At 44.8% G+C, this 57500-nt stretch overlaps 3 protein-coding genes across 4 annotated transcripts; 2 read left to right on the forward strand and 1 right to left on the reverse strand.

Moving 5' to 3' along the window:
- The first annotated feature begins 8516 nt into the window (after positions 1–8516).
- Positions 8517–24869, forward strand: dpysl2b (dihydropyrimidinase like 2b). Its single transcript, XM_030768145.1, has 14 exons — positions 8517–8626; positions 16242–16330; positions 16659–16843; positions 17748–17912; positions 18298–18359; positions 19046–19126; positions 19567–19635; positions 19933–20053; positions 20385–20541; positions 21001–21142; positions 21677–21847; positions 23146–23325; positions 23752–23917; positions 24778–24869. Exons 1-14 carry the CDS (start codon positions 8585–8587, stop codon positions 24867–24869), a joined length of 1722 nt encoding a protein of 573 aa, XP_030624005.1. The 5' UTR covers positions 8517–8584.
- Positions 24870–30651: 5782 nt separating this feature from the next.
- adra1ab (adrenoceptor alpha 1Ab) lies at positions 30652–33145 on the reverse strand. The gene is made up of 2 exons (XM_030768102.1): positions 32200–33145; positions 30652–31166 (listed from the first exon to the last, which is right to left on the reverse strand). Exons 1-2 carry the CDS (start codon positions 33140–33142, stop codon positions 30652–30654), a joined length of 1458 nt encoding a protein of 485 aa, XP_030623962.1. The 5' UTR covers positions 33143–33145.
- Positions 33146–40884: 7739 nt separating this feature from the next.
- Positions 40885–44281, forward strand: tmem230a (transmembrane protein 230a). Of its 2 annotated transcripts, none has more exons than XM_030769465.1 (4): positions 40885–41001; positions 41826–41935; positions 42064–42186; positions 44055–44281. In XM_030769465.1, the coding sequence occupies exons 2-4, from the start codon at positions 41834–41836 to the stop codon at positions 44193–44195; spliced, it is 366 nt and encodes a 121-aa protein (XP_030625325.1). In that variant the 5' UTR covers positions 40885–41001; positions 41826–41833; the 3' UTR covers positions 44196–44281. The 2 variants fall into 2 exon arrangements, with proteins under 2 accessions (XP_030625325.1, XP_030625326.1); XM_030769466.1 differs by lacking the exon at positions 40885–41001 and adding an exon at positions 41588–41635.
- The last annotated feature ends 13219 nt before the right edge of the window (positions 44282–57500 follow it).

Consider the following 57500-nt stretch of genomic DNA (forward strand, 5'->3'; position numbering starts at 1 on the left):
GTCTGAGCCGTCAACGCCATCTGTTGCCTCGGCTAGCCGCCACTGGTAACACGACTCTCAGAGCATGGGAACTCTTCAGTGTTCCATGCCAGCTCACTGTTTACTCAGAAACACAGATACAGAAATATTACTTTCTTATAACGAGAGCAGACCTTTCTGTGTAGGTATATGTCTATGTAGCACTCCGTCATCGTTATGAAGTTTTTCTGCACTGCATAACGTTTGGATACAAACCCCTAAATGTCGGGATGGATTTTTCAGTACAGTTCGAGAACAGCTCGAAATTTCAAATGCACCGCTAATAATCGGCGCACGTTCTTCCAGCCAATACGCCTGAACAAGTCTTGTAAGAAGGCTGGGAAATTCATATGGTCTGAAATTATTATCAACATGACATTTCAGACAAATATAGCATGTACAGCATAGGTGATAAATCGAATTCAATAAACTGAAGTCGAAGTAAACTGACTCGACTCGACTCCGACTTAAGACTGGATACGGATTCGTGAACGGATTAAGAATGTCCAGCCGAAAAACTAGGGATAAGTCTTGAACTGACAAAAAGTTACTTTTGAATATCTGATGTGGATAGACGCACCTCTGAGAGGTTTATTCTGAAAAGACATATATATACCCTTTCTCGAATTTGATCTGTGCTTCTCCATGTTAAGTTTGCTTTGTGTTGAGTCAAGACCTAAAACATCTTTTTTTTCCTCTCAAACTGCCAAAAGTAAGTGAAACTGGCTAACATTGTAATAAAACATATATTTCATGTTGTGCCTCCATCTTTAAACCTCATAGGGTTTTTTTTTCTTTTCTCTTTCATTGTGTTTCTTTTTTTTTTTTTTTTTTTTTTTTTTTTAATTTTTTGTATGGTCTCAGTGTCTCTGACTGGTTTATGAATATATGTGTGTGTGTGTTTTTTTTTGTGCCGCTTGGCTTTCTGTTTTTCTCTACGCCATGTTTTCCATCCCATAAATGGAAACAGTATTTCTGACGTTTGCTTTTAAGTCGCCTGTTTTAGTTTCTTTTCATTTTTTGATTTGATTTTTAACGACAGAGGCAGGCCGGTTTAACAGACGCACGGAGCAGAAGGCATGTGATAGTTTAAGGCCAGATTCAGTTACAGCTGTTTCTCTATCGCTGTAGTCATAGGTGCAAAGAGCAGAAAGGAAATTGTTATTATGGAGCACAGAGCCCAAAGCGTGACGGAAAGACACTGATTTGAGACTGAAAGAAATGAATTGTGATAAACTTCTATTGATATAATTTTGACCTTTTATTTCCTTGATTGGATAAAAAAATGTCATTAAAATTTGATGAACAAACTGCACCTAAGCGAATGTTTTCCAGGTCTGTTTGTTTGTTTGTTTGTTGGTTTGTTTGACTTGTAAATGCATTGCTTTGTGTTCAGAGCCAGATGAAAGTTAAGTGGTGATATGGGGTGAGTGAGGATCTCTTGATCAACATATTAGATGGCTGGGGCAGTGGGTATGTTCGTATCAGTAATCAATCCATAAATGTGTTTCATGACATAATACAGACACCTGAGATGTCTGTTTCATTAGGTTAGTGTGTGTGAGTCTGGTGGAATGTATATGTGTGCATAAGTGTGTGTGTGTGTGTGTGAGAGAGAGAGAGAGAATGTTATATCCTCTCTCTAGATGTGTTTATTTCACTCATAAGTGTGTGAATTTGGATGGGTGAATCTGGAAGGGTGTATGGGAACGCCTTCCTCCAGTCTAAGGCTTGTCCTCACTTTAGTTCAACACATCTGAGAGGATTTTATTTATCTTTATGAACTCTCTGACCTTAGACATTACATCATGAATTAAGTCACCACACAGTGGGTTAATGTCTTCGACTTTCTCCCAGTTCTTCCCTCTCTGTCAATCCCAGACCTTCTGGATCTTTCTATCTACTCTGCTGATCTGCCTTCGGGCCTTTTCATACACATTATGTAATCTGTTCATTATGAAGAAGAGGAGGTTAGTAATGACAGTGAATCAGTCTGAGTATTGATTTTGGGTACAATTTAAACCCAGTCAATGTTCATATTGGCTTTAGTATCTGATACTCAAACCCCACCCTCATTTATAAGTCACGTGCCAGGTGGTTCTGTGAGATTTCTGTCAGCTGAATCCACTATAACTGTCCAAAATAATCTGATCAGAAGACAGCTTTGTTTGGGCAGAGCTGAAGAGACAATTTAAGGTGAGGAATGCCTCATAGGCTCACATGGTATTGTACTGCCCTCTGGTGGCTGAGAGGTAAATTGCACAAGATGTCTCAGTAATTCTTGGTTTTACAGAAGCTGTGGAGAATGTGTGTGTGTGTGTGTGTGTGTATGTGTTTGTGTGAGATAAAGAGGGATCAAACTGGGTCCTAATGATCGTAAATTTCCTCCTGCTCAATTCAGTCTCCATAACCAGTCCTCTATCTCTCTCTCTGGTGCTATGGTTGGACACTTTGCCAATCCTCTAGCACACTAGCTCTGCCGTTGTGAGAAAATCATTTACATTTAAGGCTGGTTGCTCTAATGCTCTTCCCTGTGTGCTAAATTGGATGAGACAGGCTTTTACATTTGTCTAATGGGCTCAATTATTCTACACAATTACCAGCAAGCTGGTCACATGGTCTGTATCTCTGGGGAGCCAAATCAGAACCATCCTGTTGTCCTTTTGTTCCAGAGAGAGAGAAAGAGAGAAAGAGAGAGAGAGAGAGAGAGAGAGAGAAAGAGAGAGAGAGAGAGAGAGAGAGAGAGAGAGAGAGAGATGGTGCAGAGAAAGCATTTCTATATGTGTATGCCCTCGCTTGAATCACTGGATGATCCAGTCAGGGTGTGTCTTGTTGAATGGGCATGTGCTTGGATGCATACGTGTGCAAACACACAGCTGACCAGCTGGCCTCCACCCCATGCTGCCCATGGCATATGCAGCAGAGGGAGGAGCTATGGGGCATGCTGTCACAGGATAGGCTGGACACAGAAATTCTGAGGTTCTAAACACGGAATGTGGGAGACGGTGTGACAAGTGAACTACTCATACCAAAAAAAAAAAAAAAAAAGCAACTTCAAATTGTAAGATATGTTATTTCACGGCATTTTCAGGTAAAAACTCATCTTTTTGTGACCTTTAGATGTTAATACATCCATGAGTTAAGTTTTGCCGGGAAGGCGTGAAGTAAGTCTCAAACTCTCCGTCGCTCTCCCTGAATAGAACCGGGCAGCACAAATGAGCGCACCGGACTCCATTCAGCCACTGCATTGAGACGGTGACTGGGCAAACTTGTTGGCAGAGCTTATGTTAGTGATGTTACAGGAGGGAGTTACCCTCTAATTCAGTGGAATGTCTACTCAAGCTCTAAAGCGTTATTGGGAGCGTCCTGGAATGTGCGCGAGCACGCAGGATAGCTGGTGGTATGCTGTCAAAATCTCCTCTCATTTGTCTTGTCTCGATGCGAACTTTTGTTCTTAAACACTGTGCCCTGCTCGCCCACGTACAGCCCAGCCCACCCGTGTGCACAGACAGTACTCCAAACTAAATTTTCACATTAGGAGGACCGCGGGGAGGCCGCTTGCCACAGCGTTGTTATGGCAACAGGACCTCGGTTTAGTCCGTTACGCTGAGGCCGTTTTAGTGCAAAAACAAAACAGTCCTGTGTCTGAGCCGGTCAGCCACGGGCTACGCGTTTTTAAAATCGGTGCTCGCACATGCTTAACCAAACGACCAACGATTTCAACTTTCTGAATAAACACATACTTCGCATATAAAAAGAACTCATAACAGGGCAAAAATAAACAACTGAGAAAAACAGTATTTCGTTGTTGTGTTGTGTTTTGTTGTGTTTTATGTTGTTTTTAGATAGTGATGATTCATGTCCATCTCACAAATTTCTAGCTGCTTGCTTCACATATCTCGATTCTGAGCATGCGGCAAGTTTTTTCGGGGCAATGAAAGAAATATGCACCGAGAAATTCTCCGCCTTTTTTTACAAGCCGGTTATCCTTCTGACTGAGTAAAAATCCCCCGGAAGTGTCGCATAAAATTAAGAGTAACTGCATTTCAAAGCTAGCAGAAAACTCTTAGCATACTCTCGTGAGCGATTTGTGCTCGGTCACACACGGCTATGGTGCTGAAGGGACAGCGCCTACTCTAAAGACCGAGGCGTGACACTGCAATTATCAAAGACGACTTATTGCTGCTCGAGCTTTTTCAAATCGCCACCAAATTTTTCTTTTCTATCTGAGATATCCATCAAGTGCATTGCAGAAATTGGTCTCATCGAAAAGGGCCATCGGATAGATTTTTTGAAACAAGACTTAACAGGGCGAAAGATTCTGTTACAGGAGCGGTTTTCTCTTTATGACATCGTCACGTCATACCGTGGGATCTGGAGTTTGAGACAATACATGACCACAAGCATCTCTTCCCTTTTTTTTAACCCTTTAACCGCGTGACTTCCGGGAAATAAACTCGCCGCTCCCCTGATCAGAAACAGACCTCCGGCGAAGTTTCCTCTCGTCTTTCTGCACCATCCTTCAACGGTAACGCTAATCCTAATGCTCTCTCACAGATCAGGCGATGTAAAAGTTCTCTGTTACAATTCCTGTCGTCAGATGCATTGAAAAACAAGACGTGCAGCATTAACATCAGCTGCAGCTATTCAAGGCACCTTAGTTGGTATGCAGTTGTCCGTGACAATCTTTGAGTCCATTTTTGAAATAATAATTTACGTCCTATAGCCCTTAACGTAGTTCTTATTAGATGCGTTCAACAGATTGTTGCTTCACGCCTTCAACTAAAAACACCGTGAAGCAACAGAATTGCATTTTACATGTTGAGATTTTGAAATCAGAATTGAATGACAGCGCACATTTGCAGTGAGAAAAGTGATGCTCTGCGGTAAGGTTGTCTAGTTTCACTGATTATTGACGTTCCGTTTTTCATGTAGCTTTTCAGCTGTGAGTAACGAGCGGAGCATATTGATGCAGCTCGTGCAGTGAACCCCACCTGCACTTTTACGGACCGCGCGCTGTTGGATCTCTTTGGGAGCATTACGTTCTCATCAAAAACGCTTTTTTTTTTCAGAAGAGTCAGAGGGTTCGCTCTGAGATTATGTCTACTGCCGAGGATGTCCCCGCTTTCTTCAAAACAATGGGGTCGGGCAGCCCTCACCCACCGCGCCAGAAATTTTGTGGCATGTTCTGTCCGGTGGAGGGTTCGGCGGATAACAAGACGCTGGATTTTGACGCTCTGTCCTCAGGAAAAGGAGGAGGAAAGACAGACGGTCGGGTCATAGACCAGCAGAGAGACATCTCTCAGCCGAGAAAGGTTGAGATACGGAAAAGCACCGGCAAAGAGGCGCTGCAAAACATAAACGACAAGGTAAGAGACCCGGGGATTGTGCCTCGTCATTCGGGCGTTTCTGAATCCTATTCAGAGGAGTCTTAACGATATACGTTCCTCTCGTCTCATCTATCTATCTATCTATCTATCTATCTATCTATCTATCTATCTATCTATCTGTCTATCTGTCTATCTATCTATCTATCCTGGAGAAAGGAAGGAGTGAGCTGACTGAATTTCTTTGCCTTGTGCAAAGTAAGGGTCACACCCATCCTCCAGCTGTGGGCAGATGTTGAGACGATAAACGTTTAACATTAGCAGTAAACACAGAATCTTTATCCTCATCCTTAGAACCACATGCAGGTCCTGCATTATTGCCAAACACTGTTTTACCCATGTTTTTTACCTGACAAAGTATACCAAGTGTTTCCCCTGAAAACTGGAGTTAGGGTGATCAGTGCCCACTAACACCCCCCCCCCCCACACACACACACACACACACACACACACAGACTCTGTGTAATAATGTTTTAGGTTCAAGTTGGGTATCTTAGCAATGTCATATTGGAGGATCAGAAAAAAACGGACATGCAAAAATCAGTATGGTTCGGAAAACAAGGGCTGAGAACTCAGACCAGGATGACCTTTCTATTACCCCTACATACATACATAAATAAATAATATAAATAAATAAATATTTGACAGCTCCTATGGAGCAGGCACTCATTTTAAATTTTAATAACACACTAAGTAACATGCTGATGTGCTTGGTAACTTTTGGTCGACAGAGGAAAATACCTGCAGTGTTTCAGTGTACGTGGTTAGGGATGTGTCTTTACATGTGTCATCTGTGGATTTGAAGTCACAGTGTATTCATGCTGTTGGCATGAAACTCCACAAGTCACAATCCTGTTTTATAATGGAACACTGCTGATGTCTCATCTATAACACACAACTAGATTCTCACTGCCTCCTGCATGCATAAAAAGCCAGAGTAAATGCACACACAACTGCTCTGAAATTTCAACAAACACATTCTATTTTCTGTTGCATAGATGTGCTTGTTTAGAATGTAGCTTTAACTCCCCAGTCTGCAGCAGTGACAGTTAACAGACTTATTTAGACATGAGCAGTACATTCACCAGGTTAATAATGAGACTGAAGCTTACATACTAAACAAGAATGTTTTCACCCATTGTCTGAAAAATGAGAGGAACAATGACTGACAGCAGTAAATAAAGAAAAACATCTTGAATGAATGATATGTATGTGTTTTGCCCTGAAGGATTCATTTCATGGCCTATACAGTGAAATCTTAGTTGGGGGGGTGGGGTGGGGGGGGCCTGTGTTGTGGGAAGTAGACATTCTCCTTGTGCATTGCTCTCTGTGTGAGTCAGCCCAGTGGCTCATGCCAAAAAATTCAAAGGTAAGATTCCACACTCTCCAGCTGGTGTATCTTGGCGCGCAGTAACCATAGTTACAGAGAGGGTTTTTTGAAGGGACTGAGTGATGATGATTGGGCTGGGCGAGGACACAGCGAACTGTGGAGGAGGAAACTCAGGAACGCTGCTCTGTCCTCCGCTTCCTGGGTGGATGCTGCGTTTCTCCTTCTCCTGCCAGAATAAGCGTCTCAGTCTGGGAGACGACAGAGGGAGGAGTGAAGCTGCGTCTCCTCAGGCAGTGTCATTTCAAGGCCCATTAGCCCCCGCGCCTGTGTGTGTGTGTGTGTGTGTGTGTGTGTTCTGGGTGGTGGGTGGTGGGATTTTGCCAGTCATGTTTAGACAATAGAGATATATCTGTAACCTTGCCTTGTAGTGGAAAGATTCATGATGACTCAATGTTGAGGTCAAGAAAAGTGCTGTGTGAAAGACTCATGCACACACACACACACACACACATCCATAGACAGGCTCACAGTTCCGTAGACTGTGACACACATATCCATAGACAGAAACACACACACATCCATAGACAGAGACAGAAACACACACATCCATAGACAGAGACAGAAACACACACATCCATAGACGGAAAGAGACACACACACATACACATACAGACATTCATATGCAGACAGATGACCCCCACCCACCCACACACACACACACACACAGAGAGAGAGAAAGAGAAGTCTATTCTAGTGCTGGTGTTCAGCTGAGCTGAGTGGGAACTGCTGCATGGTATTTTCCCCACTGATGGCTTTTAACGACAGGACTAATCAATAACAGGCACTGCAGCAGGGCAACCACAGAGTCCAGATGACTGCAGGACTCTGGCCCAGTCCTCCCATAATGACCATAATGCACAGGCAGACACAGCTCCCATTATGCATCATATAACAAGTATGTTTGTAATGATACAGTTAACATTTGTGTCTCATGGTGACCGTGGAAGAAACAGCTAAATGGATGAACTGTAACAGTTACAGTGTCAAAAGACAGAGCAGGATGTGTCAACACCAAGCCCACAGTCTGACTGTGGAAACATTAGGAGTGAAAGGAAACTCTTGCTCCTCTACCTCAGACCCCAGCTCTTTTCACTAACACAACTAATGCACAAAAACAATGAATTGTTATTAATATTATTATTGTTGTTGTTGTTGTTGTTGTTGTTGTTATATGTAGTAGTAGTAGTTGTATGTTGTTATCTTATTATTCTTGCTTTTATTTTGCAATTATTTTAATACTCCTGACGTGGACTGAGATGAGTTAGGGTAGCCTTATGTAGTGAGCAGCGCAACATGTGGCATTTGAACATGAAAAAGAGGGGATACGCCTCAGTGTGCCTCGAATCAATTACGACACGACTGTACAAATACGGATCCTTTTTGTATGCGGAACATACGCCGAATCATTTGGCACGCTCGAAAGACTCCCTCCCCTGTCCCGTGCTCCAGAAGTGGACACGGGGGAGGGCTGGTTATCCATGGGAGTAGGGCGGGGCTCTGCGCATGCACGCTGACCTCCGCTCTAAAATTCTCTCCGTTTGAGAGAGAGAGTCTGGGTGGACTTGGTGCATCGGTGGAGAAAGGAAGAGGAGACGGGACTCTGGGTTCTGATTTTCATCTGCTTTCTTTGCGCTTTTCGGGCCTCCTCCACGCTATTATTATTTCTTTTCTCGCAAAAAAAACAAACAAAAAAAATCGCTGTTGGCCATTCCCACTTCAAAGCAACCTGAATTCATTCCATAACGGTGATAACGGTTCATCAAGGCATAGACAAGACACAACGGAGAAGATGTCCGGCTATCAGGGCAAGAAGAATATTCCCCGCATAACTGTGAGTTCAATGGGAAAAAAGCGTTTCTGTATTCTTTTAGACAAGCTCTGATGACTATGGCGTCGCTTGCTGAAAAAAGCTGGAAGCTAGCGGTCCTTTGTAGCACATATTAAAAATAGCTTGTCTCTCCTGCACACACTTACAAAAGGTAAAAGACCTGTTCGCGTCTGCTAGAAATCCGTATGCTGCTTTGAGTTTTGCCAGATGTGTGTTGTAACTTGGACGTTTCTACTTTTGTTTTTTTTTTGGAGCAGACCAGTGACTCTGAGGCGATGGAAATCAGCTGTCATTCAGAATTCATGAGGTCGCTGGGATTGCCGTAGCGATAGCCTACCGCTGGATAGAGTTGCTCTGTAGAGTTCACATTGTTTGTGTCCTGAACGGCTCTTGAGTAAAACTAGGCTACGAATGTATGGGTGTTTACTCTAATGTATTTTTACTTGAAGTGGGTGATGTTGAAAACAGACCACACGCACTGGAAAGGCATTTCTGCAATGTCGGGGCGATGTTCTTTGTTATGAGACCGACCGGGTATCACGGCACGCCAACTGGTGGAACAAATGCGATAGATTTCTCGCATCCGCCCATCCGCAGCAGTGGTTCAAGTTTTTTTTTATATAACGATCAGTTGGAATAATGCGGTTCACATATATATTTATGGATGTGGTTGGGGTGCCCGTTGAAGACCGTTGGCGACTGTTGGCTCTCTTTCTTTTTTTTTATTTTTGTTCTCGCTGTGAGCAGGGGCGGTGTGGTTTTATTCACTGTGCAGTCGCACTGAATGCGCCGATCATGGCGTTTCGAGAGAGCGGCGTAAGATAATGGAAAGCCGCGAACATGCGGGAGGGGACGAGTATCCAGTTTCCTTCGGCGACGCTTAGCCTGTTCTCTCATCAGACGTTCGGAGTAAATAGTACAATTTCGCGTAGTTGAAGGTGTTTGGAAGTCGCATGCATTCGGAGCGGTCGCATTCTTTTCCCCCGGCTTGAACAATTTCTCCTTACTCACAATAGAGAGCGAGAGAGAGAGAGCCCTTCAAGCGTCTCCACCCCTCCCCAAAAGACCGGGTACTCAGTGTGCCGTTTTATGCGCACCTGCTATAAACAGGTGTTCGCGATGCATTAAGTCTTTTTCCCCTTCTTTTAACCGTTTTCACAAGATTCTGATTTTGTGACCTGAAAGGTCAAACACGCTGAATTCTCTCCGTCTGGCTGCGGATGGGTTAGCTTTTGTGTCTTAACAAAGAGAGCAGCAGTTTGGAGCAGGCTTTGGCAGGGAGCTGTAGAAGGAGCATTGTAGCACGTTGTCAGCTTGTCTGCACAGATGAATAAGGTTTGGCTTTCGCACCATTTTTATCCAGCCTGAAACTGAAACAGCACAACGTCTTAGCCACTGAGCTTACAGGTCATTAGGCAGTGTCTGGTGTGCACACACACACACACATCCTTAGAACCCCTCAGGTTCTTAAATTTTGCATATGAATGTGAATCGTGCACAGTGCTAGAGATGTGGACTGGACTGGAAACAGTGGGAAAATGGAAACTGGAATCAATGGAGAAATAACAGGATGAACTGGGGAGACAGACTGGTGAGCATATCTCTGCCACACCCCTGTTGCAACGAGCATGAGGCTCTGCTGTCTCCATGGCCTGCAACCAATAAAATACAGTCACACAGCGATGACTGAGACACACTGAAACACTCTCTCATACAATCGTGTGTGTGTGTGTGTATGAGTGTGTGTGTGTGTGCGTGTGTGCATGCCTGTTTGTGTGTGCGTGTGTGTGTGTGTGTGAGTGCGTGTGTGTGTGTGTGTGTGTGTGTGTGTGAGTGTGTGTGTGTGTGTGCACGTGTGCATGCCTGTTTGTGTGTGTGTGTGTGTGTGAAAGCACACTGGGTAAAAGAGACAGACTGTACATTACACACAGAGCTGCAGCACTGACCCAGACCCTGCCCCCCCTGTTGCCCCTCAGTGGCCAGAATGCCCCCCCCCAGTCAAACTCCGCTCCAGGCCCAGTCCATCAGCAGCCCCCGTGCTGCAGCGTGTGTGCGGACTGAAAGCATGCAGGGCACTTATGTGCCTCGCCCCATAGCTGTCAATTCACTCTGCTTTACAGGAGTCTACAGGAAATGCTTCATCTTCTTCCTCCAGTGTCTCTGACATATCAGCTTCTATTTACAGAATACGCATAATATGATCTACTTATATTTTTTCTATATATAGCTTTCTCTCTCTCTCACACACACACACACACACACACACACACACACAGACACACACACACACACACACACACACACACACACACACACACACACACACACACAGATGGTAAACTGCTCAAATTAATCCAATTTCGGGGATCATATTTGACAGGGAGGAGTGCAGTTGGTGAATTTCCTCTTTTCGTCCTCTGTACGCACACAGGGTTTGTGAGGTCATGGTTTGTGAGGTCATGAGGGGGAAGGTAATGGTTAATAGGTTAATGGAGATGGGGGGTGGGGGTGATGCGAGGGGGGGGGGGGGCTACCCTGACCAGCTGCACAGACAGACAGACAGACAGACAGACAGACAGACAGACTATGGGGAGCAGCACTTGGGAGCCCTTCATTAAAAATGAATGTCATCTCTTTATATCAGCAGCCGTTTTTCCTCTGTCATTAACAGCCTCTCACTGCATGATCACAGGCCTGAGAGGAAAAAAGACGCCCTGAAGACCAGCCTCACATCTGCTCATTTAGACAGGACAAGAGAGCACACGCAGGACATCCGGTGTGGATTGGCTAGATTAGTAATGTATGGTTTCTTAGCGATTTGTCTAAGTTTCCCTTTTTACATAAACGAGAAGATCTGGGGGTATTCTTTGTGTTGTTTTTCTTTTCTTTTCTTTTCTTTTCTTTTCTTTTCTTTCAAACTTTCCATTTTCCTATGGAACCATTTCTGAGTTCAGCCAGCCGGTCACCACTGAAACAAGATCAGCCCCCCAACCCCCCCACCCCCCACCCCACGCCCACCCACATTGCCCACCTCCACCCTTGCGACCTGTCCCAGAATGCACTGTGCCCTCAGACACTTTGTGCTCTCAGACTACACCAACCCCAGTCTCTGTCCAAACTGGCACCGGTTCACCAGTAATGTGGGGTCCCCTTCTCCGCATCACATACAGGATTTCCCTACTCGTAATGCTTTCCGTGTGAGGAGGGAGGTCTCCCCACCCCTCCTCAGAAACTGAGAGGACGGAAAACAGGTAGTCACGCATGTAAACTTCTGTAGGCCCTCACCGCTTGTCTGTAAGCTGCCCCTATGTGCCGGGACACAAACACTGAATACACTCTAAACCACTTTTAAAAGGAACCAATGACAGATGACTCCCTAGTCAGATTGTTGGCTTAACCAAAACTTTAAAATGTTCAAGTATGACCGTATATGTGTTTGCATAAGTGACTATGTGTATGTGTGTGCGTGTGTTTTTGTGTGTGTGTGCGTGCATGTGTGTTTGTGCGCGTGTGTGTGTGTGTGCGTGTGTGTTTGTGTGTCAGTGCAAGTGCATGTGTGTTGAGGGTCTGGCTGTTTGTAAGGTCTGTGAATTTTAAAGGGCTTTGCTTGGCATGTTTGTCTGCCTTTTTTCCGGTGAGATAAGCAGTGGTCTCAGGAGACAGTCGTCAAGAGGATGAATCTGTCTGCAGGCCTATGGTGGTTACATTCACCGCAAACTTTTGACCCAACCAAGTCAGCAGTGACTCTGAGTTTACATGTGCACTCTATACACACAGCACTGCTGTTCCTGACCTGAGAGTCTGCTTTGACTCACTCTCACATTGGTTACATTCATATATATAATGTGAATAATCTGAAATAACCGTCTCCGATTATCTCTGGATGGACTGATATTCTTTCGTTTGGCTTTGAGCACGCTCTGTCTGGCTGATCTCCTAAATACTGCCACTCGAGGGAAAGACATCACAGGTGCCAGTGATTTGGTTTTCCTTTAAAGCTGATCTCGGATCAGATCAGCATCCCTAATTGGAGGTTTTAGCTGTCTGTTCCTTACAAATTTCCTTTTCCTTTTCTTTTTTCTTTTTCCATCTTTAATTTGTTTTTCCATCTTTTTGAAGCATCTCGTCAGACACTGAAAGAGGACTATCTCAAGTGGAACGTTCTGGAAGTGGTGTTTTTCACTCGGGGCAGCGTTCCTGTTTTGCTTCCTTCTCGTTCTGGAGGAAGCGCACTTGGCACAGGGAATTCCTCCGCTGTCCTGTGGGGTTTGCAGGTTCACATCTGCGCTTGCACTTTCGGGGGGCTTCTTAACGACCGCACGCTCTTGAGCTGTAGTACGAGCGCCTCTGAAAGACGCGTTACGCAACGAGCCGCGCGATTGTCCGTTTTTTTTTTGTTTTTTTTTCGCGGTCAGCGCGTGGAACGGTCGGAGTGCGGAGTGGTTCACATCCTGTTTGCGTGTGGCCCCTGTGTGTTCTCATACGCTTGGTATTCATCTGTGTGATACTTTGGACCAGTGCCAGGACAAGCACAGGGGGAAGGAAACCTTCTTTTAGGCAGATTCATCCCACGCTGTAGTGGCCTGAGCACTGTCTCTGTGCTACCGTATGCAACACGGTTCTGAATTATAATAGAACATCATTGGCTGCACTAGCAGTTGAAATGTACGTCTCACTCACTCACTCATTTCCAAAGCCACGGGGGGGGGGGGGGGGGGGGGTGCTGGAGCCTATCCCAGCGTTCATTGGGCAAAAGGCTGGGGAAACACCCTGGACAGGTCGCCAGTCCATCGCAGTGAAATGTATGTTAATGTGTCAATGTCGGCAAGATTGGGAAAATTGCACGAAGTAGTGAATTAGTAAGATATTCAGTGGGTTTTTTTGTACTTAAATGTTCTGTACTTAAATTAGGAGTTGATTAGGAGATGAGTTTGGGTAAACAGGAAAAATTTTATCTGTAATGTATCCTTTGTTATTGTGTTCTCTAGAGGGATGGATGGATGGATGGATTCATTTCAGTGTCATACACCTTTGGCTGCCCAGTCCATGTGAACTCACAGCCACTGTTCGCTTTACAGTTTAGACTGGTTCAATTAAAGTCTGTCCAGAAACCTGTGTTAGATTAAACAGAACCGCTCACTGTTGTCCTGAGAACCTTACAGAAAAATCAAACAAACACCAATACATAATCTCACTATCCCCATCCATATAAACAGTTCTGAAAATCTTTTATCTTAAAGCTTTTGATATACATTTGTCCTGACCTTTGTAAACTGTTAAACACGTCATCACCAACATCAGCTCCACACTGTGAGAAAACCCAGGAGTTATTCTCAGACACCCTTTACTTGCCTTTTTACCCTCCAATAGAGGGTCCTTTCTTTTCTTTTCTTTTTTAAAATCAAGAAAACAGGTGTATACTCTGCTCTTCTGATCAGAAACCTCCATATTATTCATATTCCGTCTGTTAAAAAAAGCAGCAGGAGTCCTGCCCTCTGTAACTGGACCTGTGCATGTCTGCTCTTACCCCTCAGGGTTCGTTTATCACCGAGGGATTTGTGCTATGCTAATGTTTATTCATCAGGTGTCAATGGTCATTAACCAGGTTAATCCCCGTTTATCTCTCTGTGCTGGAAAGATGACAGTAACGGTCACACGGTGACTCTTACACAGGAGCAGTTTGGTGGATGAATGTCAAAGCCAAAGACACTTCTGCCATCCACACAGCCTTTCAGTTCAAGTCACCTGTGTTTGCCCCTGGAGGGGGTGACATCTGTTTGAAGACATGGGCATGTGCTGTTACGCTGAGACTCAGATCCAACCGCCATGTATCCAGTCTCAAAACAAGGCGGGTCGAGTATCCAAATCAAACCCACTGTCAGCAATAAAACGCGTCTCTGAGGGAGTTTGGTCCGTTCATGATGAACTGAACTTTTGGTTTTTTTAGCCTGGGACTCATGCCTAGGCCAGGGGGGTGGGGGTGTGTGTGTGTGAAGAGACGTAGCCATACGAGACTATTTTGTTTTTTCTGTGGGGGGGGTTGCAGGAGGCAGCTATGCAAAGGCCAGCGTGGAGGAGTTGCCAACACGCATCTAAAGAAGCGGGAGTCCAAACAGTAGAGGCTTTGTCTTCGGAACACGCAGCAGACCGTGTGACTGGAACTGTTCCGTCCCTCCCCCTTTTGGAAGAAATGGAAGTGCCACTGGGGCAGTGGAGAGATACAGGGGTACCGGAGAGAGAGAGAGAAAGGGAGGAGGGGGGGGGTCTGTTCCTCTCTCAGACCTTTCAGCCAATCGGGCGAGACACACAAAGGCGTTGATGACTGATCTGAAGCTGCTCCGTCACTCCAGTGAAAAGAGAGCGAACTTGTGGGCGGAATCAGACTCCCTCGTCCGTCCCTCGGGCGGGTTCTCTCGGTCGGAGCGGACGAACGAGACGGGCTATCTGCTTTTAGCCGACCGCCGTCCATCCGTTCTGGGCGGATGCCTTTTCCCCCGACGTTTGAGCAGGGGCGTACGCAGACACCCCGGATGACTGTTTTCGGTCGCTCGTGAGAAAACGTCACAGAATAGGCCGTACATCTGTTTAGATAATAATAACATGGACCCCACCAGCCCCCCAAAATATTTTCTTTCCTCCTGCTCTCCCTCCAGCTTTCCCCAAGTGGGAGACATCCATTGTTTCTTTGGTGAGGACTCCGAATGAGAATGCTACAGATCTTTGGCTTGTGTTGAAATGCCTTTGGCTTTCGGTTGACGATTGGCTCATGCTTCATTCATCGCTGCCGGCCCGGACCGTTGCATTCTGGGACTGTGTGTGCGCTGTTTAAGAACTGTTCCATATCTTATCTACATTCTAGCGATGGGGGGTGGGGGGGTGGGGTTTCAGAGGGGGTTCAGTGTCGGAGCCGTTGGCCAGGCCAGAACAGAGCAAAACTCAAACGTCGGAACATATTGTGAAGTGGCACTGTCGGACGCAGTGCCAACTGGAACATCTGTGCTGGGCACATTGTGGGTGCAGGAAGGGGGGGGGGGGCTCTGCCACAAGCCGGGCCAGATCCTTTAATTAGCACATAACACAGCACTGAGTGACGTGACTTAACACACAACGCGACTTCCGTTGCCATGGTGCCAAACACAATGGCCAGCCTGGTAGCCTCACTTGAGATGGTTCCAGTGAAATGAATATCATGGCTTTGGCTTTGGATCATTGGATCTTCTCTCCCGGGCTGCCAAGCTGTTGGAGAACACCCTCACCGTACCCACCCTCAGTCCACTTGGGCTTTGACATTGATATTAGCACATGCACGTCATTTTGCGCCCCCCCCCCCCCCCCCCCCGGGTTCTGTCTAATACTGACAGCAGTGCTGTGACCATGTTTCCCATTCTGCCTCCTGGAACCTGAACGGCATTCTGGGAACAGTTTAGATCTCTCTTTCTCTCTTCTTCTAATGAGTGCACTCTGTGTGTGAGTGTGTGTGTGTGTGTGTGTGTGTGTGTTGCAGTTCATACAAGCATTTTTTTTTTCTACATTCATGTAATGCTATCCAAATCCAAATCATGATGCAATGCTGTTGTTTTCTTTGTGAAAACAGTTGATGTTTTTGTGTGTTTTTCAGAGCGACCGTCTCCTGATCAAGGGAGCGAAGATTGTGAATGATGACCAGTCTTTCTGTGCTGATATCTACATGGAGGATGGTCTGATAAAGTGAGTCTCGGGTTTTCAGTGAGTTCAGAACCTCATCTATCCCAACTGTCACTTTCAAGTGATTGTGAAATGGCGTAAATTCATTCATTTCAACATATAGCATAGATCAGAAGGGCATTCCACAAAGCAGGATTTCTCTGTTAGCCAGATGAATCGAGCCCAACTATCCAGCAGGAGAACAGCCAAGGAGAACAGCTAAAGAGAACAGCTGAGGAACAGCCGTGATTTTTAATTTAAGTTGTTCTGGCAACTGAGAAATCATGTCTTGAAGAATAACCAACACCAGTCACCTCGTGTTTATCATGGTGTCTTCCCGTCGCTCTCTCAGGCAAATTGGGGAGAATCTGATTGTCCCTGGCGGGGTGAAGACCATCGAAGCTCACGGCCGCATGCTGATGCCGGGCGGCATCGACGTGCACACGCGATTCCAGATGCCCGACCGCGGCATGACCGCGGCCGACGACTTCTACCAGGGCACCCGCGCCGCCCTGGCAGGGGGCACCACAATGATCAGTGAGTTTCTTCATCATCACCTAGTTCCTCCTCCTCACTCACAGTGTCTGCAGTCTGTATCAGAGCTGCCAGAGGAGTCAGGGGCATTGGCATCAGTGGCGTGTAAATCCTAAGTGAGTTTAAACGACACTCGTAATAACATAATGATATGAGTGTAAACCCGACTTGCCCTAATCCTCAGACATGCTCCGTCTGAGGAGCAGTGAGTCCAGGGTGGTTTTTGTCTGATTACAGGCTTTTCTATATTCTGATGCCTGAGTCTCCTGTAATGTCTTTACTGGGCCTGTGTGCTGTGAGGTTGTGCTGAGTCAGCAGTAAGCTTGATTAGACTGCAGGAGGACGCACTGACTCAGGCTGGCGGGACTGCAGAGTCCACGCTAACAGAGCCATAAATAAAACATCACAGACGTTTAGAATGTCGGTACTCCTCAGGATCAGTCGCAATGACAATGTTCTTTACAGTCAGGGAAAATCACCGACTGTAACTCTCTCTCTCTCTCTCTCTCTTTCCTCACGCTCTCTCTCTCTCTCCCCTGCTCTCTCTCTCTCTTTCCTCACGCTCTCTCTCTCTCTCTCTCTCTCTCTTTCCTCACGCTCTCTCTCTCTCTCCCCTGCTCTCTCTCTCCCTCTCTCTCTCTCTTTCCTCACGCTCTCTCTCTCTCTCCCCTGCTCTCTCTCCCCCCCTCTCTCTCCCCCCCCTCTCTCTCCCTCCCTCTCTCTCTCCCTCCCTCTCTCTCTCTCTCTCTCCCCCTCTCTCTCTCTCTGAATCTCTCTGTCCATCTATTTGTGTGTCTACCTCACTGTCTCTTCCTGTGTGTGCGTGCGTGCGTGTGTGCGCGTGCCTGTGTGTGTGTGTACGTGTGTGTGTGTGTGTACGTGCGTGCGTGTGTGTTTGTATGAACAGTCGACCACGTGGTAGCAGAGCCTGGGGCCAGTCTGATCTCGGCCTTTGAGCAGTGGCGGGAATGGGCCGACTCGAAGTCCTGCTGCGATTACTCTCTCCACGTGGACATCACCGAGTGGCATAAAGGCATCCAGGAGGAGCTGGAGACGCTGGTCAAGGACCAAGGTACGGCCTCCGTGACTGTCGGCGAGTCTTCAGCCGAAACGCGCCCCGCGACCTCGCCCGCTTGTTTCAGAGGGACATTCCGTGGCAGCTGACATGAGATTAAGCGAAATGAATGCTGACATCACGATGTCTGAACAATGACTGTTGAACATGTAATTAGGGCATACTCATCTGCCCTCATCGTGGTTTCCATCTCATTTAAATTCAGGAATGGGAACTTCCATGGCCCTTTCCTCTCAGCGTGCCAGCGAGCAGACTGACTTAGTCTAGTTACTTTTCCACTTTATTTATGTATTAGAATCTCCTATGTCGAGCGTCTCTATGCCTGTCAATCAATTCTCATTCTTTTTTTTTTTTTTATTTTCACCTGTATCCCTGTGTGAAGGAGTCAACTCTTTCCTGGTCTACATGGCGTACAAAGACGTCTTCCAGCTGACCGACGCTCAGGTGAGACTCTGCCCAGTTCTCCTGTGCTCTCTGTGTGTGAGGTACATACAGCACATGATCTATCCTGAGTCTCTTCAGCCTTTTGTCTTCTAAAGCGAGCCCCTCCTGTGGACTGTGAGTGCAGGCCTGTGTTAAGTCTCAGTGTCTCTGTAGCTGGTCAGACAAAGAGACTGAGGGTGAAAGAAGAAGACGTCTCTGTCTGACTCTAAAGCACGCTGATCTCAGAACAGCCCAGTGCTGATGGTTGCTCCTGTGTGAGGACTCTTTGGCAGTGCTCCAGCCAGACAGTTTTGCTTTAATGTCTTTTTGATGGGCCTTTTTGTCAGGCTTTTTCGTCAATCTTTGCATCACCAAATGCATTATCTCTGCCCATCACAGTGTGTCTATTGATACACAGGATGTTTTCTAAGGATGCAGCTAAAGGCTAACCAACATGACTCTGACTTAAACATGTGTGTGTGTGTGTGTGTGTGTGTGTGTGTGTGTGTGTGTGTGTGTGTGTGTGTGTGTGTGTGTGTGTGCACGTGTGTGTATATGTGTGTGTGTATATGTGTGTGTGTGTGTGTGTGTGTGCATGCACATGTGTGTATATGTGTGTGTGTGTCTGTGTGTGTCTGTGTGTGTGTGTGCATGCACGTGTGTGTATACGTGTGTGTGTATATGTGTGTGTGTATATGTGTGTGCAGATCTATGAGGTTTTCAGCGTGATCCGGGATCTGGGAGCCGTGGCACAGGTCCATGCGGAGAATGGAGACATCATTGCTGAGGTATGTCCCAAAGCCAAACTCCAAAACCCCCACAGAACTCCCACCGAGCCCCTCCCTGCTCCCCACTCATCTGTCCACGACAGGCTCGCTGCTTTGCCATCAAAACATGAGATCTTATGTTTGGATTTCTCAGACTTTATACTGGCAGGCTTTAAGAGAGCAGAGATTACATCATAACGCTTGTCTAATCAGCGACAACAGATATTTGGCACAACAAGGTTTGAACTAAGAAAACTGTGATGGTCCAGAAGACATTTGTAGTAACACACAGAATTCAGAATTGAGAAATTGCCCAGTTGGATGGTAATTGAAACGAGTTTGCTTAAGTCTCGTGTTGTTCATTGTTGTGACGTTTGTTTAAAGACTCTTCCGACGACTTTATCTGTCTTTTTCTCTCTTTTGTTCATTCTTTCCCTGTTTTGTGTCGTTTCTCTGTGCAGGAGCAGAGGAGGATTCTGGAGCTGGGCATCACTGGACCAGAGGGGCACGTTTTAAGCCGTCCTGAGGAGGTAAAAACAAACAAACAAGTGCTCCTCTGTCACGCATCATCGCTACATTTTGGGGAGGTTTTTTTTTTTGCCACTGTCTCCTTGGACTTGCTCACTGGGGGTTTAAACACTGATCTCGGTAAAACCTGCTTTGAGACAATTTAATTCTACAAAGCGCAATACAAATGAACTTGAATTTGAACGTGTTTGAAACCTTTCTTCCTTTTTCTTCACTCTGTTCTCACCCCAGCGCTTACTTCCACTGTCTTATGTTGACTTTCTAGTGAGGCGTTTGTTGCTGTCTTTTGATTCGTGCAGGTTGAGGCGGAGGCGGTAAACCGTGCCGTGACGGTGGCCAATCAGACCAACTGTCCTCTCTACATCACCAAGGTGATGAGCAAGAGTGCTGCTGATGTCATCGCCCAAGCCAGGAAGAAAGGTGAGTGTCGCCTACGGAGCAGTCCAGGACATCCAGAACAAATTCAGACATCTCAGGGAACTCTATTTCTGAGTTCTCAGAGGCGTCTGTCTGCGCCTCGTAAAGACTTGGCTCTAATGCACGCTTAAAACCAGATTCGCCCCCATCCCAAGCCATGTTGTGAAAAATCATTTTAATTTGAACGAACAAGCCAGAAGCAGTCGTCATAGACGCTCCGGAGCTGTTTAGCTGGGCGCAGATCCATCTCATGACGACATAGTGGAGAGACTCCAAGGTTTGACTCTTCCACTCTCGGACGCTGTGACTAACGCGATGTGATTGGTCCGTTCAGGCACTGTGGTGTACGGAGAGCCAATCACTGCCAGCCTTGGTACAGATGGCTCCCACTATTGGAGCAAGAACTGGGCCAAGGCAGCTGCCTATGTCACGTCACCGCCCCTGAGTCCCGACCCGACCACGCCCGATTATCTCAACTCACTCCTCTCTTGGTAAGATGCACACGACACGTTCTCCTCAGCCTTGTGTGTGGAGAAATCTGAAAGAGCATCTGGACTAAAACTAAGCCATAGCCAGTGAACCTGAAAAAGCTCCAAAAGTCACACTGCCATATTTTTTTAAATTTCTAAATTTCTGTTGATTTCTCCATATTACTCATTTTAAATGTGCACAGTGTAATCACATTTCCACAGCCAGTAGGCGATTTGTATGGGGATGAGGGGGGATGCCAAAATGGCCAAAATGCATCCCCCTTGTTAAACTGACATCCTCCTATATAATCTGTAGGGTTAGTGTCAGTGACCGCTGGGCCATCTCCACTGTTAAAAAAATCACAAATCGCTGACTGAGCACAGCCATGCAGAGGAGAGTGGTGTTGGTCTTTGTTCTCTCCTCTCGGTGTTTCTGTGTGGACACTCAGGTTTTTCTCTCTCTGCGCTTTTCCCTCTCAGTGGAGACCTGCAGGTGACTGGCAGTGCCCACTGCACGTTCAACACTGCCCAGCGCGCCGTGGGCAAAGACGACTTCACCCTCATCCCTGAGGGCACCAACGGCACCGAGGAGAGGATGTCCATCATCTGGGACAAATGTGTGGTGAGAGAGAGACAGAGACAGAGAGAGAGAGAGAGACAGAGAGAGAGACAGACAGAGACAGAGAGAGAGAGAGACAGACAGATAGAGACAGAGAGAGGGACACAGAGAGAGAGACAAAGAGAGAGACAGAGAGAGAGAGACAGAGAGATGTATTCATAGGATTTAATTATAGAGGGTCGTACATTCATTTGACACACTCATATACACAACACATGATTTATTGTGACATCTTGTTGTTCACTCTATTCACTGTTGTTTGTAATTTATCAGATGGAGGTTAATGTCTAGCCAATACGCAAGTCACCTCATTGTTGTTTTGCCAAAGGCCAATGATTACTGTAATCAGCATTCATTAAAACCTGCAGATAGATAACACAGTTAGACAGTTCAGACACATGCACACTCAGACACACGCACACTCACACACACACACACACACCAACACACACACGCTCTCTGACACATATCCTCTGAATCAGCCTGGCTCCTGATCTCCACTCAGACCCTGGTTTGCTTTCCCTGGCTTGTTTTAAGGTCACTGGGAAGATGGACGAAAACCAGTTTGTAGCTGTCACCAGCACCAACGCTGCCAAGATCTTTAACCTGTACCCGCGGAAGGGCCGCATCGCTGTGGGCTCCGACGCAGACCTGGTCCTCTGGGATCCCGACGTGACCAAGATCATCTCAGCCAAGAGCCACAACCTGGTGAGTCCCCCATACACACACACACACACACACACACACATACACATACACACACACACACACACACACACACACACCCTGGTCAACACACACACCTGCACACACACACACACACACACACATATGCACACAGACACACACACACTCAGCCACACACACACCTCAGTCAACACACTCATACACACACACACACACACACACACACACACACATACATATGCACACAGACACACTCACACTCTCACCCACACACACACACACAAACATCCCCCAGTCAACACACACAGGAGCTGTTCTCACAGGAAGCAGAACAGGCTGTTTCCCTTAAAAAAAAAAAAATTACATGCTGTATTTAGTGTGGAAAAAAATGCCATAAAATATGAATGATGTCATCCCATCCCTGGCCTAATAAGGTGTGTTTCTGTAAAGCTGTGGCCAGTTACAAGTTTTTTATGGTTGCGGCTCTGAGCGCTGACCACAGATGATTGGTCGTGCTCTGATTGGCTGTGGTCTGATTGGCCGTGCTCTGTTCGGGGAGGGGTGGGCCCCACACACCCAGGGGACTGATGTCATCCTTAAACTTCGTCTGAGTGCTGGATCACGTCTCTCCTGATTGTTAGCAGACACAACATTGGATGTACATGAGTGTGTGTGTGTGTGTGGGTGTGTATCTGAACACACAGTGACCTCATGCTGTTTTTGACTCTCGGTGCATTGCCGTGAAAGTCAATGCCAGTGGCCTTATTGGAGGGTGTTCACATCACCTCCCACACCCTGTTCTTTCCTCTCCTCTTCCTGCCCCACTCACACTTTTCCCTCCTTTTACTCTCTCCGAAAATCACAGCCTTTCTCTCCACCCCCGTGGGCTGATCGGCCGGCAGAGTGGGAATTAGGCTGAGAAGGTGGATTAATGACACAGTTTCATGAGAAGGTGGATTAATGACACAGTTTCATGAGAAGGTGGATTAATGACACGGTTTCACGAGACGGTAGATGAATGACGCAGACTCCCCACAGACACACTGAGCCTGTTAGATCTCATCTCACTCTAGTTTCATGCCTCGCATTCTTACAAGGTCCCAGAGTGAGAATTCCTCTTGTGTCATCACCTTTCCCGCCTGTCGTGCGACACAAATCTTCAAACCCTCTGCTCTGCGGTCGCCCGTCGCCCCATGTGTCTCGTCTCCAGGGGCGGGTAAAAGAAAAAGAACCCCTCAGGTCACGACCCCTGAGCGGCCTCCCCATGTCTCCTGTTCTGTGAGCGTGTGAGATCCAGCTGTGGCTTCTCTCTCCTGCAGGCTGTGGAGTACAATATCTTTGAGGGACTGGAGGTGAGGGGAGCTCCTCTGGTGGTGATCAGTCAGGGAAAAATCGTGCTGGAGGACGGAAACCTCCACACCACGGAAGGCTCCGGACGCTACATCGCGCGCAAGCCCTTCCCCGACTACGTCTACAAGAGGATAAAAGCTCGCAGCAAGGTTAGTGTGTGTGTGAGTGTGTGTGTGTGAGTCTCTCCCTGTGTGTGTGTGTGTGTGTGTGTCTGTGTGTATGTGTCTATATGTATCTGTGTGTGTGTGTTTCTGTATGTATCTGGGTGTGTGTATCTGTGTGTGTGTGTGTCTGGGTGTGCATGTGTGTGTCTGTATGTGTCTGGGTGTGCGGGTGTGTGTGTGTGTGTGTCTGTATGTATCTGTGTGTGTGTGTGTGTCTGTATGTATCTGGGTGTGTGTATGTGTGTTAGTGTGTGTCTGTTTGTGTTTGGCTAAATTTATCAGTGGATCGATGGCCTTGGTTTTAAATTGCTTTGGGAGCTGTTTGCTCTGGATGTTGTCTGACTAATAGGACTGAAGGTCTATTGGATGTGATGATTGACAGGTATGCTCCCTCCTCTCTCTCTTCTGTAGTTGGCTGAGCTGCGTGGGGTCCCCCGTGGTCTCTACGACGGCCCGGTCTGTGAGGTGTCTGTGACGCCCAAATCCGTCACCCCTGCGTCGTCTGCCAAGACCTCTCCTGCCAAACAGCCGAGCCAACCTGTCCGTAACCTTCACCAGTCCGGGTTCAGTCTGTCCGGTGAGAACTTTAACACGTCCACTGGGAAAAAACCCGCGTGATGTCATCACGGGATTTGACCCATGACAGCTGCCACAAGCGCTTCCTCTCTGTGTGCTCGTTCCCTTTGTAAGGACAGAAAGTAAAAGACTCATAGCAGTACCAAGGGAAACCCTGCTACACGGTCCCTGGAGGAGCGAACTGCAGAAATCCAGTTCTTCTCTTGTTTTTACTCTCCTGGGCACTTATATGGAGTTTGAACATTATCCTGGCCTGTTTAGATTTGGGATCAAATTGTTTTGGAAAAGTCAACACATTACATTGCAGTCTAATGTAGTAACCGCTCTTACGCTTAACAAATATGCACACATTCGGCAAACACTCACAAACGTTCTGATTGGTCAGGAGGTGTCATGCGAGTGTGTGTAATTTCTGTGTAGCCACACCAACCTGTATGAATCAAAAGATTCATACGGATATGGACAGGCACACCACTGGACCTCAGATCGCTGTATTTATGGAAGTTGTCCAGTTTGTAGTTAGTGAACATAACAAGTTAGTAACATAATGTTTAGTAACATAATGTGTGCTAGTTACTTGTCTATACATTCTCCCAGCTGTGGTGAGCAAGCTGTGGCGTAAATGGGATATTGCACTGGTCTGAGATCAGTTATGAACCAGTTAACCACAGTGGTCCTCGCTGTCCTTCTGCAGCTAAACCCCATCCCCAGTCATATGGGGTATTTTTTTTTTATCCTAACTCTCTTGCCTCCATTGCGCTGTTTCTACCATATTTGTACTGATCCTGTCTGTCTGTCTTTTTGTTTTTTAAACTAAATTAAACTGTAACGTGGTGTCTTTATCTCCTGTTCTGTTTGCAGGTGCTCAGATTGACGACAATGTCCCTCGCCGTAACACCCAGCGCATAGTGGCGCCCCCTGGTGGTAGGGCCAACATCACCACCCTGGGCTAAGCCTCTTCACAGACGAAAAGGGGGTTGAGGGGGAGGGATGCCTGGAAGTAGGGGGTGTTCGCCAAGACCACGCCCACATCAAGAGCCAAACCCTTCCCCCAGGGCCCAAGACTCCCCCCCCCCCCCCCACTTTCCCGACCGTCACCGCCCACCACCCCCTCCCATCCGTCCATCTCTCTCTCTCTCTCTTCTCTCACTCCTCTAACCCTGACCCTGTCACTCCATCCTAGAGGAGACATCTAGAGATAAAAAACAAAAACAAAAAGTATTTGCACCGTGCAAAGAAAAGAAGAAAAAAAAAAAACACACACACACACACACAAAACACTTCATATTTGAACACTTCCGTACATAATATGATTTAGTGTTTTATACTGTACTTTTTACTTTTCATGTATCATGTTGTTGTTGTTTTGTTTTTTGTTTTTTTAATTTAACATGTATGAAAGGAGGGGATCAAGTTAGACTAGACCGAGCAGAGTTTTTGTTTGTTTGTTTGTTCGTTAACGTTGCTACATTATTTAACAGGGCAAGTAGGCGAAAAACAGAGAGCACGATATTTGGTTCACGTCTAGAGGCTGTTCACAGCTTGTGGAGAAACCTCTAAAAGGAGAAGATGGAATTTCTGTGTCCAAAAAATGTCTCTGTCGTCAGTGTTTGACCTCGACCGCAACCGTTGCATCGATCTTATGACTTTTGTTTGTGTTACACATTTTTTTAGTGGTGGTGGTGGTGTTGTTGTTGTTGTTGTTGTTGTTGAAGTTCACCGCCTCCCGAAACAGAAAACCCATTGCGTAATCCAACACACACAGTAAATAAATACCACGTGGATAACGATAAACAGGCGAGGAGTGCGACTGCTCTCTCCGGTTCCTAACAGACCTGTGGGTGGAGGCAGTGAACCCAGCCATCCACACACACTGCCATCGAGTGAGTCCTCCAGGGATAAGAGCTCATCGCGACCCCATCCCCTCAGCTGCATTGTGAAAGGAGGTTAAATAAGGTCCGTGGTTCAGGGTTAGACGCTGCTTTACTGCATGATAATACGATGGAAGACCATCCGTCCCTTCGAGCGCCCCCCTCTGATTCGGCCGTGAGAGAGAAAGCACCGCAGCCCCCCTCTGCCCTGAGTGTAAGATTTCGGAACTCGGTGGCCCTGCCTGGGGAGCTGTGTGTTGGAGTCAACTCTGACTAGTCTGGAGTGAAAGGGGAGGGGAGGGTGGGGAGCGCTACCTTCCAGAACAACCTTTAATTTCGGCTCTCACGGCCACACCCCCCCAGTCGAGTCCTTTGATATGTGAGGTTACATCATGTGAAGGGGGAGGGAGAAGGGGAGGGGCATCTTCCTATGAGGGTTTGCACGCCGCACCGTGGGTTAGTGAATGTTGACTGTAATACTTACTATGTAACTCTTCCATTGCTAGAGATGAATGTTTGTTCTGTCCCCGTGTGTCCTGTTTAATACACAAACCTCGATGCTCAACGCGGGCCTGAAATCACAGAGGGGAGGGACACTGATCCTCGACTTTCAGCGTTCTTTTATAGGTAGTGCTGATGTGTTTTATTTTTGCTGACGTAAGAGATGGCTGTTGGACGAACTGTTAACGAGCCAGTGTTAACCGATACAAAGGTGCCACCTTCATTTCTTTTCCAACTACTGTGGTAGTGCTTTTATAAAAAAAAAAAAAAAAAAACTCACAAAAACACAAAATCGAGTTGCCTGAGTTGTGTAGGGTTTTTTTTTGTACGTTGCAGTTGAAATCCATTTGTTATTGCTTAATGTAGTGATGCTGTTGATTGAGTTGCCTGAGGTTTCAGCCTGTCTGGAGAGTCGATTTAGAGTGACGATGAGGATGATGATGATGATGATGATAGTGATGTTTTTGACTAACGTGTAGTGTTACTAACGGAAACAGCGAATGCTGCTTCACCTGTGCCTCTCGGTTGGTCTAATGCGGGATCTTAAGCAACCCCTGGTGGACCAACGCTCACACACACACAACCACACACACACACACACGCTCACACTCACGCACACACACACACACACGTTCACTCACACACACACAACCACACGCTCACACTTACACACACACGCTCACACACACACACACTGTTTTTGCACAGCCTGGTTTTCATTTAGTAAAACTGTCCTCCGCCTCCTTGTCTTTCTTTCGTTCTTTTCCTGTGCACACTGGCAAAATCTCCTGGTATTGCCCGTCATTTCCTCTCTATGACTCAAACACACACACACACACACACACACACACACACACGTACCTATGGAACAAGTTCTGTCTGTCTACCCAGAATGTGCTTTGAAGCCTGGCAGTCTCACACTCCAGGCCCTTTGGTCTTTTGAAGTTGAACTGGGAGTGTGTAATGGAATGAGGTGACCCAGTGAGGGATGGGCCCAGTAAAGGGTGAAAGTTCTGACACGTCTCGTCGGTGAAGAGCAGAGCTCTCTTACCCTCCGCCTGCTCTCTTACATTCATACGGCCGATGTCCTTTTTTGAGCAGCTACAGGTTTTAAAGAGAAAGAAAAGGGGAAAAAAAAAAAAAAAACGAGATCCACACGGAGACTTTTGGCACGAGTTTCCCATTGGTCTTGCTTCTCGTTGGAAATGCATTTCTCTCACGCAGAGACTGACACAGACTTTAAACAACTTCTTTCCCTTTTTTGCTGCATTTTGTTGTTGTTGTTGTTGTTTTGTTGGTGTTGTTGTTGTTGTTGGAGACGGGAGTAGATGAGCTGTTGAGGAGTTTGGCTCTCCCTTTTTTTTTTTATTTTAATATTGCTCTGGTCACTGCCACTTTCACTGTCATACACACACACACACTCTCTCTCACACACTCACACACACACACACACACACTCTTTCTCTCTCTCATTCTCTCCAGAGCTCTCTGATTCTTCCATTGTTGCCCAGTGTTGCTATGGCAACAAGGCTCTCAAACCACCCGGGGCCCCTGTCTTTATTTGTCATGACAACACGTGTCAATACGGAAGTTGCCCATAGCAACCCCTCCAGACCTGGTGCTATTAGAATAACAGTGCACCCTTGGAAGAATCTCCTCGTTAACACAGCGTACACACACTCTGAGAACACGGCACTGACTCCTTTCTCCTCACTCTCTCTGGCTTATCCGATACGTAACTTTTTAAAGCTGTTTCAAGTTTGGGACGGACGTTTGACTTTTTTTAGTTCGTCTGTGTTTACCTGCTGGTCGTCTAAGGTTGCATACTCTCCTGTCAGCCCTGAATCTGAGGTCACTTCACTCTAGCACCGGCGTGTCTTGGAAGCCAGAGTGAAGCTCCCTCGTCACACTCCAGCTGTCCAGTGTAAACCTTCAGTTCATCTCTAACTGATAAACCCCACTGTATCCTGTATCCAAGACCCTGCAAGAGACGAGGAAAGGGATAACACATGCCTTAAGCTTTAATTCAAATCTCAACTAACACAATCTTCTACCTGGGCATCATGTACACACACACACACACACACACACACTCCTCGCTCTGTCTGCCTGGATGTTTTTTCTAAGCCTTGCTAGTATGTGATGTAAGTAAATTGCAGATTGAAAGAAGATCTTTCAGTATGAAGTAGCTAATGCTGTAAGCCCCGCCCCCCTCCCTTCATTCAACCCCGCCCAGCTCCCGATCTGCCCCAGTGTACAAGTGAAACTGTTTGATGGTGTTGGTTTTTGTTGGCTCTGGGGTTTGAGGTCGCTCCGATCCCTCGGAGACGTTGCAAATCCCTCGGAAAGGTGATGTAAAAATGATTTGGGGAAAAAAAAAAAAAAACAAATAATAAAGATAAAAAAAATGAAACAAGACTTTCTGTTGCAAGTTTTTCAGTTCAACCAAACATTTGTCTGAGTGAGTGAGTGTTAGAGTAGCTGCTATGATTGGACCCTAAACTCAGAACAATATGCACTACATTCTGTCTATAATTAGTATCACATTTGATCTGTGGGTCATTCCACATGAACTGTAATTATGTTCGAATAGACATTAGATGGGTTCTACTATCAGTCACACACTGGTTATGATTTAGAAGTTTATTTATATTTTAAAAGTTACTTATGTTATATTTTATAAAATGTTTAGGAACATATAGGGGACACAGTTATAATTGTTCTGATGTATGTTCATCAGACGTGGGGAAAATAAGTGTGAAATATTTGACTGGGCTCTGTTCCAATATTCTTACATGTTGTGTCCTAAAAAAGGTACTAAAATACTGATAGGACTACATGTGCTGTTGTGAGACAGGACACAAGAAAGGGAGCAATGTTGAGAATTGGGACAGGGCCCTGTCATTTCAGTCATATTGATGTCCATTCACCTGACACACTTGTCCAGATGTTTTTGAGACAGACCTCAGTGAAAAATCTTTATATACATAGCATATCCATCAAAGTGAAAATCTTTTGAATTTCAGTCATGACAAGAACCATATCAGTGCGTTCACAGTTAAAATCTATACTGAATCCTGAACGACTCGGACACATCTGAATGGTGTAATCAGCGTCCGCTGTATTTATTAACATACAAGCAATCTGTGGACAGTCGATGAGAACGTCTGAGAATGGGTCTCGTTAGCAACAACAGCACCAAACGTCAGCACTAAAAGTTACCTCAACTGGGAACTCCATATACACAAACACTGCGAATAGTTACACTCAGCAAACACCAGGTGGCGCCAAAGCGAAACGAGCCAGATCTTGCAACGATGATAGCACCAAGAATGAAAGCGTTCTGGTTATTAGTCACGATACATTTCACAGAAATACAGTGAGCACAGAAATTCACTCTACCGATTTTCAGAGAACATGTGTAGTCCGAAATGCCTGGCAGTTGTCAGAAAGAAAGCATTTACATCCTCACACCGGGATTAAAGAATCTAACAAGTTAGCCATTAAAAAGATGAGACTATAAAACATGCTAATACAGAAACATGTACACTCGTACTCTACCAAATATGGAACACATGTAGCTCCAATTCTTGACACAGGAAAGACAAATATACAACCGGGAAAATGGCAACAGGGCACGCTAGTCAGCCAGTAGAGGGCGCGCTCTGCACATCTTACGATTAGTGTCGTACGGTGATATTTAATGAAATACAATACATTATCGTTATCATTAATATTATGGATGTAAGCCTTGTCTTCAATCTCAGCAAAATGACAAATGGACGTAATCTTCTTATGACAGGCCTCCGGGAAAAGCAGGCTATACATTTAATCACTAGATGTGATTCTGAAAGTTCGACTAGCGTTTAACTCGGCTAGCGCTCCTTCCGTCCCATGGTTATCGTGTGATCTAAATTAAAACATTTTAATTTAGGTAGATCAGTCGCAGGCTTCTGTCAAGATATTGCGTTTCTTTAACCTGCTGAGGGACTGTTTGAAGAGAGTCAAATTTGTGTGTTGTTATAAATCAAGCGTTCATAATTATCAATGTTACTCAGTTACGGGGCGAATTCATCCATATGCCAGAGGAAGGTTAACACAAATGGTCCATAGTGCCGCATATATTCAGAGTCGATTTAACGGTTGTACAAGACTGAGAATTTTCTGGAACATGTACCTAGAACTTGTAAAAACTTGTACATAGTTTCCTCTAAAATCATCAGTGAGTGACTTCAGTACCTGCTGTCTGTTTGTAAAAACTGCTTATTTTTGTTGAAAAAAAAAGTGCTACGCGGTATCCCTGGAGATCGTCATATGACGTAAGTTTGTGTTGAGGTTGAGGATGAGCTGGAGATTCGCTCTGTCACACAGGCTCTCCTCCAGTGTCCTCCAGGGAGGCACGGAGAACTCTGGTCTGAGGCGGGCGTATGGCAGGTGAAGGGTTTACAGGTGTGTCCGGGTGAGCGGGTGTGTCCCGGCTGGTTGTGAAACAGCACGCCTTCAGGAGGCTCTTACTGTGGTTCTTCGCTGCCTGGGTGTGGCCAGGCTTCGTCGCACCGTCTGAGTCTGTGAAGGTTCTCCAGCAGCCCGGAGATGAAGGGGAAACGGACAGCGTGGCGGAGTTGCGAGACAGAGCAAAAGAGAACTGGGGAGACTGAGGGTTGGCCAAGCTCAGGGAACCAGCGCCGGGGCTCCGTGGAGTCATGTGCCTCGACGCCCGGCGCAGGCAACGCCCGTGAAGAACGTTCTGGAAAGCCTTCTTAAACTCCTGGCTGAAGCAGGGGTAGATGATTGGATTGAGGCAGCTGTTGAAGTAGCCTAGCCAGAAGGTGATCTTAAAGACGGTATCTGAAGGTCTGTGGGATGGGAGTATGGAGCCTTTGGACACACAGAGAACACACAAGCAAAAGGGGAGTGACCAAGGACAGAACAGAGCAATGACACTGTGACTTATATCTACAGGCCGAAAAGATAAACTGAGAAACCATATTATAAAAATCAAAAAAACGTTCTCATAGCCAGATCCTACACTAGTGTATGTGTGTGTGTGTGTGTGTGTGTGAAGAGGTGACTCTTCTCTTGGATGCTAGCACAATCACTGTATTTGTGTAAAATTGCTCTCGGCTTCCTAAGCCATTTTCCTCAGTGCAGCAGACGGTAACATCAAAACAGATGTTATGTTACAGCTTAAGGTTTTTTTGGGGTTTTTTCTCCGTTTTCTCTCGTCAACAAGCCCATTTAGATGCAATCTCACAGGGTCATTTCACATGGCTGAGGTAGAAAGATTTATCGTGAAGAAGCTTAAAAGGGGCAAACAAGGAGAGAGCAGCAATTTTTGCCACTGATTTGAAAACAAATTGTGTGTCTCTGTGTGTGCGTGTGCACGCAACAAGAATGAGATCTTTTCTTTTTGTTTTTTTCCTTTTAGAAAAAAAATTTCACAGCATGCCTATCATCCTGTCAAAAATCATACGCTTCTTGGCTAAAAGTTTTGAATGCTTGGAGTTATTCTCTTTTCCTGTTCAGTGAAGAAGAAGAATGTGATAATGATGATTATAATTATAATTATAACGATGATTATGATGGAAGTATTGATGAAGAAGTTGTGTGAAACGCGATTTATATCTGATAGTTAGTTGTGTTTGCCTTAGAGCCTGAGAGATACAATGTTTCCATTTTGACAGTGAAACTATATGTAATAGTTGTGTTTACCTTAGAGACTCAGAGATACAATGTTTCCATTTTGACAGTGAAACTAAATGTGATAGTTGTGTGTACCTTAGAGACTCAGAGATACAATGTTTCCATTTTGACAATGAAACTAAATGTGATAGTTGCATGTGCCTTGGAGACTCAGAGCTACAATGTTTCCATAATGAAACTAAATGAGTTACCATGGTCATATACTCACTTATGGGCAGGACTAGGAAGAATGGGAGCCAGCAGAGCACAAAGCAGCCCACCACAATTCCCAAGGTCTTGGCTGCTTTCTTCTCACGCGAGAACTTAAGCAGACGCATCGGGCTGAAGTCTGAGCACCTCCCTCTTCTCGTCCTGTCCTCCCTGTGTTTGCCGGCCTCCCGCCGTTCCTCCTCCTCCTCCAGGGAGCGCGGAGCGTGTCCGCGGTGAATCCGCAGGGCCACGCCCTCCGATCCTCCCCCGCCCGGATTCCGACCCTCGCTCAGGCCGCGTGTCTTGCTGCGCGCTACGACATAGACGCGACAGTACATGGCCAGAATGACGCCCAGCGGCAGGTAGAAGGAGCCCACGGCGGAGAAGAGGGCGTAGCCCGGGTCTTCGTTCACCCGGCAGACCGCCTCGTCCTCAGGCATGGGCTCCCTCCACCCGAACAGCGGCCCCACCGAAATAGCGGCCGACAGGCCCCAGAGCACCGCCACGGCCGCCAGCCCGCGCCTCCCGGTGGCCAAGGACGGGTAGCGCAGCGGGTAGCTGACGGCCACGTAACGGTCCACGGAGATGACGCACAGGCTGAGTATCGAGGCGGTACAGCAGAGGACGTCCAGGGCAGCCCAGGCACTGCACAGCCAGCGGCCGAACACCCAGCGCCCCAGCAGCTCCGAGGCGGCGGAGAAGGGCAGCACGGCGGAGCTGAGGAGCAGGTCCGCCACGGCCAGGTTGGCGATGAAATAATGGGCCACGGAGCGGAGGTGGCGGTGACACGCCACGGACAGAATGACCAGGATGTTCCCCATGACTCCAAACAACACGAACACGCCCAGGACCAGCCCCAAGACCACGGCTTTGGTCGGGTCTATCTCCGAGGACGCCGAGCTGCAGTTGGGGCAGCTCCCAGAGAGGAACACCGCGCTGATGTTGTCCTCGGACGGAAACATGGCCATCACGGTGAAAAGGCAAACGCTGGCACCCTCCCGTGTACGCCTGGGTCCTTCCTGTGTTGCATGGTTATATGACACAAGGATGCACTCAGACTTTGACTGGAATCAGCCTGTATGTGGTCTGCATTCTAATCAGCCATTCCATCAGCCCATGGAGGATTCTGAGTAATTCATTCCTTTGTAGGCTCTTCAGAGGAGAGGGCAAAGATGTGAAGGCTGCAGACTACCTCTGTACAACAGAAGTGGTGCATTGAGAGAAAAAGGGCAGTAATGACTCAGAGGTGAGCTGAAAAGAAAACAGACGTTATAGATTTGAATGACAGCTTTTCACAAAGACCAGAAGTTGTCCCGCTCACGTAATTGAAAAACTCAGGCTGATGCCCCCACAGTGCCTGGGTCGTTATTGATTTATGAGTTAACAGAGACTTCAAATCTTTGTCAGCATGTTGTCTGTGTTTAAGTGAAAGCGGAGCATTAAAGTGAGGAATCTGGGTGCAGTCTGTCATCACCAATGTAACGGAGAAACAATGTTTTTATTATTAATTGCTGTTTTTTATGTAGTAAATCTATCTGTATTATGACACCAAGTGTCAAAGTCATAAGAGGAAAAAAATCTTATTTCATATTATTATTATTATTATTATTATTATTATTATTAGCAGTAGCAGTAATTGTTGTGGTAGTAGTAATAGTACTAAAAAATAGTAAATACTAAATCAGTATCAGTATTAGTAATGGTCCCGTGACCCTAATTAGGATAAGCGGCTTAGAAAATGAATGAATGAATGAATGAATGAATGAATGAATGAATGAATGAATGAATGAATGGGTGAATGAATGAATGAATGGATGGATGAGTATTAGTAATGGGCTTGCTGTCGCTGTGGTGGTGGTTGTTGTTGGTATAGGAGCTAGAGTGACAGGCCAGATGTTCACATATGAAATGAAATTGGAGGATATCAGTGTATCCTCAGAGACACATCCCTTATTAACCTGTTCGGTTACACCATTCCTCCTAAACATGTTTTAACAGTTCAGAATAGTTTATTAGTGTATCCACAACCCTCTCCCCTCTCTGAGCTGAACTACTGAGAGAGAGCGAGAAAGAGAGAGAGCATACCAGAACAGCTGTGCAATCATTCTTTGTCTGCCTCGAACAATTCCACACAGGTCCCTCACTACTGTCTTCACTCCCCGTCTCTGTAGCCTATGGCGACTCTTTATAGCCCATGCTGTAGTGTGACAAAAACGGCCCTTTGTTCGGTCCTGTGGGTAAACTGCGTAGCTGTGGTCTAAATGATAGATATTTTGCATAATGTCTGAATGTGAACTGTGTAAGTGTGGCGAGTCATAAGACAAGTAAAAAACAAACTGCTGTCTAAACTTGACTTTGTGGTGGTTTAATGACGGAGCTGAAAGGCATTCTGTACACACTAAAACACTAAAGGCGACTGGACTCCGCTGCGCATCGTCGTGATGCGTTACCGGAGCGTGCGCCAAAGTCAAACCATGAAACCTCACAGAGAAACCCTGTGTCTTCGAATATGTTGGCTGTTGTATTCCGGTGTAGGCCTTTTTACGCCTTATGATCTAAGCAAAACTGTTAGTTTTAGCCCATGCTGAGCGCAGTATCTGATTCTTTAAGTGGTATGGGATTGTTCAGGAGGCTTTGATAGGTCTGTTTTTACAACATTCACACACGTGAGGAAAAGTCCCTCTGAGGACGTATGCTGCGAGGATTGTGGATGCTCGCGCGCGTCTAAATCTTCACTTTATCCCCCTCTTATCCACTTCTTATCGTGTCTCAGTAAGATCAATGAACCCGCATTAACGCCACAGAGAGTAAAATCTCATTAGTTAGCCTTTGCTTGAAAACATTCTGCAGACATATTACCTCGGCTCAGTGGTATATGTAGCCTGTGTTACGGAATTAATTCCACAGTTTACACGAAATTAACTTCGCCTGACCCAGTCAAGGCAGTTACGGCCTTCATACCCAATCGAATTAGATATTACATTGTACACATACTTAGTTATTCTAACACTCAAAGCGAAATGCCGAACCGCTGTTTTAAGGCTTTGTTATTTTTATATAGTGCGCTGTGGATATGAACCTGAACCTGATGGAGCAATTACCGCTCGATTTGTCAAAACATGCTGTAGATGACCATAACTTGTATATTCCCATGACGGGGCATGGCTCAAATCACCTCAGTCGATTTGTGGAGTTCCGTTTGTCGACCCTTTTCTCGATCTCTGCAAAAGCGGACTCCTGTTATTTGGCATTGCGTTCCCTGCTTGAAATGAAAATGGGAAATCAACAAATACACCTTTTAGCGCAGGTGAATGAGAAGTGAAGCAAGAAAACTGAAAATGCAGATGACTGCTCAGGACAGTCTCTGAATACCAATTAGCCTGCAGACCCGCGGATTTTCCAAGAGGTAAAACGAGGCTCTCTGGCAAGTTTACAACAACCGGCGAATTTTTACATACATTCAAATTAAAGCTGCCGTACGATACCCAAGTCGTAGTTAATCTTGCATTATTTATTTAAGTCTGTTATTAATATTGATTCAAAGGATTTGAAAATGCATTTTCTATACCTCATTTTGCGGTTAAAATGGAACAAAGAGCTTGACTGAACTATTCGATTTTCATGAGCGCAGCAATGTGAAATCGTTTCAGCATAAACCATGCCCCGGCAGTAATCAGGGATATTACCATGTGTTCTGTGACTTTAAATAAGGTGATATTTTCTAAATTAGCGGCACTATTCTTGTACATTTTCTTGTAAATAAAATAAAATAAAATAAATAAAAACAAAAACAAAACAAAGAAACAAACAACAAAAAAGGTACCAAAAAAATCCCTTTACTCCCCCAAATGACTGAATCTGTACATTCACACAAGTTATTGCCGCTTTCAAACTTATCGTGTCATTTACCGTGACATTTTCAGCGACCTCCGTTGCAAATATAAGAACTCAAATCAATTATGTTACAAGCTTGAACGATTCAGCGAAGATCTTACCTCTTCTTCATGCTTAACACGTACACTGTTCTTCAGCCTCTATAGCTTTCATAATCACGTAATACGGTACGACGCTTTCATGGACTGACAGAAATTAAAATCAATGTCTTTTTCAAAATTTTTTCAGCCGACACAACGTATAATGACAATCAAAACGTGCATCCAACTCTTCAACGTGCGTCTATTTTTCCCCCCTCTCTCTCGGTTTCTCTCTCTCTCTCTCTCTCTCTCTCTCACTCTCTCTCTCTTCCTTTCTCTCTGTATCTATACAACTTTCGTTCTGTGCCTATCCCTCAGTGCCTGTCTGAACTTGAGTAAGTGGTACACCTATAAATATACCTGATCATCGGTTTTCATGGATACATGGGCTATGTGGTTTCTGTTACCTTGCATTGCACGGTGTACGTATGTATGTATGTATGTATGTATGTATGTATGTATGTGTGTATGTGTGTGTGTGTGTGTGTGTGTGTGAGAGAGAGAGAGAGAGAGAGAGAGAGAGAGAGAAACGCAGTGTCATTAGTGGAGGAGAAAAACTGGAACGAATAACCCCAAGTCCGTCACGTGGCCAGCTAAGTGCAGGTTGATTGCCTTAATAAATATTAACATGAAATCGCGAGTCCTACAGAGTGACCTTTTTATTGAAATATTCAGTTTCACTCAACAACTGCATAACAACCATACTGCATTAGAGCACTCTGCAGCTTGACTTCTTTTTTTTCCCCATACTTTTTATGTCAGTTTTGTTAGACTTGCTCTTGGCCTTGTGTTTGACTGGCGTGTCGTTTGCCTCCTGAGGCAGACTGCATACACTCTAAACACGGCCAGTGTTGCTAGAGTAAATTGCCTGACCAGTGAGGGAGCCCAGTTTATCAGCAACTGACAGATGATTATTAGACCTGAAAACCTGAAGGTCAGCTCTTGTGATGAAAAAGTGCATATGCCTCAGTCAGGGAAAACCCACTGTGATTTACTCCCTATCCTCTATCTTCCTGTCTGAAAAAAAAAACATATTTTCCCTATGGCTCTGACCACATATTGATCTCTCTCTCTCCTTCCCTCTCTCTCTCTCTCTCACACACACACACACACAAACATACACATACAGGATTATGGGCAGTTGAAAACAAACAGACAAGGTAAAAAAAAAAAAAGTCATGATAGACTGAAAGCATTTCTCCCTTCGCACTTTTTTCTCTGAACTGGAGATGTTCATTCAGTCTAATGGTGTTTGGGAACTCAGCTCCGATCCTATAGAATGCAGACTATTAGGCCAACCCGTGGTGCTGTTTCTTTCATGGGCACAGAGTCACAGGCCGTGCTGGGAATGTTAAACACTGTGTTTGTGTCTGTTACTTGGACTCTTTAGGCTGCCTTGGACATAAACCAAGATCAAGTGATTGCAAAGACACAGCTAAACAAAGGCCCGCCGGGCCCCCTAACCGAATCAGAACTGTAGAGATTTATGCCATCACTCTGATGAATGGAGGGATGAAACCTGCATTGGAATGCAAAGGGAGAACTGTACAGGCCGAGGGAAAGGGATAAGCACTGAGGGAAAGATCAGTCGGGTATCATCTTCCATTCACGACATCAGTTCCCACTTTGACCTTCGACCAAAGCTCCATCCCACTGCTGAAATAAGTTGACAGTTCAGTTGCTGTGCATGCCAACAATGTGTGTAAGTGACATCATTTTTTGACGTGTAATGTGAAATGTTTCAGGACACATCACTGACGTCACACCTACCTCCAGCCTCCTCTCTGTACAGTTTCACCTGGCCTGGCCAGTCTCACTCTGCGTATGACTTTGACCTGTTTTATTAGGATTCCTGAACATTGGTCTGTGTTTTGGATTTCGGTAATCAGTCTTTATTGGTATTATTTTCTTCTGTGGACTCCTGTCAGTTTATCGACCTTGTTTTGGATTGTGATTTGGACTTGTTGGCTATCTCTTAATCAACCGTGGCGCCGTGGTTTAGTTGGTTAAAGCGCCTGTCTAGTAAACAGGAGATCCTGGGTTCAAAATCCAGCAGGAAACCGATTCTCTCCCCAAGCAATCAGACTTCCAAAGCACTGACACTACACATGCACACACTGCTTGGACCCTTAGACTGATAACTGTCTACATTACATTGCACTGTTCACTTACTCATTCACTACTGTGTACACCACAACTGTCTATGCCGCTGCACATGCACTTTAAAATTGTTTCACTCAGGACTGTACATCCACTACACATTTCTATACTCTTCTATTTCTACATTTCTTTCCTCTATTGCACATGTATATATTTCCTTTTTTATATATCTCTTTATATTACCTTTATATTTACCTTTTATTGTTTTTATTATTATCTACTTACTACATTGTACAAGTTGAGCTGGAATTTCATTACTGATAATGATGTCCATATTGTTATCTAGTAAATGACGATAAAACTTGAAACTTGAACTTGAAATAAATAAATAAATAAATAATAAACCATGGTACTCTGAAAAAGGAGCCTGGACCACCCTTGTTCCAACCACACATCAAACAAAACTCAAAAGGTTTCTTCAGGTTATTTTGGGATCTCTTACATAATTATATTTGTTGTTCTTTGTTTATGCAGAATTCCTCTGGTTCTGTGCTAGTATTTAGGAAAAAACATTCTAACGGTGAAGACAACGAAGAAATGTTCACTGCAGGAACGCTGTCACACCGAGCAAGTAATTGTTGCCTGAGAGCTTTCAGTGTCTCGGAAAACGAGGCACAGCTGTGATTCAACCACAACAAAAAAGATGACTTGCCATCGGGAACCGCTGTGGGCAACCCAGTACTCCCTCTGCACGAGAAGAAAACAAACAATTTCTCCCCCTCTCTCTCTCTCTCTCTCTTTCTCTCGCTCTCTCTCTCTCTCTTTCTCGCTCTCTCTTGTTGAAAGATGAATTATTGGTGAATGATTGATGGGACGGACAGCCATTGTAAGGTTACTATGTCCGATTTCTCTCTCAGAATGCTGCTGGTTTAAGAATGGGGGGACATGGGTGAAGAGAGGGGGGGTGGGGGGCGTGAAATGAGAGAACACAAACTCCCCAATCACATTGACACAAACATCACTTTGAAACTATGTTTCCGTTTTTGAACATGAGACTCAAGTTCATTTCCATGTAGCACTGCCTGTAAAAACAATCTGCCTTGATTTCCAGCAGAGGAGATGGAGAAATCTGACTGGTAATCTATTAAGTACGAGGTGTCGTAGGACACACATTAGCCGAATTTAACAACATTTTGAAACACCTCAATGTTCTTAAACAAAAACTCCTCCTCGTAAGAGTATCATTTTGTCTTTTCAGAACTGGCGGTGGAACAGAACACAGTTCATTCAAGATGCTCGACCAGCGTGAGAGACTTTACGCCAAACGCCTTCGACAATCAGTCTGCTGTGGAACCTGAAATTATTTAGCTGTGAAATTGATTTCGTGCAGTTCCAACCCCTCTCTCTCTCTCTCTCTCTCTCTCTCTCTCAGCAGACACAGAACGAAGTCAGACTAAACAACCTCAGTTGTTTACGTACATGACTTGTAGCTTGATGACACTGAAACACGGCGCCATGATCCACAGATGAAACAAATAACACGCTCTTTGTCTTTTATTTTTTAAGAGTTTTATTTTTTTTTGTTCTTTCAGACATTGCAGGCTAGTTTTAATTGAGCGCAGGGTAGCTCAAAGCCAGTACTTATCAAACCTGAGAGCTCTTACAGCAGAGTCACCACCAGAATGCCAGGCAAAGAGATAGAGGCATGGCTACACAATTAACTGGATAATGAATTCCTCCTGCTAAGAGCTTGGAGGGAGGGGGGCGGGGGGGGGGAGATAGCTCCGTTTTTCTTTCTTTCTTTTTTTTCCCCATTAACTGACTGCAGCAGTTCGGTGAGAGACAGGCAGAATGCTCTAACTAAGATAACGGCCATGCCTGGATTATAGTCTGTGGTTTAATGCAATTGAAATGTTATTTGACAGAATGCACGTGAAACAGAATGACGGTGTTTCCATCAAGCGAATAGAAGTTCTGAGGTGCTTGTTGTAAACACAAGACTCAGAAAGCCTCTCTGCAAATTGAATACATTCATTAAAGCTCACTGGTTTTGAAGTGACATGTTTTGGATGAATAAAATTTGCATATAATCTCCAGGCTACCAATTTCAACACGCGTGATCACTGTGAAAACACTCCCACTGGAGAGAATCAGCACCGCTTCCACAGGGTACCAAAGCTTCAGCGAAAGATGATAGACATGTGAGCCCATATTCATAAAACACCAGAGTGCATATAGAATCAGTCTGTCCTTTTGTGCTCCTGAAGTCTGGGGTTAAGGGAAGAGCGCTCTCACTCTGAAATACCTTAAATAAAATATGCACCCTGAAGTCGCACTTACAAGTGATGTCCAGAAAAACCCCGTCCATGTTTCATTTATTCAGGGAATCGGTTTTCTCACTAAATTAGTATGTATAAGAAATGTCTTTTAAAAAAAAGTTTCATTTCACATATTGTCGACAAAACGTGTTCTGAAGTCTAAACAGGTTCGTAAGCTTGATAGACCCCGCGTGCGAATAACCCCAAAGAGTACCTCATCATTATGGCCGCTGGATGAGTTCTTCCTTTTTCCCTGCGCGCGCAGACGGGGAAAATCAGGAAGTAAACATTGAGGAGACGTGACAAGCAGTGTGGACGAAAAAAAAAGAAGTTTTATGCGAAGTGAGGTAACTTCGCAGAAACAGCGCGAGTCTGTTGAACACATAAACACCGATTTAACAGTGTCCCTTTTGTAAGGATTACTTACAGGTGGGGTAAACTTTGTTCTCAAATCCGCTACGACTGCGAAACAAATTTTAAATAACCTGTTCACCGTGACGCACTCGTAACGCTCTGTTTCAGAGAATGGAAGTTAATTCACGTTCCTTTGGTTGGTAATGTCAGATACTTGGTAGCTATTAGAGAGAATTTAGTCGTCTAATTAGAGAGGCCTGTCTATAGATGGATGCGAATAAAACGGGTAACCAGCCTTTCTGTTTTTGTACGTTTAACTAGTCTCAAAAAGAGTGGAGTGGAATGTTACCGATTAGCCACAAGACCTATGCAGTGGAGTGGTTTAAGCGTTTTATGCACCAGGACAAAGTCTGTAGATATAGTTTCACCGGAACGGCATCAGTCTGATTCGGTGAGCAGTTAATAAACTGTAGGAATGTGTGCATAAAGGTATGTAAAGTTGGCTTCTGAACTACCAATATTTGCTGTGCTCTAATGCTCTAAGACAAAAAAGGACGAAAAAAAAAAACAGTTAATTAAATTTAGTATACTAAGTTACGATTGTTTGGTTGTCTATAGCCCGTGCTGATTTTTCCCCAAAGTCGCGAGACCTCTCTCTTGTGTCTGGCTTTTCAAGATAAACTGGACTTGTGTAAACAGAACATATCACGTGAGCACAACTATTTTGACCGTCACCATATGCTTATGCTGTGAATTGTATGGGGTCTAATATAGTATGTGTGGTCTTCTAATATTAGCACCGATTTTTTTTTAATCTGTGTGTCGTGGAGGTTTGTTGTAGGTACACTCTTGTAGAATAACATTATGCAGATCTCTCCATTGTTTTCTCCACTCTCCAGCTGTAGCTATGACGCCATCTCGGAGTAGTGCCACGGGCGGAGTTCTTCCAGTAAGCAAAGTGAAATATTCCAGATTGGCTGATAGCGATGAAGGCTACATCGATCTGCAGGTGATACAGACAGAAAAGATCAAGCATTTGCCTTACAAAGAGGGTTACGAGTCTCCTGAGAGTTCGTTTGCTAACGTGTCTTTTTGTGTGTGTGTGTGTGTGTGTGTGTGTGTGTCCGTGTTTAACAGTTTAAGAAAAGTCCACCCAAAGTTCCGTACAAGGCTATCGCGCTGGCGACGTTCCTCTTCGTCATCGGAGCTCTGCTGATTATAGTCGGTTCCCTGCTTTTGACGGGACACATAACTGTCACCGTAAGTGCACACAGCAGACATTCACGCTCAAGAGGCCCACTTCTCTCATGCACTTAACTGTGAAGTGATCCGCATTGATTTAATTAGTCCCATGGCCACTCAGCGCTGACCCGGCATCTGCGTCATTATTATTCCATTTCTACCACAACCAACCAACCAACCAACCAAACACCCAGCCGAACACGGACGTCACTCGGCAGGTCAAAGCCGCTGTATTGGCTGGGCTAGGGAAGATCAGTGCGGCTGAACCGTTGAACTGTGGCCAGTAATCTCTGACATGACACGCTCTGATCAGACTTTAGAGTACTGACCTGTGTGACCTCTCTCTCTCTCTCCGTCAGCACACGTTTTCTAAGCTCGTCTTCCTTTGACTGACAGGTGATCAGAGAGAAAGCCTCCGCTGTGGACGTACGAGTGGTGCATGTTACGTATTCATAAAAGAGCTCTTTAAATGTAAACTGATCTTAAAACCTTATCACTGGCACCTGTGTAATTAAGACGTCACTTAACTGTCATAACATCTAATATCGTAACACATGTCTACAAAAGGTATATTTGCATCGTACTATGTAAACAGTGGATGTGGAAACTCATTTATTCATTCACTCATTCATTCATACTCACTGACTGTGTGGACATTGTTTTGTGAGTGATGAGCTGTGCTCTACTGTCCGTCACACTTTGTAATTGTCATTAAGGCCAAATGACTCAGTGCTGGTCCCACTGGACCAACAGGCTCTTCTCCCCAGTCCTCTTCGAAGGCTCCTGCGTGCTTTTATTACAAATTACAGATGGGGCTACGGGTGAGCTTTTTTTTTTTAAAGATCTGGCTTCCTTCCTCCCAAAAAGCCCGGTCTGCCAAACACCCCAGACCGGCAGAGCACGGTCCTGAGCACAGCCGACGACTCACTCACGGCTTCATCCCTCTCAGTCGTCTCACAGTGCTGGTCCGTTAGAGCCGGTTTTTGGCCTCTTGGCTGCTACCCTGGCTAATTATCTTCATGAGCGGCTGCTGTAGTTTGGTGTGTGTGTGGGGGGGGGGGGCAGCTTGGTTTGGAAAGATTATGGGCAGTTTTAAATGCCCTCAGTTTCCTGCTAACTGATTTAACAGTGTTTCTCGGGATTATTTGAAATCTTCTTTGTGTCCCTGTGCTGGTTTGCGTCTGTTGACAGCTCTATGTCTCAGTGCTTGGGGTTGTGGTTTTCATATTGCTCCGTATGCAGTGGCCAATCAGGTGATCTGACACAGACGGGTGTATTTAACCTTACGCCGACTGGCAAATTCAATTCAAATGGTGAAGGACACGCAGGCGGATCCCTACCAACAGATTGTTCCGATTTTAATAAGACGTCAGGTTGTAATTGTTGCAGAAGGGGCCAGTGACCGAATATGAAATGCCTGAGGACCGAAGGGGGTGAATACTTTTCAAAGCAAGAATTTTTTTCAGTTTCGTATTTTTTATTTATGTTTCTTTTAAATAAAAGTGATTAGCGGTCATCTAAATGTTAAGTAAGTTTCGTGAACTGTACAGGAAAATCCAGTTCAAATGTGTCGTAATTTTGGGGTTGTAACACAGAAAACTGTGTGGTGGCAGTGTGTGTCTGTGTGTGAAATTATACATTCAGTAGACAGCAGTGTGGTGTGCCTCTTATAACTAAGATATTAAAGATGTCAGTATTCACACTTTAATTCCTATATTTGTGTCTTCACATGATTGCATAAACTACTGTAGAGGTTTAGTCTTACTTTACATAAAAAGAACTGCAAGGTTTCTTAGGTTTACATGTATCAGGCCCCTAATATATGAAGTGGGACTTTGGTTTTCTGTATCACGGACATTTTGTATATGTGGTCCTGTGTGTCTCAGAACCCGGATCGCACGGTTCCAGTCCTTATCATCGGAGTGCTGGTGTTTCTTCCTGGATTCTACCACTTGCGGATTGCTTATTACGCCTCCAAGGGTTACCGCGGTTACTCCTATGATGACATTCCGGATTTCGATGACTGATTTCATCGTTGATCAGACAATCTCCTGAATTAGCCAATCAGCAAGCGGCATGGGAGGCCTTCCTCTGCCCCCTGTACGTGTGTGTTCTGAACCCAAACTCCATGAGATGCCTTCAGACATTCTCCATGTGTTTACCATATCCTTCATCCAAAGCCTTAATGAACGGGGCTTAGCTGTACTTTCGTTTACTGTGTATTCTGCTGTTTGACATGCAAATTATTTGAGTGTATTGCAAAATATTAGAGTATTTATTTATCGTAAGAGAGTATTTAAAACATGCAGAGCCGCGGTTATTTTTTTCTTCCAAAGAAGGAGACTCTCCAAAGAAGTGTTCTCTTCAAACCTAGAGCTGAAACTGACTTTTATCCGCATGCAAATCTGTTACAATCTATAAATAATGTTTTATAAATCTGTAATATTTGCACAGTGCAGTATTGTCATTTTTGAGAATAAATGTTTTTAATTTGGCTATCTGAGGTTTTTATTCCTGATTTGGGATGTTCTTGTATTCTTTTTTTTTTTTTCACCAAAACTCAAAACATGTAACCGTATTTTTTGATCACCTTTTGCATGATTTGACCTACTCTCTCATTTGAAGTCAAAATTCTGATCGTGATGAGAGATAGTCCTTTGTTTTTATTTTTAACTCTAGGATTTAAAAGGCTTGTTCAGCTGCATATTAAAATTCTAACTGGGACATTGCGATTTGACTTTTTTTTATGACATAATTGTTGTACTGTTGTCAATAATGATACTGCCCGTCAACCCAAATCACATATGAATACCCTCACACACAATCAGCGCAGACATTCCGAACGACAGAAAAAGAAACGGGGTTATATACTAGCTCTATTAACTGGCGCCCTCTTGCGGAGGATTCGTCTTTTAATGTAATTTCCTTTCGAAAGAAGGTCAATTAAAATGCTGCCACTGCAAAGGAAGTTGAAGAGTACGGAGAAAGAGCGACATGATGAATTGAAAAGGCCTCTGTGCAATTAGAGTGAATGTGACGGTCCAGATATCTGGGAGACTGCGCGTGGTCCCTCTCCGAGTTATTTTTATTATTCATTTTTTTGATTGTTTGCCATGTGCCCTTAATCCCGTGGATGATTTGCACAGGGCCGGTTGATAAACAAGAGCGAGATCCAGGGCAAAGTGCAGAATGCACATTAGACGAGCGCCATAAACACATCTGAAACTCAAACATTACTAGTTTCCGTTATGAGTAAAACATCCAAGGCAAACGTGACTTGTGTAGGACTAGTGATTTGTCTTTGATCACCAGTCGCCCATGTTAGATAGCAGAGTCCGTCAGCGATGACACATCAGTTTATTTATCAATTTATCGCTCTGTTGCATTGTGTGTTTGTTTGTCGCTGTCTTTTTTAGAAATTAATAAATCAAGAGTATGTGATGACAAACTGAACAGTCTTCATCAAACAAGAAATATGATCAAACTGAAGTGTTTAGCTCGATTTCCGTGATGTTGTTGTTTTTCCCCCATAAATTGTTTCTAAGGATCACGGTTTTTGATCAAATATGTATTACTGCCATGTCGCTGATCTGATGCGTGTCGTAAACTCATACATAGGCCTACTATTTAAATTAGTGCCTATAATTTAGTAATGGTGTTTAGTAAAGGTGGTCAGTGCGCGCGCCCGCACCCGAGAGAGAGAGAGAGAGAGAGAGAGAGAGAGAAAGGAAACAGTTGAGACACCGTACGTCAGCTGGAGTACTAGACCTGCGTGCGCGTGTGTTTCACTTCTGAACAGACTCGTGCGCTGAGAAGTTTTTGAGAATTAACAGTTGCTGATATACACACCACACACCAACGTCTACGCAGTCTCAGCGGCTGAAAGATATACCCTCAACTTCATATCTGGGATTTAAAATCAGGTTTTGGATGTGAATTTTCATTGTTTGGATTAAGGAGCTGAAGCGTTTGATCGATCCTTGATATTCATCAGTGTGAAACAGTGCACCTTACTGCTGTGAATGCTGCGGGAAAATCTTTTTTATATTCGGACAGGTAAGACCTGAGTTGCCATTAACTTTACATTTGTACGCGCAGTTTGCCGAAGGCGTACCTAGCGCACTGTGTATTACAGCGGAGCTCTCAATAGGGGCTACAAGGAAATATTCATGGTTCCTAGAACACAGTCACACTAAAAGAAAAGAATTGAGGTTTCGCCAGTTTGGCTGTTAGCAGTTGTAGGAGTACGACTGTACGTTAACACATCGTTCGCGTACCGCGATGAATAGAACACAAAATAAAACGACAACTGATTTGCGGTTGTATTACATGATGAACAAGTTGAAAACGTGCGACATCGTAGGGCATTCAATTTGTATTGTTGTATACATGCAGATGTTCTTGTGTGTCTGTATCTACTAAGTGTTTGTAGTGGTCGCCTAGAGACAAATTAGCGTAAGGAAGTGCGCACTTATCAAGTATAACCCCTTCTTGCCACCAAACCTATACCGTTTGCTTGAGTTTCATTGAAAGCCGTTTCGTATAAATTACAAACCGTATTGTTAGTGTACTGTAACTGCAGAACGAAGAGATACATAGGGGCTTAACTGCTGACTCGTCTTTCACAAGTTGACGCTGCAGTGTTTGCTGAAAGTTGTGTTCGCTGTGAGGTGCTCAGAGAGAGTCCCCAGAGAAGCTGCCGACATTCATGTTATGACTCCGCTGTGGACGAAGTTGGAAATGACACCGTGTAAGAGCGAAGTCAAGAAAAAGCATTTTGCCGTTTTTTGTTTGTTTGTTTGTTTTTTAAGTTGACCCCTCACCAAAACCTGGTTGGTGATTAAAACGGCACCAGAGCAAATAATGCCAATGTGCGCGCGTGTGTGTAGGAAGGGGGTAACATATCTGTACTTTGTGTGTTAACACTGGTGTGTGAGCGTGTGTCGTGTGCCAGAGAGACAGATGTGATTAAGCTGTTGTGCGTGTTTGGGACACGAAGTCGGATCTAGTTCAGAACCACAGAACATTGTAGTAGGCTACTGCCAGAGACACCTTGAAAAGCGATATATCGGTTTCAACCAGTCAGTGTAGTTAAATATCCAAAGTAGCTGAGAGCAGGCGTGCGTTTCTTCAGAGTGTGATTCTGTGCGCGCTGTCCAGTGTCTTTTGAAAACTCACCTCAATGTCAGAGAACTAATATAATATCTATCACGCAGTTTTTCATTAATATACAACAGTAATAGGCCTATATAACAATTTTGGCCAGCAATCATACAAATCTGGCGATAGTACAAAAGTTTCAGTTCTTCTATTTAATACATGTGTATTACCATGCTATTCGTTGTTCATGTATATTGAGAAGTTTACCCTGTGTGTTCATACAACCGACCACAATGATTTTCCACTGTGCAACGTAGCGGACGATTTACAGTTGAACGTGACTGATAATCACGAGTCCTTTTTCAAGAACCATTTTGCTATGTTGCTTCCTGGAAGACCAGCCCAAACATTTGGTGCAATGGGACGTTTATCAGAATCTCTGCTCCTCTGATTTTCACACAGTTTGCTGTTTTGGTTTTTTAAAGGTTTTACCTTTGGTTATATTTACAGTGTAGGGATTCACAGGGCAGGAGGTCTTTTATTTCATAACTAAAGGACACAATGCCCTGGACTGATAATTTGGTCACTAATGGTCAAGGACCAGAATTTCTCTCTCTCTCTCTCTCTCTTGCTCTCTCTCTCTCTCTCTCTTTCTCTCTCTGTTGTCCAACAGCATGATCACAGATTAAGCAGTAGGTAAGACAGCTGCTTAACCATGCATATCTGATATCTGACTTCCCACTGGCCATGGGAGTACTTTTCAGCCAACACACACACACACACACACACACACACACATTTGCCCTCCTGTCGATCCTGTTTCTGTTCTTGGAGAGTAGCTATCAGTATAATGAGAGTTGATTAATGAAACATACAAACTCATACATACATTCACACTAATGTCAAATTGATGACAGCCATAAACACAGATGCATATACGCTTGCATACACACACTCACTCACTTGCCCACACCACTTAAGCAGTAATTATGTAAGGCACATACACAAAACAGTAAGTATTGCCTTTAAACAGATACACACAAGATACACACATGCACACACACACACACATACATGCATGCACACACACACACACACACACACACACACAAATGCAATACAAACTACACAGTCAATAATTAGGTCTTTTGGTCTGATGTTGCCATGGAGTTCACATCTCTTCTCAAAACTAATGAACGATCTGTAAGATCCATTTCGCCTCTGACCTGAGCAGCGCGGCTTGAATTCGGCCACAAATGGCTAATGGTTTACACAGTGAGGTCACTGTTTGGGGGTCCATCTGAATGGGTGTGACAGTTGGATTGTGTTTGCCCTCTCTGTTGTTGTAGACATGTTTGTGTTAGTAATTCCTTCCCTCCCACCGAGTGGCCATTTGCATGTGGGAATCTCTCGGCTTCACTGCCATGAGAAAGATCTCCCTTCCTCATCCAGCTTAAGGCAGTGAACACAAGGTTTATCTGTCTGACTGGTGGATACACTTTTATTCATAACCATAACAAACGAAAAAAAAAGGAATGTATCTGTCATATTTTCACAGTGTCCACATAGACAGATGGTGAGCTCTTGGCCCTGCTTTACTTTGTGGATTGGTAGCATTTTGGAGTTTCTCACCAGGCACATCTGCCAAGAGCATCTGTTTGCACTACAGTTGGGACTTTTTTTTTTTTTTTACTGTCTCAGTTAAACAAGGCAAATGGTCTACCATCTCAACAAATCAATCGTGTACCCATTTTGCTGATTAAATTTACGTGAGATGACGTCTACTATGAATCTGCTCTTTTCCCTCTAAAGAGATTCAAATATCTAAAACAGAGCACAGCAGCAGCAGGTTAGATGCTGATGTGTTCTCAGCATGACTACGCGTGTTCGTACCGAACTGTACTTAGTTTCGGTACTCGGTATTCCGAACTGACTCGTGATTGTAGCTACAACGTGTACACTTTAAAACGCGCGTGCTGCGTTCAAAATTCCTATCTCAACGGACAATTTACCATTGGTCCTCACACAGGAAATTTATTGTTTATTTTGCGTTTTTTTTTTTTTTTCCCGCTACACCAAGAGCTTGCCGAACCATGACCCGAAAAATGCGATACGTTACACGCCTAACTGCCAGTATGCTGAGTTGGTCTGAAGTTGTGTTTTTTTAAAGCTCTGTGAAAGGTGAGGCTGTGTTATTGTGGTGACACTGCTTGTAGGACACTGTGCCTGTAGGCGTGTCGTTTCATTGTTTTTTCTTTGTCTTTTTTTTCCTGTCACTTTCTCAGCCTCCCACCCCCCTCCTTCCGTCTCACAGTTGCCCTGTCCCAGGTCCGACTGATAGTTGGCTGTCTTTATTGCTTTATTGCTTTACATTCTTTTAGATCACCCTCCGCATTTGCTTAGACACATTAGACGGATGGACTTGTAAGGTCATTCTGAAGTATAAAATCAACTCATGATTCATCTCTTCTTGTTATGTTGTATTCAACATGTCTTTCTGAGCCATCTCTTATAGTCTACATGGCCAGAGGGAAGATGCGACCGTTAAGCTGTATAACTGTGAGTGTAGGGCAAAAAGTTCATCTAAAAGGCAGAATGTCGCCAGACAATAATACCGGCTCTAAAACAATAAGTTTGACTGCATTTTAGAACTTATTTCAGCAACTTCCAAAAAGTACACACACGCACACAAACAACACTCTGTCTAAGGGGTTTAGTTCGATTTGACACGACATAGGCCTAATAATTCTTAATTAGGACAGAGTTTATGCTCTGGCGTGTAGGCTGCTTGCCTGTGGAAGGAGAAACCGCAATACTCTATTTATTAACAGTACACTACTATCAAGACGTCACATAGTGGAATAAGGTTAATTTTTGGGTACATAACACTCTGATACCGGATTACTGAATGTTAAGTACATATTTGATATTTTCATATTTCCAAACTTCCGCCCGGAGCCCTAGTCTACGTCATACAGTGTTTATATGGATCAGTGCAAAAGGTTTGTTTTTAGTAAAACCATTTGACATTATCGCTGTACTCCACAGTATCGACGAATCACATTTCCAAGTCTGTAAACCTGGAGCAGTTTTAGCAGTTCTTTTTTCCCTTTGACTAGAAAGAGCTTGATTGACACCTCAGTCCCAAATGGGTTACTATCACGACAATGTCCCACATGACTCAGTGATTGATGAATAATCCGTCAAGATGTTTCCCAGCCGTATCACAAACTTGGGAGTGTTTTGTTTATTTGTCACGTGTCTCACCTTTGAAATATAATGAAACCATACATTTATTGCGATAAAACAACGCGTCTCAGTAGGTTTAGTGGTAAATAAAAAACGCAATACAAATCCATGTAAAACAGAGCGAGTGTGTAGTGTGTGCTTTTGGGGTTAAACGTGTAAGTGGATTGAGCGAGGAGCTCCGTAAAGAGTCTGTAAGAATAGCGCTCTCTCGCTCTGCACTGCAATTACTTAAAGTAATCGTCTGTCAGCAGTGGTGTGCGGTAAAGCAGGGGTGATGCCTGGGGAGGGTGAAGTTGGAGGGCTAAACAGAGCTTTAAGCTTATGATGTTAGATTTACCCTCCTCACGAGCTGAGCCACGCTACAGCGTCTCTCTCTCTCGCTGCTTAATTCAGAAAATAATCCAGTGTCTCGAAGAATGGGTACAGGCCATTTACTGTACAGTGCAATTCCGCTGTCACGAACATTCACTGAATAATTCTAATTAACCGGAATATGGTTCGCGCGCTCGCGATGACCGAGGCTGTGAGATGAGGCCAGTTAGCTGTGTGTGTATGTTAAACGACATGTGATTGGCTTAAGGAGATCCGGTGAAGGGGGCAGGCACCACGTGCTGTGCCGTACTTTCACCTTTTGACTCTGAGTAGCTTAGGCAGTGTTTCTTTGTGCACCTCACGTGGAATTTAACCCAAAGGACTTGTTTACAGGATTGTGATCCATTTTCATGCAAGTAAAAATGGATGGGCCTACCTGGTTGTTTAACTGAATGTTTTTTTTCCTCTGTGTGGGATTAGTAAATTTGATGCTGATATTACGGGCTGTCTGTGCAGGTGGAGAAATGTGGTGAAGTGTGCAGACTGCCTGACATGGGACTGAACACACGCCACCTCCTGACAGTCACTGTGGTCGCTGCACTTTGCCTCTTCAGTGAGTATTCTGCCACGCACACACACACACACACAGACACACACACACACACACACACACTTAATCCAGACCACACACACACACACACACACAGACACACTTAATCCAGACCACAGACACACACACAGACACACACACACACACGCGCACACACACACACACACACACACACACTCATTCACTCACACACATGCACACTCACACACTTAACTCAGACATACAAAGACACACACACACACACACACACACACACACACACACACACACACAAACACACTTACACACACACTTACCCTCCTATCGATCCTGCTTCTGTTCTCGGAGAGTAGCTATCAGTATAATGAGAGTTGATTAGTGAAACATTGATCTTACTGAACTGATGTTTTGTTTTCTGACTGTGCCAGGGTCGTGCCTTGCGGCAGATGCTGCAGTGCATGCTAAGAAGGGGGGCACAGCAGTTTTAACATGCAGCCTAGACCTGCCTGGGGATGGGCCATCTGCACCCAAGTATGTGGTGGAGTGGGTACGCCAAGGATACGAAATCCCCATTCTCATTAAATTTGGAGTGTACGCCCCTCGTGTGCATCCCAGATATGAGGGTGAGTCCCGTAAACTCTCTGCGTTACTCTCAGCATGTTCCCCCGTAAACACTGTCTTAGATCTGTTCACCTAGCTGTCTCCCTTCTCTAAAGAGACTTTCAGTTATTACTCTCTGTGTTAGAGGAGTAGCTTCGAGGTTAAATATGTCAATCAGTAACACAAAGGTGTTGGAGTGACCGTTTTCCTAAACATTACAACATTATCACTGGTCGTATGTGTTTCCCATTTAGAATGGATCTCTGTTACGTGTGCATTTATACAAAAGCATACAGGAGTGAACTTTAACTATTCTGTATGTATATTTGCTGTTAAAATGTAAAAAAAAAAAAAAAGCACTACACAGTATATTTGTAATAACTCACACTGCAGGCAAATAGGTAGACTGTTCTTTTCTGCAGGTTACACTGTGATTGTTGTGTTTGTTACGTAAACCAGCTGGTATGTAGGACACGTCTTATTAAGTGGGACAGATGCTCTTATGAGAAGTAGCAGTGTCTATATAATTTGTACAGACAAGTACAATAATTACACTCAAACCATACGATAGCTTAAGCCACACTTCAGTTCCATCATGCACGCAGCGTCTCAGTGTCGGCTCTCTGCCGAAGGGAAACTGCACATTAATTCTGTTTCAGCTGAAGGTCTTCTCTCTCTCTCGCTCTCTCTCTCTCTCACTGTGACACTGGCTCTCTCTGTGTCTGGAGCAAGACGCTTGCTTCTCTCCCTCAGATTGCATGGCTGTCTATTGTGTTCTGTGGGGTGTGGGGAATTGAGTTCCTCACTACGGCTGAGAATGGCTTTCTCTCTTGTGCTAGCCCTGTAAAAAGACACACAATGGGTTTTATGTGAGGGGAGAGAAAGGATGCTGTGCTTAAGCAGGGATCCCCGTTCCTGGGAGAGCTTTCTCTCTCTAAGCTTTTGATCAGGCAGAGTTTTGACCTCTGTGCTCTCTGACACGTCGTTGAGATTTCCGCAGGAGCGCAGAGCATTCCCGTGGTCTGAAGGCAAATGCTCTGACAGGGATGGCCTGCACCTGCCTGACTCACGGTTGTCAAGGCGACAGGCACCGGAATGGCACGGGCTGACACTGCCGGAGCCAGACAGGAAGTGCCCATAGCCAATGAGAGCTGAGAGACTACCATTCAGCCTTCCTACAGATATTTTTCAAAGGACTTGGCTACAGACATTTTCATTTAATTTCCATTTAGTTCATTTAAGAACACTGGGTCTCTTGTGTGTGCGTGTGTTTTTTTTTCTCTTTTCTTTTTTTATCCTGTCAATGATTTAGCCCCAGAAGCCAGGAGTGATTATACATAATGAGAGGTTTTAAATAGCTCCGTCAATGATCTGATTAAAATAATTAAAGCATGCTTAATTAAGTGTAGCTTGTCTAAGTCGTCAAGTTTTTTTTTTTCTCCTCTCCTCGTTTTCAAACGCTTCATAATCTTCTCTCAAACATTCATACTCTCAGACTCTCCAATACTGTCTGCTATCTGTGTAATTATCTATGTAATTACACAGATGAGATGATGTGTTTCGTGAACGTAAACATGCTCAGATGCGAATCCACAGTCAAAAGTGGACGTTCAATATTTGCTTTCGCTTTTTTTTTTTTTATGTTCCTAAACAATTACGTCATGTTACACTATTGGTATTTCCCTACAGTAGGTATAGTTCTCATGTAAAACAAAAGGTGAAACAGCAGGAAACATAAAGCCAGAAATCTCCTGAAACAACCAGATCAGATTTTACACTCCTGTAGAGCAGCACAAAGGGAGACTGACGTCCGTTCTGGGCACCGAGCGCACTGTTCTCACGAGGGGCGGGTCTAAAGAACAGGTGCAGTGTGAGAAAGCCGGGGAGGGGGGGTGAAATCGTGGATTTCCCCTCCTCAAGTCAGGCTCGGTGTCAGGTGTCTTTACCCCACGCAGCACTGTTAATGTGACAGAGAGTGGACAATGTTAACACTCACACCTGCTCACCTGGTTCACAGCGCTGTGGAACACACAGGTCTGTGAGCCTCTGGACACATCCACTGGACGGCTCTCACGTCTACTCTCAAATCGATAAAGTCTGATAAAAGGGGTGGGGAGCACACCGCGGTGAATAAAACTCAGAATTTTTGACTTTGTTAGTTTAGTTTTGATGAAGTGTTAGTTTAGTTTTGACTTTAAGGGTTAGTTTAGTTTTGTTGAAGAGTTAGTTTAGTTTTGACTTTAAGGGTTAGTTTAGTTTTGACTTTAAGGGTTAGGTTAGTTTTGATGAAGTGTTAGTTTAGTTTTGACTTTGAGGGTTATTTTAGTATTGATGAAGTGTTAGGTTAGTTTTGACTTTGAGGGTTAGGTTAGTTTTGACTTTAAGGGTTAGTTTAGTTTTGACTTTAAGGGTTAGGTTAGTTTTGACTTTAAGGGTTAGGTTAGTTTTGACTTTGAGGGTTAGGTTAGTTTTGACTTTGAGGGTTAGTTTAGTTTTGACTTTAAGGGTTAGTTTAGTTTTGACTTTAAGGGTTAGTTTAGTTTTGACTTTAAGGGTTAGGTTAGTTTTGACTTTAAGGGTTAGGTTAGTTTTGTTGAGTTAGTTTTGATGAAGTGTTAGTTTGGTTTTGATTTTAAGGGTTAGTTTTGATGAAGTGTTAGTTTAGTTTTGACTTTAAGGGTTAGTTTAGTTTTGATGAAGTGTTAGTTTGGTTTTGACTTTGAGGGTTAGTTTAGTTTTAATGAAGTGTTAGTTTTGTTTTGTTGAAGAGTTAGTTTTGATGAAGTGTTAGTTTAGTTTTGACTATAAGGGGGAGTTTCATTTTGTTGAAGAGTTAGTTTAGTTTTGATGAAGAGTTAGGTCAGGTGGACTGTCTGTGTCAGACAAAAGCCTTCAGGCTGATTGGGGAAAACCCTCATCTTTGGAAAAAAAGGCAAGAGTTTGACTAGAACTGTGAACTGTGTTGGAAAGGTCGATCAAAAAAAAAGAAAAGAAAAGAAAAGAAAAAAAAAGCGGAGCAGATGGTTTATGTTTGTGTTTGGTTTGCTGAGCAGATGGGGGTTTAGACAGGTTACTGTGTTAGCGACGCTACATCAGATCAATTGGATTAATTAGACTGATGAATTTAGACTGACGTGAAACAGCAGCCTGGAAATGATGAAGCGGTCGAGAAGGAGGCGGCCCCGCACGCGCGGGAAAACTTGTCGGACATTTCTGTTCAAAGCCTTGAATTGCAGAGTGCGACTTTTAAAAAGCACACAATGACCTCTGTCGCCCCTCCCCCCTCCTCTCCCAGGGTCGGCAGCTCTTTCCAACCCCCCCCCCCTTTGTCACTGCCTCAGCTTACTGCGAGAATTCCCCAGCCCCCATCTCCTGCCCCTCCAGTCCGAACAGCTAACCTGTCTCAGTTACCTTATCTCAGACCAGCGTTACGCTGAAAGCCTTTCTCCAACCTGTGATGATTCAAATTTCAAACGACAACAGTGTCTTAAAGGCGGGAGGACAACAGGACGGATGGGTTTCATAAAAGGAAACACGATCCTTACGCTTCGCCCGACTGAAACTCTGAAACTGTAGAGCTGCTCCGGTCGGGGAAGGAGAGAAACGCCATGTCTGCGGCACGGAAGAGGGCTCAGGAAGATCCGTGGATTTTCAATTTCATATCCCAAGGCCATGAAACCCTTGTGTCAGACAAAAAGAAAAAAAGAAAGTCAAAAAATAGGGTGGGGGGGGGGGGGGTCGTTTGCCAATAGAGTGGGAAATGTTTAGTGGTGAAAACTAGGAAGAATGTCGTAAGGTATAAGATAAATGATTAATGATCATATATATATATATATATATATTCAAGATATTCTTCTTTTTCTTCTTAATGTTGTTGTTGTTGTTGTTGTTATTGTTGTTGTGGCAACAGGACTTTACCAAATGTGATATACCAAACCCTCAGCATTATTTACAGTAAACACATACTCATCCAAAGTCATGTTACGGTTACAGTTATGGAAAGATACGTGTGTTTTGCTCCTGAACACATGCTCTGACGTGGCTCTCACAGGAGACACTGTCATGAGACATTCTGGAGGCTCAACCATGTGATTACTGAACGGCACAGCCTGTGTGTGTGTGTGTGTGTGTGTGTGTGTTTGTGTGACCCTAACATTCTCTGAGGAGCGTGCTTTAGCATTCTCATAGTAACACTGGGGATACACTGAGCAATTCTGTGTGTGTGCGTGTGTGTGTTTGTGTGCGTGCGCGTGTGTGTGTGTGTGTGTGTGTGCGCGTGTGTGTGTGTGCGCACGCGCATGCGTGTGTGTGTGTGTGTGTGTGGACAAGAGGGGGGTGGTTGAAGAAAAGGGGTTGAGCTGGAGGAGTGTTGAAACTGTAATTGCAGGTAGATGCCTAATACAGGTGGTACTGTGCACACGCGCGTGTGTGAGTGTGTGTGTGTGTGTGTGTGAGTGTTATGGAAAGGAAGACAGGAAACAGGTGGGCACACAGATGTGGACACTATAGATGTGTAGTACTGTGTCTGTGCCAGTGAACAGAATGTGAATGTCATGGCGCTCACTTTCATATATCTGAGCTGACATCACTGTTTTCTCTTAAAATATCTCTCCATCACTTTCATAAACCTGATCTGAGTTCAGTATTTTGACTTTTTGCTTTTCTCCTTCACATTCATAAACCTGATCTGAGTTCAGTATTTTGTCTTTTTGCTTTTCTCCTTCACATTCATAAACCTGATCTGAGTTCAGTTTTTTGTCTTTTTGCTTTTCTCCTTCACATTCATAAACCTGACCTGGGTTCAGTATTTTGTCTTTTTGCTTTTCTCCATCACATTCATAAACCTGATCTGAGATCAGTATTTTGTCTTGCTCCATGTCTGTCTGGCATTCTCAGCTTTTTGTGTGTGTGTGTGTGTGTGTTTGTATTAAATCTTTCAGACATTATTCCACTGAGATGCACCCCCCCCCCCCCCCCCCCCCCCAGCAGAACCCCGCTGAGCTGTCTCAGCAACTCCATGCTATTTTATCTCATTTCCCCAAACATTTCAAATCAAAACACACTTTTTTTTGTTTTCTCAGTTGCTTGTTTTCCTCACAACATGAGTAGAGAGAGCAAACCTTAGCACTCAGCCACCCCTTGAGCCCCTCCCTCTCCCGTCTGTGATTTTAATCCACGTCTCCACGGCAACTACATTCAAATCCAGGCTGCTGGCGCTGAGCACGGCAGCCACTCATGGGTGTGAGTCTGCACACTCAACGCTGGATGAGGGAGATGCGTATGATGGAAACAGTTTCTCAGCAGGCTCTGTGTGTGTGTGTGTGTGTGTGTGTGTGTGTGTGTGTGTGTGTGTGCGCGTGCGCGCTGTGTGTGTCTGTATGTGTCTGGGTGTTTGAGTGTGTGTGTGTATGTGTATGTGTATGTGTATGTGTGTGCGTGTGTCTGTGTATGTGTGCGTATGTGTGTGTGTGTGTGTGTGCGC

The sequence above is a fragment of the Chanos chanos genome, chromosome 3 (assembly GCF_902362185.1).
Source record: "Chanos chanos chromosome 3, fChaCha1.1, whole genome shotgun sequence".
Taxonomy (NCBI): domain Eukaryota; kingdom Metazoa; phylum Chordata; class Actinopteri; order Gonorynchiformes; family Chanidae; genus Chanos; species Chanos chanos.

Excerpts from the sequence above, each read along its gene's own strand:
- adra1ab (XM_030768102.1), bottom strand. The coding sequence starts at position 33,142 with ATGTTTCCGTCCGAGGACAACATCAGCGCGGTGTTCCTCTCTGGGAGC. Across the intron at positions 31,167-32,199 it reads CTTCCTAGTCCTGCCCATAA|GCTCCATACTCCCATCCCAC; the intron begins GTGAGTATATGA and ends GTGTGTCCAAAG.
- tmem230a (XM_030769465.1), top strand. The coding sequence starts at position 41,834 with ATGACGCCATCTCGGAGTAGTGCCACGGGCGGAGTTCTTCCAGTAAGC. Across the intron at positions 41,936-42,063 it reads AAGGCTACATCGATCTGCAG|TTTAAGAAAAGTCCACCCAA; the intron begins GTGATACAGACA and ends CGTGTTTAACAG. Across the intron at positions 42,187-44,054 it reads CGGGACACATAACTGTCACC|AACCCGGATCGCACGGTTCC; the intron begins GTAAGTGCACAC and ends TGTGTGTCTCAG.
- dpysl2b (XM_030768145.1), top strand. The coding sequence starts at position 8,585 with ATGTCCGGCTATCAGGGCAAGAAGAATATTCCCCGCATAACT. Across the intron at positions 16,331-16,658 it reads ATGGAGGATGGTCTGATAAA|GCAAATTGGGGAGAATCTGA; the intron begins GTGAGTCTCGGG and ends TCGCTCTCTCAG. Across the intron at positions 17,913-18,297 it reads GACGCTGGTCAAGGACCAAG|GAGTCAACTCTTTCCTGGTC; the intron begins GTACGGCCTCCG and ends CCCTGTGTGAAG.